The following is a 72,089-nucleotide window of genomic DNA, read 5'->3' on the forward strand; positions in this document are numbered from 1 at the left end:
AGTGCCAGAGACAGAGTTGTAGGAGAACCCATGAGAGGCAACCTTGCCTGAGGACAGAAGAAGCCTCTTTCAACCGCATAAACACAATGCAACCCCCAAGCCCTCAACCCTTCAGGAAGGGAGCTTTCGATGAAGCTATGTTCTCAGAACCTTAACCGTACATCTTTACTGGCTTTCAGAAATGAAAACCAACAGGAAGATTTGTGAAAATCTAAAACTAGTAAAGTAAAAAAGAAATCTTGCTGCTGCTACAGACAAGCAAATCTGGAGGAAAATCAGTAATAAACATGAATGAAACCCAAAAAAGCCAAGATTGCCTTCTAGGACCTATCACTGAAGATCCTAAAGACTTTAAAAGGAAAAGTGGTCAAAATTAAGCACAACAGAGTCCAGCACCTCAAAGGAAGGTAAATGACCATCTAATAGTCATCCAGTCACTTTGCAGAGGCAGTGATTTCCAGGAAGAACATTTTGGAGAGGTTCAGTTACCTTTAAAGGATCCACATCATGTTGATCTTAATAACTCCAACTTTTGGTTGCTATTTGACTAAAAAAAATTTAAAGCATTAAGTTCAGAAAAAATAATTCGTCATCTGTCATTTTAATAGTTCTAGTTTGAATAAGATTGGTGCTTCATAAAGTTAATCTAAGTATGGTTAAGACAGATACATATTTTTGAATGAGTGAAAAGAAGTTATGAGAGAATTCAGTAGGATTCTTTTTGGGAGAAAAACTGCAACTAGCTAATAGGCTGCGTGAAACTAAATAGTAATGTACCTTGCTGGCAATTTGTGTGTAGTCAACCTCTTCTTTTTTAATTACAAATTTTAATGTATTTATTTTTAATTTAACTTTTATTTTATATTGGGGTATAGTCAATTTACAACGTGGTGTTCAGTTATACATGCACATTTGAGATGCCTTTCCCATATAGAATACAGAATGCCTTTCCCATAGAGAAAATTGAGTAGAGTTCCCTGAGCTACAGAGTCCTTGTTGGTTGTCTATTTTGTATATAGTAGTGTGTATATGTTAATATGAAACTCCTAATTTATTGCATTATTTATTTAAAAATTATAGGCCAAAGTTTTTGATCAAAGTCTTTGAAAAAAACACCATAGATAGAAGATTTATGGAAGATACAATGTGGGGAATCACAAAGGGAATAGAAAAAAAGTTCTTCTCAAGATAATTTAGCAAAAATTCATCTCAAGACATGGGGGTGGTAGTGTGTGGGCCAGAGAGAATTTGATTTATGAGCCGGGTGCACCGCTCCACACTGATGGAGCCCTCTATTTGATGTTCTCATTAGATTTACCAGGCTGCACAGACTTGTGCTCTGGGCTGTGCAAGCAATTTTACCCTGCACCGATTTCCCTCTGAGAGGAGTGCAGCCTGGGGCATCTGATCTTGTCCACGTTGTGGGCTGAGAGGGAAATGCCCCTCTTCACCTACTTCCTTCCCATGTGCAGTATTGGCACTAGGTCTCACTCACTTTGTAGTGAGGGTGTTTTTATTCACCCAGTTGTTTAGAATTTATGGGGTGTGGACATAGAGCCATCAGCAGGTGTTTTCATGAGGAAAGATCATCTGGTGTAGAAGAGGTATGTGAGATCCTAAAACTGAAGAACCGCTGGTGAAAGGATGAAAGCGCTGGTCCAAGATGCTGAAACCTCAATGTCCCAGCTCCGTTGGGACCTCAGTCCTAGGGATGGAATCTGCTGAAGCCCCAGAGGATGGCTTCTCCGAGTTGCTGAGGCTGTGGTCACAGAGGTAACAGGAAGCATGATGGCTGCCACCCACACAGGTGCATCGCATCCAAGAATGTGCCACCTTTCCCACAAGATGTGCCTACCGTATGCTCACATTTGAATATGTATGTATGTGTGTGTATATAGCAAAGAACTGAAGAAACAAAATTTTACAAAGGCTCAATACTTCTGATATGCTTAGAATGACAAGAGCAGCAAAAGCAACTCAGAATTAGATTCCCTTTTACAAAACCACAGATGGATTTCAATCTGAAGGCACAATGTAGGAAGCAAATTACTATTGTACTTTTAGGTAAGAGAAACACAGTGAGGCAAGCTCTGCTTTTGAATCAAAGTAGTCATATGTCTAAATGGCTTGTCTTCTTGATGCTAAGCACATGTTTTGGAAGTTACTAATGATAACATGGAGAAGGAAATGGCAACCCACTCCAGTATTCTTGCCTGGATAATTCCATGGACAGAGGAGCCTGGTGGACCCCAGTCCAGGGGGTTGCAAAGAGTCAGACACGACTGAGCGACTAACACTTTCACTGATGATAACAAACACATTGCACTCACTATGTGCTGGGCACTGTTCTAAGTGCTTTAAATGATCTCAGGCTTTTGCATCCTTGAAATAACCTAAGGTTGTTGTTATCCTCCCTACAATGAGCATGTTGTAGGACACAGTAGATGCTCAATAAGTATTTTGTGAGTGAATTAATAAAGCAAACAATTGTCAATCACTTTATCTTCTTTTTGCTCTTGATAACCATTCTTTCCCACTCCTGAATTTCCTTTAAAATATAATAAATTTGTTCTTCAAAACTGGCTGTCTGTTTTGAAGCAAATGGTGAAGGAGAAGAGAAGAGCTAATAGAATTTAAGTAGGATAGTATTGTTTTATGATATACATTCGTTCCCACAGTATATTATGTCAAATCTTTCATACACTCTTACATATTTACTTAATAATATATTTGTTCTTCAAAACTAGCAGCATCATTTTTACAAAGATTGAGAAGAACAGGACACTCTGGTTAATAGAGTTATGCTCTAAATTAAATCGCTAGATCAGAAGCTGTTTGGATTTGTGGACAATCTCAAAAGACCATGACTTCAGAATCCAGGGTTGTCTGTCTGTGCCAAGAACATAAATAAGAAAATATGGATATTATCTGTTTTCCTGAAAGAGCATTAATGGATCATGAGTTCATGATTAAAACAAACATACATTAAGGTAAATTATAGGAAATTGTTGTTTCTCCAGGTCAAATATGAATAATCTTATATGGTTCAACTTAACAGATTCTGTCATATTTTAACACAGTGTTACTACTGAATTTTATTTTCTAGGCAAATAGTGAAGGAGATGGGAATGGTTACTGGAATTTAACAAGGTTGGTATTGTTTTATGATATAGTTTAATTCCAATAGTAAACTATGTCAAAATTTTAATACACTCTCCCTTACATATAAAGTCAACATTTCTTTTGTATGTCTTTATTTACTGATTTTAAGATTATGTAGTTATGGGATATTCATTCACATAAATTCCAAAAAGTCTCTGAGGCACTGTCCATTCAAATATAATATTTAATACTATAATGGTAACTGGAAGGACTGATGCAGAAGCTGAAACTCCAATACTTTGGCCACCTGATGCAAAGAACTGACTCATTGGAAAAGACCCTGATGATGGGAAAGATTGAAGGAGGAGGAGAAGGGGACGACAGAGGATGAGATGGTTGGATGGCATCACTGACTTGATGGACATGAGTCAGAACATGCTCCAGGAATTGGTGAGGGATAGGGAAGGCTAGCCAGAGAAGGCAATGGCAAGCCACTCCAGTACTCTTGCCTAGAAAATCCCATGGATGGAGGAGCCTGGTAGGCTGCAGTCCATGGGGTCACTCAGTCGGACATGACTGAGCGACCTCACTTTCACTTTTCACTTTCACGCATTGGAGAAGGAAATGGCAACCCACTCCAGTGTTCTTGCCTGGAGAACCCCAGGGGCGGGGGAGCCTGGTGGGCTGCCGTCTATGGGGTCACACAGAGTCGGACACGACTGAAGCGACTTAGCAGCAGGAGCAGCAGCAGCAGGGAAGGCTAGCATGTTGCAGTCCATGGAGTCACAAAGAGTTGGACACAACTGAGCGACTGAACTGAACTGAATGGTAACTAACTCAGCTACTAAATATGTTTTGGTTTACAGACTACCTAAATATCTTTTGAAAAACACATTTCCAGAAATGAATGTAAGACTCTATTATAAAATGTGACTTTTTTAAGGTTAATTCCCACTAAAAAGCTCTCACTAAATTATTGAGAGAATATTTTCTGAGTATAAAATAATAACAACAATTTATATTTACACTCCAGAACTTCTCCTAAAGTATTTAATGTAGTCCAAATCATGTGACATCAAGATCTCTGCCTGATTCCTTCACTCTGAACATGGATTATTATGACTAAAGAGTGGATTCAGTTCAGTTCAGTTGCTCAGTCGTGTCCGACTCTTTGCGACCCCATGAATCGCAGCACACCAGGTCTCCCTGACCATCACGAACTCCCAGAGTTTACCCAAACTCATGTCCATCGAGTCGGTGATGCCATCCAGCCATCTCTTCCTCTGTCGTCCACTTCTCCTCCTGCCCCCAATCCCTCCCAGCATCAGGTCCTTTCCAATGAGTCAACTCCTCGCATGAGGTGGCCAAAGTACTGGAGTTTCAGCTTCAGCATCAGTCCTTCCAACAGTGCTAATGGGGAACTTTATAATTGATGAACCAGGATGACACCTGTTGTTAGTGATCAATGTGAACTTCATTAAAAGAAAGACCAGCTAGCTATTATGAGCTTCCTGGTGTGATGTTGGAGGGAGACACAGAACACCTGTGTAGTATTCGTGCCTTTGTTTTAATTTAGGGTCTTTAAATGTGACCACTTCCCACCCACTTAGAGGTATTTGCAAGTTTTAAGTATGTCATCATTTGGGCAACAAACCAAATTCTAAAAAAGTAGCACTTGTACAATGAATGATCTTCATGGAATGTTTTTTACAGTGCCATACACTTGGTAGGGGCTTCCGTGATGGTTCAGATGATAAAGAATCTGCCTGCAATTCAGGAGACTTGGGTTCGATCCCTGGGTCAGGAAGACCCCCTGAAGAAGAGAATGGCTACCCACCCCAATATTTTGCCTGGAGAATCCCATGGACAGAGGAGCCTGGCAGGCTACAGTCCATGGGGTTGCAAAGAACTGGACATGACTGAGTGACTGACACTTTCACTCACTTTCACAGTTGGTAAAGGCCCAGGAAAAACTTTACAAGTGTTGCTGCTGCTGCTAAGTCGCTTAAGTTGTGTCCGACTCTGTGTGACCCCATAGAGGGAGGCTCACCAGGCTCCTCCCTCCCTGGGGTTCTCCAGGCAAGGACACAGGAGGGGGTTGCCATTTCTTTCTCCAAGGCAGGAAAGTGAAAAGTGAAAGTGAAGTCACTCAGTTGTGCCCGACTGACTCATAGCGACCCCATGGACTGCAGCCTGCCAGGCTCCTCCATCCATGGGATTTTCCAGGCAAGAGTACTGGAGTGGGGTGCCATTGCCTTCTCATACAAGTGTTCCGTTCCGTCGCTCAGTCATGTCCGACTCTTTGCGACCCCGTGGACTGTAGCCTACCAGGCTTCTCCGTCCATGGGATTCTCCAGGCAAGAATACTGGAGTGGGTTACCGTTTCTTTCTCCAGGGGATCTTCCAGACCCAGGGATCGAACCCGGGTCTCCCACATTGGAGGCAGACGCATTAACCTCTGAGCCACCAGGGAAGCCCAAGTGTTCAGTTCAGTTCAGTTCAGTCGCTCAGTCGTGTCCTACTCTCCACGACCCCATGAATCACAGCACGCCAGGCCTCCCTGTCCATCACCAACTCCCGGAGTTCACTCAAACTCATGTCCACAGAGTTGGTGATGCCATCCAGCCATCTCATTCTCGGTCGTCCCCTTCTCCTCCCGCCCCCAACCTTTCCTAGCATCAGAGTCTTTTCCAGTGAGTCAACTCGTCGCATGAGGTGGCCAAAGTATTGGAGTTTCAGCTTTAGCATCAGTCCTTCCAATGAACACCCAGGATTGATCTCCTTTAGAAAACCATAAATAAGACTACAGTATACCCACCTGAATAAATTCTGTATCCAGGTTGGTCTACATTTTTGAATATTTACTGGGTACAAAGAGGGTCAGCCCCTGCACTCTGGGTGCCCACCACTGGTGCAGGAGATCCTTATGCATGACTAAATCACCCATATGAGGCAGAACTAAACAAGTGCTATAAAAATGAAAGAAATAAGTGATTCGCACTGACACATAAATCTGAGTAAACTTCTGTCTCAGTTACTTTATTATTGGGTCACTTCTCTGCACTAACATGTTTTGTAACAGTAGAGGTCTGGCAAAGGGACATTTGAGGGTTAGTCTTCCATTTGTACATATAATCCCCATTCTTCCATAAATTGCATGAGATAAGCTTCATTTTCTTCCGGTGCCTTGTCTGGAGCCTGATCCTGGTAGAGTCTAGATAAGAGGCCCTCCTCCCCGAGCCCCTCAGATTCAGGAGGCCCACATCCCTCTGGGTCAAGTTGAAAGCTGGGTAATGAAGGTATACACAGCTTGCCAGTCTGAGGGTCCCAATCAACCAGCGTGGTGGACGGCTCTTCCTCTGGCCCCTCCTCTGTGTCCACAGGCCCCTGACGCAGATGGTCCAAGTCTCCGAGCTGAGGGGTATATGAACACAGCAGGGTTTGTGGACCCAAGTCTGCTAAAGTTGCATGTTGCTCAAATATCTCTCCTTGTAGGGACACCTCCTCCTGCAAATTGAACTCCTGTCCTCTAGGCCCCACAGAAATGTCACTACTTCTTACATCATATTCATATTCAATGACTGTTTTATCCATGGGCATTGTTCTGCTGGGTGGCTCTTGCTGGGTTAAGGAAGTCCCTTTGGAGCTTTTCTCAAAGTCACACACAATGTCCACCACATGTGACACATAGCCCAGGTGTTCCACCTCCACATCCTCCCAGTGGGGTTCCTGGTCCTTGATGGGCTCATTCAGGTCTGATGCATCACTGCTTTTCTCCCTTACACTTACATCCTTGGGAGAAGTTTTAGAATCCTCCAAAATATTGAGGGTGATGAAGTTAATCACAATTTTTTCAGTAGGTACAAAAAATCTTTTGTCAAATTCATTTCCATAAATCAAAACCTAAAAAGAGAGAATGGTTTTCACCTTTTCACTTTAGAGAGACATTAAAAGCAGCTGTTAGTTAGAATTTATACTGTCCCCACATAGTTTTAAAGGCCTATACTTACCAACTCATGAAAGTGAAAGTTATGCCTGGAATACACAGGAAACCTCCCTCACCTGGACCCAAGGGACCCAAGTTGTACAAGATGCACATGGCAGTGAAAAGTGGTTCCCTGGGTGGTCCCAATCCACCAAGGTGAAGATAGTCCAAGGGTCAGGGTGTGATTGACCCTTCCTCTAATTGGCTCAGGGCATTTAAGGGGGTTATTTAAATTCTGGAGCCTCACTTTTAAATTCTGTAAAATCAGAATTCCTGCTGTGTCAGGAGAGGTGAAAACAAATACAGGTTTTGCAATTCCTTTGTTAATTACAGTTTGAAAGTGAAAGTCACTCAGTTGTGTCCCACTCTTTGCGACCTTATGGAGCCTGCCAGGCTCCTCTGGGATTCTCCAGGCAAGAATATTGGAGTGGGTAGCCATTCCCTTCTCCAGGGGATCTTCCTGACCCCTGCATTGCAGGCAGGTTCTTTACCACCTGAACCACCAGGGAAGCCCTAATTACAGTTTAAATGTATTTATCAATAGATCGTCAATGTGGAAGGGGATGAAAACTAGGTGTAAAAAGGGAAGTAAGCACATGACTAGAGATGGTTTAACTAACTGCCCCCCTACACTACGCTATAATAGGGCCAAACTAGGAAATTCACCTGCCAGATCATAGCAGATAGAGAAACTCTAGATCATGGGAGGAAATTTGTTTAAGATTAACATTTTGCTGGGGCTATGTGGACGGTGACAATTTAGACTGTTGACCATGAATTACGTTCCAGTTCTCATTGTCCATGCTATGAGGTGATTTCATTTAACTAGAAAATAGGAACTCCAACATCATTCTTTTATGAAAGCTTTGGTTTCAAAAAGCCACACATGGTCAGTTCTCCTGTGCCTTTTCCTCCTAGGAAAGGTCTCCCTATCTCATTAAAAAGCTAACTCTGAAACCTAAATGAAGGCAGAACAATAGAAATGTTTTAAAACAGAACAGAAATGCATGTATGTATCATGTACATATGAACATGTATTTTGATAATTCCCAAAGAAATAATTTTGTTTGTTAAAATATGTTCAGCCCTTGGAAACCCTCTAGTACATGGTCTAGAAGCATAAGGTCTGTTCCTTCTTCTACCTTCTTGCTTCTCCTTGCTGTGAGTGATGAAGTCCTGGCTACTTTCCCCCTAAACGTGTCTCCATTCCATGTCTGTCTCCAGCCCTACCTCCCACTCTCCTCTTTTAGACTCTCATCTTCTCTCTCCTGGACAACTCTCACAGCCTCCTAGCTGCTTTTTTTGTTTGTTTGTTTCTAGGCTTCCTCCCCTTAAAGTTGTCCTTAACACTATCCAGTTGTACCTAAAACTCAATATTGACCCTGATGATTCCAACCCAAAACCCGACAGAGTTTTGCGAACACAATGAAGCCCAAGGCCCTTAGAATAGCACCCCAATTCTCCCATTACTTGGCCTTACTCTGTCAGTCTCTTCTTTCATAGCTCCTTATCTGGAACCTTATGGTTTAGAAATATTATGTGGTTTTCCAAATATCCACCCACCTTTGACTCTGCTATTTTTTCTGCCTGTGGTAGGTTCCCTAACTCTCAACATTCATGACCAAGCCCTGGCATGAAATTCCTTCTGATCTTCCAGGTAGGGTTCCACTGCCCTTCCTGTACCCTCAAGAGTCCCGAGAACCCACTTTCATCTTAGTCTTCATGTATCATTTAAAAATTCTAGTTCCACACTAGACTTAAGCTTCTGGAGGGGCATGGATCATAACAATTTATCTGTGTACCTCAAGACCTAGTCTAATCTGTTCAGTAAATATCAAGTCTTTGTCAAAGTAAAGGAATCTTTCTCTTTAGTTAAGTTAATGAGCTAACAGTACAGAAAGTGTTTTTAACTCAACTCTTTAACTTGAAACTCACTCTGCCCATTAAAGGAATGGTATCTAGAACGTCCTTTTCTATCTTCTTGGAGATGTGTTATAATGCCTGTCACCACAGTAAGCACTCACCAGATTTGCTGGGTGTTTCTCTTTGCCGACATGGATATATCTGTACATGGAGTAGCCCATCACAGAGAAAATAAACACAGTAACAGATATGGGCAAAACATACCAGAGGATGATTTTAACCTCCAGGGCTATTGTTTGATCTGTAAAAATAGAAAAGCAAGGTGGGGTAGATAGTTATGATTTGGTGGGGTGGGAAAACATTGTTGATGTAAAGTGACTTTTCAGAGATCAGTTTAAAAATTAAGTTTTATCATTTATAAACCGAGAAGCTTGAGCTAAATGTTACAAGGGATCTCAGAATTCTTACTCTAACAATAGATGGCCTTAAGGAATCATCTGAACTTGTCTCAAACCTTTATGGCAAGGATGCCTTAACAACCCAAATCAGCAGATATTCCAGCAGCTTATATTTGGCTATACTGGTCCTTATATTTGAAGTTAAGTGTGTATTAAGGCAACTCAGAGCACTGCAAAGCAAACAAAACCCTCTTGTGATGATCCCATTAAGCTGCTCCACATTTCCACGTCACTCATTCAACTCAATCTTTTCCATATATTCAGGAGAGGAGAAGAACGTATGGTGTCATCTTCTGTGTAACAGATAGAACCATCCTACACAGTTGGCCAGCACTCCTGGTAGGTCTGGAGCTTGGAGATGTGTATGGGAGGTGGCTGAGGTGGTATGTGCTGAGAATGGCTGTAACTCTCTTCCAGGTCCTGCTGTCCTGTAGGTGCATGGTGAATTTAAAAGTCCATAGAGGAATGAAAAGATCTGCTGAGTAGTTTTAATAAAAGTAGTCCTGGATCACCACTGATCAGACTGTATGGTTGATGGACAGTACTCATTGTGACTAATTTATATTTGCTAACTTTCTATGGTGTACTTGAAAATTGAAAGGGTTAATTTTACATGTCAATCTATGTAGGCCAAGGTACCCAGTTATTTGGACCAACATTATTTCAGATGCTTCTGTGAAAACATTTTTTAGATGAGATTAGCATTTATATGAGTAGATTTGAGTAAACCAGATTACCCTCTATAATGTGGGTGAGCCTCATCCAATCAGTTGAAGGCTTTGATAGAAAAAAGACTTGATTTCTCCCCACTCCTTGGGAGGAGAGAATTCTGTTACCTGATCACGTTCAGACAAAAACTGTAACATCAACTCTTCTTTGGTTCTCCAGCCTGCTGGCCTGCCCTGTGGATTTTGAATTTACCCTGTGCCTTCAAAATCATGTGAGTCAACTCCTTAAAATAAGTCTTTTTCTCTCTCTCTTTGCGTATATACATATAAAGATTATGTATACTGTGTTCTCCAGAGAATTGTGACCAATACAGCTGTAGAAAAAGGGACCACTTTAGCACAAATGACAAAAAGTCTAGGGCATTGTGTATGTGTGCTCAGTAGCTTAGTTGTGTCTTTGTGACCCCTATTGACTTTTTGTAACCCCAGGGACCCCAGGAGCTCACCAGGCTCCTCTGTCCAGGGGATTATCTCGGCATGAACACTGCAATGGGTTGCCATTTCCTCTTCCATGGGAAGTTCCTGACCCAGGGATCAAATCCACCATCTCCTGTGGCTCCAGCACTGGCACATGGATTCTTTACCACTGAGCCACCTGGAAGGCCATTCATCACATACTAATACAATCAGCAGGAGTGTCCTGAGTACATTCTAATCCATGCAGACATTGGATGCTCTGGATGCCTAGTCCTGGGAGAAAGCTGTCAAGTCACTGTCTGGTTAACTGGCCAGTTAAAAAATGGAAAGAGAAGCATCATGGACTTCTTTTTTTTTTTTTTGCATCATGCACTTCTAATCAACAAATGCTAGTAGGAAAGGTCCAGGTACATGGGTCTAACTGCAGGTTCTTCCACCCCAAAGAGTGCATCTGTCTACACGTTCCACATAGAAAGACACCAATAATGCAGATGTGGCAGGTGGCTGAGTATCACCTGCTCCTACTTCAGGCTACAACTCAGCCCAGTCCTCTTTTTTTTTTTTTAAATTTGTATTGGAGTTTAGCTGATTTACAGTGTTGTATTAGTTTCAGGTATACAGCAAAGTGAATCAGCTATACATAAACATATATCCACTCTTTTAGATTCTTTTCCCATACATGCAATTACAGAGTATTGAGTAGAGTTCCCTATGCTATATAGTAGGTCCTTCTTAGTTATCTACTTATTCTAGTGTGTATATGTCAATCCCAGTCAGTCCAGTCCTCTTAATACAATCTCTGGTCTCTGGACCAAACTCACCCTGCTTAAACAGGGCTGCGGCAACAGTGACTTATGGCACCAGTACAAGTTTGCAACAACCAGCTAATAACCTGCATCTGTATTTTAGGAATTGGGGAATTTTGGAGAACAGAAATATTTCCAACAATAGTCCCCAAAGAGGTAATAGCAAGTTTTTGAAAAAGTAGATCCTCATGGTGGTGTCTTAGAAAGGTACCTGGGTTGCTCAACAGCTAGGAGATCACAGAAAAGGTCAGAACCTGAAATGGAACCTTGTTGTTTTGTTACTTTTCCAGGACTAGTGAGAAAGTCAGCTCCATCTGCTTACTGGGAAGTATTTAATTTAATCTGTATTTTAGTTGCTTTAGCTTTGCCAATGGCTTGAATGATTTCCATTGGGAATTCATTCCTACCATTTGGCCACTGATCAAGCTGTTAGTAAACAGAACACTCTTCCAAATACAAAAATGATTTCCTCAATCTGCTTTGTTTTGCCTTTTGCTTGTTTTGCATTTTAATTTTATTGGACATTTGGTAGAGAATCCTTTGTTTAAAAGGGGAAGGTATGATAAGGATGGCGATTCAAACATAAGGCTTTTCATTTTTGATATGTATTCACAAAATTCCCTTTTCAGTCCCTGGGACAGTTTCATCTCAAAATGTGGAAGGCCTGAGGAGAGAGGAAAACAGGGCTTCTGTCACCATTCCTGTCCCATAGCTGTGATGAAGAAAGGCCTGGGGGGAAATGGTTGCTTCATGTGGAAGGCCAGCACATTTGGAAGAGAGAAACAGAAGAAGAATGGATGAAGAGCTGTTCCATGAAGATAAACTTTAGGATTTATTTTCAACTTTTATGTTTTGAGTTCAAGGTCTTACCACTCTCAGGGAGAGTGTCAGTCACTCTGTCGTGTCGGACTCTTTCGCGACCCTTTGGACTGTAGTCCACCAGGCTCCTCTGTCCATGGAATTCTCCAGGCAAGAATACTGGAGTGGGTTGCCATTCCCTTCTCCACGGGGTCTTGCCGACTCAGGGATCAAACCCAGGTCTCTTGCATTACAGGCGGATTCTTTACTGTCTAAGCCATCAGGAGGACCCTCCCTCAGGGAAGAACAATTAAACAAATGCCAAGCTCCTAACTCTAGTCTCCTAACAGGAACAAGAATCTTCAATCATATTTCCTTGTCAGCCAAGTTCAGAAAACATGAGAAGGGGACAAATAAATGGAAAGAGAGAGAAGCGACCATAAGACAGACAGAGTAGTAACTGATTTGCTGACCCCAGGCCCTCCTACAGCCAGTGAGCAGTATTTGAAAAAAACCCACACAGTCTCTAATTTGTATTCTGGAGGAAAAGCCAAATACTGTCTTAAAGTGTTTTTAGGGTACTGTCTGTTTCTAGGAATAACATCATCTGATGTTCTTTAAGACCCAAAGGACTTCTACTGATCAGAGTGATTATAGATTTAAAGAAGAAAGACCATGTGTGTAAAAATTCCTATAATTCTATTTTTGGAAGGCAGAGTGATGTTGGCAGTGGACGCCAGGACCTGTACTGAGAATTCCCCAGGACGTGAAAACACTGTGAGTTAAGTTCAGAGGCAGAGTCCCAGGCTGTCTGGGGATGGTTGTTTCTGCCTTTGCTTCAGCCTGTTTCTGGTAGACATGGGATTTGTCAAAACCTTGTCTGCACCACCATACTTCCTTCTAGTTTTACGTGATTTCCCTCCTCAGATCAGCTGAGATTTTCAAGGCTTACCTTCTAGAGTACTGACACACTGCCTCTCAGAAGGGTGAGCGAGGCGAGGAGGGCCTGGGACAAAGGACTCCACGCGGACACAGTACAGAGTGTCCGGCTCCAGCCAGTTGAACACCAGAGTGTGGTTTGTCACACACTGGGACCACTAGGATAGGGAATTGCAAACACAGTTAGAGCCAAAGATTTACAGCAACCTCAGACAAATAACTAGAGAAAGAAATAAAAGACCGAGGTACCATTAAGTCCTTTGCTATCACTATGAGTTTTCTTTTTAGCAACAGCTTTAAAATAACTTTTCCCTTCAGCTCGGCAGGGTGTGGTCAGGAACCGAACAAATTGTGGGAACAATTCTAAATAATGACATAGGAGGGATTTCTTATTCAACTTTGTCCTGTGTTCTTGCTAATATTTCTTTTCTTTCTCGGAGAGTGACTGGCAGATGTTAAGCAAGCAGAAACTCTCCATCAAAGTGAGGTGGACAATTGCTCTACATGACAGCAACAACATCATAGCAGATATTTTCTGGAAGGAAAATCTGAAGGTAGCTCTTTAAATTTCTATGCATCACCTTCAACTGTATCCTGCAAGGCAACACTTTTGAGTATCACACCTTCCCGGATTCACAGGCCGGGAATTTTAGAATCAGGGCTGCACGTTCTAGCATTAGTTTCAGAAAGTGACACAGATTATAGGTCCCCATTCCATTTCAGGCTTACCGTTCTATTGGATTTAGTATTATATATGGACACATTATACTTCAGATTAGAGTATATTTGTTGCATGGAAATAGAGCTTTCTTCTGGATTTTTCTTCCACTTCTTTGGAGCCGTCAGAACAATAGAAATGGATTTCTCATCAGCAGTCAAAGCAACCTCTGGTGGGCCAATTTGTGCTTAAAGGGGAGGGGAGAGGGAATTATCATGTTCAGATGTAGAAAACACCTTGGATGAAGCTACAGTATAATTCTACTGGGATCAAAGCTCTAAACCCCATCCTCTTATTTGAAGTGCTTCCGAATGCTCACCTAGACCCAAGTTATACCAGATTTTGAAATAATCAAGTCACAGACTCTGATACAGCTGATTTACTTAGGCACATGTGGTTCCTAGTTACTTGGATAAACAGTACTAGATGATAGGAAATACAATTAAAAGTGTTTGCAACACTATTATTACCTGACAAGTTGGTGATAATAGCATTAATCAGATTTGATGTGTTTGTAAAGATCAGCAGTGGAGAAATGAAGCACTGCTAAAGACCTTTGGGGATATAACCTTGGGAGAATGATCTAGAACAGAGATTAGCAAACTTTTATCACAAAGGTACAGGTCATATTTTAGGCTTTGCAGGCCACGTGATCTCTGTTGCAACTATTATTTATATAAATGTAAAAACCATTCTTGTCCTGTAGAGAAATAGAAAGGAGTGGAGTGCTGTATTTAGTCTGAGGCTCTGGTTTGCTGACTTCTGATCTAGAAGGGCAGCAAGGGAAAGGTGCCAGCTCTAGAACCCAGGGACCGCTTGTAAATGTCATCCTGGCAGCTCTGAGTGGGTCCTCTACAGCTGAATCAGTCTTAGATTGGGGATGGAAAAATTTTAAAAGCAAATACCAGGAAGATGTTGCCCTCATTCCAAGTTATACCTAGAAATTATGTCATCACACTATCGAGTTTATAACAAGCAGAGACTTAGTTTGGTGATCAGAACAGTCTATTTTTTTTAAACTTATTTTTAATTGGAGGATAATTGCTTCACAATGTTGTGTTAGTTTCTGCTGTACAACAATGTGAATCAGCCATAGGTACACATATATCCCTCCCTCTTGAACCCCACTCCTGAAAACAATCTTTAGTCAACCTGTGGGCATATGTCAAATAGTTTATAAAACCACAACATTAAGATAAATCTGTCAGTTGTTCCTGAAATTATACAGTCTCAATTGAGCAATAAAACGAAATCAAAATTTGACAGTTTGGCCTCTAGTGTCAATTCTGAATCGGGGAGCAATCTGAGAGAGACTTGGTCAAACCTTTTTTTCTAAAGATGAGGCTCTGAGATACAGTAAGGCGAAATACCCAGTATTGGGCTGGTCACTCCACCTAATGGACAGAGTGCAGAAGAGAGCCAAGCAGAGCACTGGGATTTGGACAAGGCTATCTATGAGGCAGAGAGGGTTACATTAGGTCAGATGAACTTGATACTTATTTAATACACAACTGAGCTACTTACTTTCTAAGAAAGGATAGAATCGTCCAGTTTCTGCCCATTTGGAACAATTTGTTCCCCACATGGCCTTAACTTTAGCATAATATTGATGTTCATAGTCAGAAGTTTCAGCAGAAAGGTCACAGTAGGTTCTACTGATATTTCTGCATTCAGATTTATTCAGCCATTTCTTTTGCCCATATCTGCTGAGAAGAAAACTGTCAATCAACAATGAGGTGCTTTCCATGCTTTACAATAGGAAACAAAAACAGTCATTATATAAAATTGAATGGAACTTAAGACCTTCTCTTCAAAGCAACAAAAGTGCCTGTCATTGAGATAAAAAAGAATCTACTTCTGCTGCTAGCAATTTTTTTCATTAGCTGTCAGGAGCATGAGTCAGAGTTTCTGTAATCATCTTTCTTTTCTGTGAATTATAATGTGGATAGTACATTTGAAAGCATGCATTTTATTATTATTCTTGGGCTACAGCATAAATTTTACAGATTGTGTGATCAATTTTTCTATGTAAGTGTACAGCCCACATGCATACCAAGGTCAGTTTGATGGATATTTTTTATTTGTTTGTTTTGGATGGCGTGTTTTAAGAAAAGTTACTAATTTTTTTTCTTAGAAATTCTTCTTGACATTTTCATAAAATTTAAAAATATACTTGCCCTCAAGGGTTCTAGGGAAAATTCGCTAGGTTGGAGTTCATTTCAAAATCTGCATTTTCGATGATCATACTGATAATGATGATACAGACTAGGTTGTTCATATAGATGTTCCCTCTCCTTTATTAAAAACATAACACAGCAAATAGGGAGGGGGATATTTCTAGCATTTTTCAGGTGGGAGAGACTGAGGTATTGAGAGTTTAAGTGACACGGGATGGGCTAAGTGTAAGAGACAGGGTTGCAGGAGAGGCTACTGAAAGGAGTAAAGCAGGCACGTTGGGCTGTTAGGTGTGTCGGGCTATTAACTCTGGTGGTAGTGGAGAGAACGTAATGGTTCATGAGTGTCAGACTGGGGAACAGTTGAAGAGAATGCTGCAGTGGTCCAGGTGGAACATGTAGGTGGATTGCACAAGTATGGTGACAGTGGAATGAATGACAGGGCAAAAGTAAGAAATATTAGGAGACAAGACTTGGTGATTGAGTGCACGTAAGAGATGATGGAAAAGAAGGTGTTAAGCATTACATCTCTTTCTGTCCAGGACAGATGGGTAGAATGGTGGTAACATTTATCCAGATCAGGAATGTGGAAGAAGAGTGGGTTTGAGAAATAGGGAGTGAGGGACAGGGAGGAACGAAAGATGAATTCAGTTTTTGACATGTTGAGCTCAAGATATGTAAAAGGTATCTGAATGCAGGTGCCTGGAAGGAAGTGGAGCTCAGCAGAAAGGTGTGCGTGGGAGGTAGGGATTTTGAAATCAGTGACATAAAGCTGCTCATTGAAGGCACAGGCATGAATGAAATTATCCATGGAGACAAAGCATAGCCTAGGATAAAATTTCAGGAGCATCAACATTTAAAGGTGAGATACAAAGTACCCTCATAAATAGCAGCTAAAGAGGGAGAAGGAAAAAGAAAAACAGACATCACAAAAGTCAAGGAAAGACTACGTGTTGAGGAGGAGGAATTGCCAAATTTATCAAGTGTTGCCAAAGCTTAAGGATATCTTTCTGTATAGAACAGTCTTTGGGACTCTGTGGGAGAGGGTGAGGGTGGGATGATTTGGGAGAATGGCATTGAAACACGTATGTTGTCATATGTGAAATGAATCACTAGTTCAGGGTCGATACATGTTATAGGATGCTCGGGGCTGGCGTGCGGGGATGACCCAGAGGGAGGATAAAGGGAGGAGGGAGGTGGGAGGGGGGTTCAGGAGGGGGAACTTATGTAAACTCGGGGCGAATTCATGTCAATATATGGCAAAACCAACCAATATAATATTGTAAAATAATTTGCCTCCAATAAAAAATAAATTAATTACTTAAAAAAAAAAATAAATAAAAAAGAAGGAAAAAAAAAAGGATATCTTTCCTTTTCAGAATACGGCAACAGAGTCCTGAAAGTAAACATCTCCTGTTTCCTAAGTACCACAGTTACCAGAAAACACTAAAAATGTAGTTAGATATGGGGATATCCCTGGTGGTCCAGTGGCTAAGATTTTGCCTTCCAATGCAAGGGGTGTGGGTTTGATCCCTGGTTGGGGAACTAAGATCCCACATGCTTTGGCCAAAAAGCCAAAATATAAAACAGAAGCAATATTGTAAAATATTCAAGAAAGACTTAAAAAACGGTTCACATAAAAAAAATCTTAAAAAAGATAAAAAGAAATAGAGTTTGTTGACCAATTTCTACAATTCAAGTAATCACCACGCCAAGGGGCTTTCACACTTTTGTCACCTTCCGTGATGGTGAGCCACAGAAAGAAATATATTTCACACTGTGACACAGTTCATACATATATCTCACATACTAAAACAAAGGTTTTATAAGATCATACAACTTTACTACATGCCAGACACTCAGTTATTTTATTATTCTAATCCCCTCCACACCATCCTAAACCTTGCCATACTAGTTATGTCCCTCAAAATTGATTTCAAGACCAACAGGTCTTGACTAGTGGCTAGAAAAATATTGCCATCGCTTGTTTGACCCTTTCTCCTCAAACTTCCTGACTCTGCCAAGGCCGGTGCAGCATCCCATGATAGATGTTGATGAAGGAGAAATACTCTTGACCAAATTCTGGATAAAATGCTTTGTAAGTTTGACAAGCTGATAGACATGAATCCCACAATAAATGCCACAGCAATGATGTTTATCCATGCCCAAAAGTCATGTTGGGCTCTAGGAGATCTCTGACTGCTTTCTGGTAACAGAAGGAAACATTTATCAAGTGCCTGTTAAGTATGGATGCGTGCTTAGGATTTGAAAGCTTTATCTAATTTAACTGTCATAATAACCCTTGGAGGTGGGTACCGTTATAGTCATCCCGTTTTACAGATGAGGAAATCGAGGCTCAGTGATGTTAGTGGAGCTGCTCAAGTTAGTCTGACTAGGAGCAGGCATAGCTGGGATTTGAACCACTTTCTCTGATGCTAAAACTTGTGCTTCTAATGCTACACTATATTTTCTGTGTTAAATTCCTCGCGTAGATATAATTTAAACTTTTGCTAAAATTTCATCTTTTACTTGGAAACAAGCTTCACTCAAAAGTAAAAATGTATAATCTATAACCAGCCAGGTCCACAGCCTGGCTGTGAACCCAGTACTGTTTGCCCTCAGAATTGAGCATGGAGTCTGTTGGTGACACACACTGCCCTGTATTCCTGCCCACCATCCACATGCACAGGGGGTGTAAGAACTCCAAAATGGAAAGTTTATTTTCAAATATTCTTTTTTGAAAGGCATATAATCTAAATTATTTGCTCTCTCAGAGCAGTCATCACTGCCCTTTTTTAAAAAATCCTTTTCTGAATCATACAAACACATGCAGAACAGAGCAAGCTCCTTGCTCCACCTATTGGAAAAGGAGGCAAGGGCACACTCATGAGCCATTTCTCTTGACAGAGTGATGCCTCTTCCCTAAAATACTGGTTCCTGAGAAACTCACTGGCAATGAGCATGAGGTTCTAGATAAATGAGGTCTTTGTGAATAGTAGCCAAAGTCTTCCACTGCCTTTAATGGTCAGAATATTTTTTTTCAAACACAAAAACGACATTATTCTTTTTTTTTTTTTGTAAATATGGGACATTTTTAAAACTCACACGATCAGAAAAGTTTAATGGAGAGATAAATAAATTACTCTGAAACCCATTACCCTGAAACATTTGGTACATGTGATTCTGTACATCTCACTGTGCTTATATGTACCCAGAAGAATGATTCAATAGTTGAATACATAGACAAAAACTCGATTATGCTATACTTATGATTTTAATAAAAATAGTAAAATTTAATTTGATTTGAACTTTAATGAGAAAGAAATTAAACTGAAATGAATCACTGCAGTTCAAATGTTTCATCACCACAAGATATTAGTTCTTAATATCGTTTAATAAGATAGTTTAAATTAAGCAAATCATATATGAAAGATATTGAGAGTTTAGTTATTCAAATGATAACATTTTCATTTTAGATCACATATAATAGCTTGGTGCTATAAAAGTCAGTACACATACAGTCTTTCCCCACCTTATGATTTGCTATATTATTAAGTTCAAACATTTAAAGAAAATTCTGTAACCACATTTCTCATTACTATTTCGTCTTAGTTCTACATTTAGATGGTTTCAATGCATGCTACTCATCTTTTGTGCCATAATCTTGTTAAGGTTGTGTAGGTTCATTTTTATCTCTCTTTCAGTTGGAGATCCTCTTTAGTTAGTGTTTCCCTGCCCAAACCTCTGCAAGAAAGTCTCAGTGGAGTGATATCCCAAGTTCCACCTGCTTGAAAATACATTCTTTGAACTTGGTGGGAGTCTTAAGTCACACCTATATTTCCCTCAGAAGATGTATCACTGTCATCAGCTGAGTGTCGCAGATAGAAATCACTGCTTTTACTATGATGGTTATAAATCATGTCATTTTTTCAAAGTTCAATAACTTCACCAAGATGTCTTTCTATTATTTTTATTAAATTTTCCTAGGCAGAGCATGCCTTTACAATATGCAATTCCAGACAGTCATTATTACCTGTTCAATTATTGCTATCAGTTATAATAGATTTTTCATCTCCATAAAACATTTTTATTTTCTATCTTCTTCCTAAGTTCTTCCGTCTTGCTTTTAAAAAAAGTTCTTCCTCTTGGAGTCTTAGAATCTTTTCTTTGACTGTTTATCTCTTCTTTGACACTTCCCATTAGAGACCATGTTGTTTATGGACTCAAACTACAGACAATTAATTACTTGTCTGAATTTTTTTCTATTTCCAAAAGAAAGCTTTCAGGAACTTTTAACTTGTGTTCATTTTTTTTTCCTTTCTTCCTTTCAGTAATTAGGGATAGGTTGCTGGAATCTTTGGGACAATTACTCTTTGAAGGGAGCAGTTCTTTATTAAATATTAGGTGAATGGGTATGGGAGTGACAATCTACCCCACACTTGCTCATCATTTTGCATTCTTTCTTGCTTGTCATGAGTTTTGAGGGAGAGGTGAAAAGTGAAAATGTCCATTCATTACTATCTATAATAAAAACCATGAGTTGTACAGAATTCTGTACTCAGTTTCACTTAAAAATACCCTGTAATTCTAATAAGTTTACATGTTTCAGAGGTGATGGATCTCCTTGTTTGCTCAGCCACAGAATAACATTTTGATCAACTTCTTTTCTCCATTTAAATATTTCCTCTTGCCTAAGCACTCAACACTCTGTTTACATGAATAAATTATTGTCTAATTTAATCTAACAAAACATAACAAGATAATTTAACAGAAAATATCTAAAGTCTCTCTTTTTCTTCAAACACTCATTTAATGTAATAGGGTTTGTTAATCTTTGCATAGGAGTCTAAGTCTTGCTTTCATAAATAAACCAAAGGAAAAGAACCAACTTACATGAAATACTGCACAGTATAACTAACTTCCACACCTTGTAAGCCCTCTGGGGAGTTCCACTGTAGGATATTCTTCATGTTTATGGATATGAAGGTGACATTTGTAGGTTTAGGCAGATCACCAGAGACACAGGGAACTGAAAAAAGAGTAGAGAGGAATTGAGGGTTTAGTAGAGAGAAAGGAAGACTTAACCTGTGGTGGCTGGTCTCTAGATACAGCCCCCAAGAAGCAGTATCTTCCAGTACTCGTGCTTTGTGAATTTTCTTCCAGCCCGACCTGACTTCATGACCCTGTTTAACCGACAGAAATGATTCTGGGACTGAGCCTTAACAAGGCCTGGGAACTGTCACTTTTGCTTGTTTGAAAGCCCTGAACTGCAATGTAAAAAGTGGGCTACACTGCTGGACAAACCCTGTCGAGAGGCCATATGACAAGAGAGATGTCCAGCTGTCCTAGTGTCCCAGCTGAGCCCAGCTTTCCAGCCAAGGGGCCAGAATGAAGTTACTGTGGACACTGTAGCCCCGTTTGCTTCAGACTAATCACGATGGTGTGATCACTCACCTGGAGCCAGACCTCTTGGAATGTGAAGTCAAGTGGGCCTTAGAGAGCATCACTACGAAAAAAGCTAGTGGAGGTGATGGAATTCCAGTTGAGCTATTTCAAATCCTGAAAGATGATGCTGTGAAAGTGCTGCACTCAGTATGCCAGCAAATTTGGAAAACTCAGCAGTGGCCATAGGACTGGAAAAGGTCAGTCTTCATTCCAATCCCAAAGAAAGGCAATGCCAAAGAATGCTCAAACTACTGCACAATTGCACTCATCTCACATGCTAGTAAAGTCATGCTCAAAATTCTCTAAGCCAGGCTTCAGCAATATGTGAACCGTGAACTTCCAGATGTTCAAGCAGGTTTTAGAAAAGGCAGAGGAACCAGAGATCAAATTGCCAACATCCGCTGGATCATGGAGAAAGCAAGAGAGTTCCAGAAAAACATCCATTTCTGCTTCATTGAATATGCCAAAGCCTTTGACTGTGTGGATCACAATAAACTGTGGAAAATTCTGAAAGAGATGGGAATACCAGACTACCTGACCTGCCTCTTGAGAAACCTGTATGCAGGTCAGGAAGCAACAGTTAGAACTGGACATGGAACAACAGACTGGTTCCAAATAGAAAAAGAGTACGTCAAGGTTGTATATTGTCACCCATGATTATTTAACTTATATGTAGAGTACATCATGAGGAACGCTGGCATGGAAGAAGCACAAGCTGGAATCAAGATTGCTGGGAGAAATATCAATAACCTCAGATATGCAGATGACACCACCCTTATGGCAGAAAGTGAAGAGGAACTAAAAAGCCTCTTGATGAAAGTGAAAGAGGAGAGTGAAAAGGTTGGCTTGAAGCTCGACATTCAGAAAACGAAGATCATGGCATCTGGTCCCATCACTTCATGGGAAATAGATGGAAAAACAGTGGAAACAGTGTCAGATTTTATTTTTTGGGGGCTCCAAAATCACTTCAAATGCTGATTGCAGCCATGAAATTAAAAGACGCTTATTCCTTGGAAGGAAAGTTATGACCAACCTAGATAGCATATTAAAAAGCAGAGACATTACTTTGCCAACCAAGGTCCGTCTAGTCAAGGCTATGGTTTTTCCCATGGTCATGTATGGATGTGAGAGTTGGACTGTGAAGAAAGCTGGTCGCCGAAGAATTGATGCTTTTGAACTGTGGTGCTGAAGAAGACTCTTGAGAGTCCCTTGGACTGCAAGGAGATCCAACCAGTCCATTCTAAAGGAGATCAATCCTGGGTGTTCATTGGAAGGACTGATGCTAAAGCTGAAACTCCAATACTTTGGCCACCTCATGCGAAGAGTTGACTCACTGGAAAAGACTCTGATGCTGGGAGGGATTAGGGGCAGGAGGAGAAGGGGATGACAGAGAATGAGATAGCTGGATGGCATCACCGACTCGATGGACATGAGTTTGAGTGAACTCCAGGAGTTGGTGATGGACAGGGAGGCCTGGTGTGCTGTGATTCATGGGGTCGCAAAGAGTCAGACACAACTGAGTGACTGAACTGAACTGAACTGAACTGAAAGCTGTGTGAGAGGCTTTGAGAGAGGCCAGCAGAAGAACCATCCAGCTGAGCCCTAGTTAATCATCAGAACTGGGAGAAATAATAAAATGATTGTTTTAAATTACCCCCTGAAATATGTTGTCAATCATTAATGTTCAATGATTCAACAGACATTTTTGACTAGTGTTTTGTAATCGTTTAAGTGATCCTCTAGAAATGCCATGTGGTGGTTCAGTTGTTCAGGTGTGTCTGACTCTTTATAACCTCATGGACTGTAGCCTGCCAGGCTCGTCTGTCCAAGGGATTTTCCAGGCAAGAATACTGGAGTGTGCTGCCATTTCCTTTTCCCGGGGAACTTACTAAAACAGGGATCAAACCCAGGTCTCCTGCATAGCAGGCAGATTCTTTATTGACTGAGCCACCAGGGAAGCTTAAAATGCTGTATCAGTTATCAAAATGTTACAAACTCTGTATCCTAAAGGATTAATTCTAGAAATCCTCTGTAGAGAAATGATTAAAAAATAAACATTTTAATAGTTTAAATAAAAGGAATAATAGGTTAAATAAAGAGAATTAATAATGTGACAATAATATCAAAACATTAAACAATTTTCTCATCCTACCATTCTATTTATTAAATGTGTAAACCTCTTTACATTATGGATAAATCATATGTATTGCCACAATTTTGGTGGCCAGTCTCCAAGGTGACCTTCAGTGGTCCCCTCTTCCTGGCATTCACAGCCTGCATATTCCCCTCTCACACTGTAGCTGGGTTGGTCTATGTGAACAATAGAGTATGACAGAAGTGAGAGCACATCATTTCCAATATTTGGTTATAAAAGATACTGTGGCTGCCATCTTGCTTTCTCTCTTTTGGATTATTTACTCTAGGAAATGTCAGTTGTCTTTTTGTGAACAGTTCTCCACAGAGGACCTTGTGCCAAGTAACAGGCCTCCCAAGATATGTTGAAGAATTGAATGGAGTTTCTTGCCAAAAGGCACATTAGTGAACTTAGAAGTGGATCCTCCAGTCCCAGTCAAGCTTTCAGGTGACTGCAGCCTCAGTCATCTATACTCTCACATATACTCTTGACTACACTCATGAAAGACCCAGAGCCAGAACCAGATAAGCCATTACTGGACTCCTGACCCACAGAAACTGAGAGATAATATTTGTTGCTTTAAGCTGCCAAGTCTTGAGGTAGCTTGTTACACAGCACTAGATATCTAATACAACAAAGAGTCTAAAACTTAGAGAAACTAAGAGAAATTAATCACTTAAAAAAACCCATAAGTTAGATGGAGGAAGGAAAAAAATGGTTCCCTTCATTTCCAATGATGTTATAAAGGACTACTGCTTTCACAATCTTGAAAAATGTTCTATTTAGTAGTTTCATTTCATCTTTATGAAAAAATTTAAAAAACCAATGAGAAAAATGAAAACTTCTTAGACTTTTAATTACAAGTGAGGGTTACAGCAACAACTTTTTGAATTTTTTAAAAAAGATAAATGCTCTGTTAAACACATTATATTGAGTTGGCCAAAAAGTTCATTTGGTGTCTTCCACATCTTATCATGAACTTCTTAGCCAATCCAATAAATACACTAATAAGGATTCAGAGTAATAGACACCTTTAATAGAAATACATTTTAAAATGGATGTTGCTGTTTGGTACACTATTTCTGGGGGAAGAATATCCTAGCTTTTAGTCCTTTAGATCATTTGGATTGACATTATCATTTAGATTTCCTAGGCAGAAAAGATATCAGTTTTGGATATCCTCTAGTCAATAAATCAAAGCATTACCCCAGGGACAGCCCTAAAATAACAACAACAAAAAAAATCTGAAGACACAGGGCACAGGGATATACCACTTGAAGATGGAAGATTGGAGTGATACATCTGTAAGTCCAGAAGCCTGGCTACTACCAGAAGCTAGGCAAAGTGAAGAAGGAGCTTCCATCAGAAGCTTTAGAGGGGGCATGGCACTGCCAGCCCCTTGGTTTCATGCTTCTAGCTTTCAGAACTGTGAAAGAATACATTTCTGTTGTTTTAAGCCATTCAGTTCATGGTACTTTGTTATGGCAGCTCCAGGAAGCTAATACAGCTGCCACCATGTGGATACATCAGTTCAGTTCAGTTCAGTTCTTCTCAGTTGCTCAGTCGTGTCCGACTCTTTACGACCCCATAAATCGCAGCACGCCAGGCCTCCCTGTCCATTAACAACTCCCAGAGTTCACTCAACCTCATGTCCATCGAGTCGGTGATGCCATCCAGCTATCTCATTCTCTGTCATCCCCTTCTCCTCCTGCCCCCAATCCCTCCCAGTATCAGTCTTTTCCAATGAGTCAACTCTCGCATGAGGTGGCCAAAGTATTGGAGTTTCAGCTTTAGCATCACTCCTTCCAATGAACACCCAGGACTGATTTCCTTTAGGATGGACTGGTTGGATCTCCTTGCAGTCCAAGGGACTCTCAAGAGTCTTCTCTAGCACCGCAGTTCAAAAGCATCAATTCTTCGGCAATCAGCTTTCTTCACAGTCCAACTCTCACATCCATACACGACCACGGGAAAAACCATAGCCTTGACTAGACAGACCTTTCTTGGCAAAGTAATGTCTCTGCTTTTTAATATACTATCTAGGTTGGTCATAACATAATGATGAATAAACAGGTATGTTCCTGCCCTTGTAGAGATCCCAGACAAGTGGGAAGAGAGACACCATTGACAAGTCGAAAATCAAACTAGCATGTGGTGCCCCAGCTATAGAAGAGAATAAGGTTGGAGCAGTGGGTCACAGAACCTACTTAGATAGGGTCTTAAGAGTCAGCTATGAGGTGGGAGGGCAGAGTGTTCCAGGCAGACTCCAGAGGTGGGGAAATGCCAATCCAAAAAGACCATGCCCTTGGAACAGTCAAAAGGTCAGTGTGGCTAGAAAAAGTGAAAGCTACTGGCCACGTTGTGATTGAAGAAGTTCAAAGGGGCTAGATCGCCCACCACCACTCCCATCTTTGTAAACCCTGGAAAGAAAGTTGGGATATAATTGAAATACAGCAGAAAAGCACTGATGCCTTTTAGGCAGTGGAAGTCAAGAGCCTATTTGTATTTCAAATGGATTATTTCACTACTGAGAGGAAAAAAGATTGAATGAGGGCAAGATAGACCTGGAGAGACGGGTAAGACCACAACTGCAGCAACTCCAGTGAGGATGGCTGAACTGGCACCAAGATGCTGGCTGTGGATATGGAAAGTGGGATGGCAACAGCTGGGAGCTCTATTTTCAATGCAGAAACAACAGGAATCCATGATGAATCAGAGCTATGAGAGTCTTATGGGTACGAGAGTTGCCTGTTGTGAAAGCTACATCAACAGATGAGGATTTATTAAGGAATATTTGCCCTTTTGATGATGCAACAGAATGATAGAAAATAGAATAGTACTTGTTTCTGAGGGGGAGAAACAGCACATTTAAAAAAAAGCACAATCGATAACTAGTATTTCCTTGTGTTTTCACCTTTACAAAGTCGTAGGTACTATTTGTTTCCAGTTTGGAAAAACATAAAGAAAACACTCCTGAACAAATGTTCCAACTGAGATAAGTCATTTTCTTAACCTGCCTGTACTGATAAGATAATTTAATCAACATCCAAGTGAAAATATGTCATACCCACATTGATGTCAGGAGTCATGTGCTGATCTGTGAGTAACAAAAGCACCTTTGTTCACATAGATTTATGGCCTGCGAGTACAGATCTGATCTTCTGAGAGTCATTCTATTTAATATCCAAAATCACAAAGTTTTTGGATTGGTACACCTAATTTTATTTCTGGGAGTGCTGTACCACTACAACTTTGGTTTGGTACAAGGGTCTTCACAGTCTGGACTGGCCTCTCCTTATGGTGTTCAGCCAAATGCCCTATGTTCACTAGTCACACCAAATTACCTGCAAACCCCTAACTTGCTTAGCTGTTTTATACCCTTTATAATTTTGGTACTCTCTCCCTAAATATTTTTTGGAACTAGAAGATGCCTTGTTTTCCCTTTTGTGCCTCCATTCAATGAATATTGGCCTGTGCTATTTTAATGACATGACTGTGTTGTGATATTGTGGAGAGTACGCATGGTATACCCTAAAAGGGAGTGGGCATTTTTGATGACAATCTCTGGGTAGGAGGCATTTTTTCAAGAGAAAGTGAAATTCAGAAGACCTCGGAAAGGGACCAGAATTTTGGGCTCCCTTTGAGCTTCCCTGATGGGGGTGTGAATGTTGGGCAATGGGAGGGAGACTTGAGGCAGGGTCCCCTTGGATTATGGGTAATTAAGATGGCTCCTGCAAAGTAGCGGTTATCCGTGGGGAGGGAGGAAGGGCAATACAGGGGAAGAAAGTTAAGAAGCACAAACTATTACGTATAAGATAAGCTACAAGGATATATTGTACAACACAGGGAATACAGCCTATAAATGGAGTGTGAACAGACCAATGAACAACGACAGCAGAAAAGATGGCTTCTACCCTAACAAAGCTGTGAGAAGTCAGCAAGAAGGACCCACTTAATGAACTCCCAAGTAATGATGAGTTAGCTCTAGCTTGTAAGTCATGTCATTTAGACTTGCGTTCCCTCTGTGTTTATTTTCCTCTCATTATATCTAGGCCTTTGGGAAAGCCTTCTAGCCCAGCTTCATCTATGTTATAGCACCATAAAGAAAAAGTCCTTTGTCTCCTCTTGGGTCCTTTAATAGAAAGAGAATAGATAAATGACATTTGAAATGGGTAAGTCTTTGACAAGTTCATTAGTGGAGTTTTACAAAGTGTGGCTGCTGCATTAGTTTCAAGAGTTATCTTATAGTTGCCTTTCTGTAAGTGTAATGAAATAGTATGACATTTTCCTAATGGCCTCAAAGATAATACTAAGGTCACTGTCTAAATATGTTGCAGTTTTAATCATATGCCTGACAGTAAAAGATATTTCTATTTCATTACACTGTGGGAAAAATCAATGCATAAATTAGTACTCGATGAACACCAGTAAAAATTGGCTAGGTTTTCAGCGTGAACTCATGGAGGGTAACTGGTCTCATGGTTACCCAAACCTCTCTCTTCTGGGGCTGAGACTTTCTGACTTACCCTTTATGGACAACATGTTCATGCACTCCTGAGGAAAACCATCAGACTGTAAGAGGCTGAACGGTCAAATGTGGCTGCTTCTGGGGACTCTCCCTTGGGACCATTCAAGTTTCGCAGGCTCATTAACTTGGGAACCTCAGCACTGAGGGAGCCCTGCCCATCTCTGCCCTGAGAAAGTCTCCAGCCCCATCTGTCTTTCTGCAGCTAAAGCAGTGAAGTAATCACCAGGCTCTGAGGTGTTTGATGCAGGGCACCGTGTCTTACAAGAGCCTTTGTATCCCCAGTGCCTGGCAAATACTTTTGAACTGAACGAACCAGGGACTGCTTGGCTCACATACATCATGAAGACAGAGCAGGACCCAGGATCACATGAGCATCTGAATGAGGGTGACACAGTCTGAACTACCAAACCTTGATAGCTTGAAATAACCCTGCGAAACTTGCACTGTACACAGGGGATACTCAACATATTTTTAATGAAGGAAGGGCAGCTCATGGCAAGTGGTTGCCACATATTATAAATGTCTTTCAAAATAGGAAAATACTTTACTACCTTGTAAGACCAAAAGAAGAGAAAAAAATCACCTGACAGAGTTTTCTGTTGTGGGAAATGGGGTTAAGAAGGGTTGATGTACAAAATGGCACCAGAGGGCGATTAATCAATTTCAGGAAGCAAAGCTGTGAATATCTCATCCCAACCTCCACCGAAGGAGAGCTAAACAGTGTCTCTGCCTTCCAGCAGATGAAGTATTGTTCTAACTGTATCATGCTAAAAGGAAAGGCATATTTTCTAAGTTTTAAATTATTTTTCCTGAAAAGTATTAACTCTTCTTTCCTCCTTCCCCAGCCACTGCAATTATATTTCAAGTGCTCTTAAAAAGTGAATCGTCTAACCAACACTTAAAGCATGATGCAGGAACTATTAACCTGAGAAAATATACTTAACTGTCTTCTATGAAGGAGAGAGTATGGTTTGGAGCTAACATTAGTTCCTCTGAACTCGATTATCTTTCTCTATCAATTCTGCTACTATTTCCCTATTACTGCTTAGCTCATTTGTTGTTGTACTTGAGTACGGCCTCTGCTTTGCCTATAACAGGACTGCTCGTTGTTACATGGGGCATGGCCACCTGCTCTATCTCATTGGCTTCCAATAATTGTTTATGTGAGTAGGTCGGAGAGAAGTCATAAAAACAAGAGTTCTAGAGCCACACTGACACCTGCTCCCTGCTCTCCGCTTACCTGAGCTGTGTGCCCTGAAGTAAGTTATTTAGCCTCTGCACTCAATTTCCTCATTCGTAAAATGAAATGATATTATTATCTGCCTCACAGGCTTGTTGGGATGATTAAATAAGGTTCCTAAAATAGTGCCTGGTACAAAGAAAGAACTCAGTAATTATTAGCTTAGACTTGTCCTTCATGGGCTTCCCTGGTGGGTCCATGGTAAAGAACTCACCTGCCAATGCAGGAGACACAGGTTCTATCCCTGAGTCAGGAGGACCCACTGAAGGAGGAAATGGCAGTCCACTCCAGTATTTTTGCCTGGAGAATTCCATGGACAGAGGAGCCTGGTGGGCTACAGTCCAAGGGATCGCAAAGAGTTGGACACGACTTAGTGACTAAACAACAACACTGTTGTCCTCCATGGTTACTATTCCCCTTTCACAGCTGAATAAAGGCCCAGAGAGGCTGACCGACTTGCCTGCGGTTATTCAACCATTCAGAGGGTGCTCGAGTCCAAGTGTCCTTAGGACAACAGAGATCTCTCTGCTAGGATGCTCACTTGCTGCCTTTAGGGAATGCTTCAAAGGACAGTGTTGTGGGAAGAGATTGCACAATCATTACAAAGTTTGCATGTTACTGAAAATTGCTTCTAAGGAGATATATAAGAAATTCAATGAGGAAAACCTGAGTATTTCTCCTTCACTGAATCTTTTTCTGGTGGAAGTATACTTAGTCATATCATTCATTCCACCTCATTACCAGGCACCTACTAGAAATAGAAACTGCCAGTCACTAAGGTGCACTGGAAGACAGAAACACACAGAAGGCCCAGGTATTTTCTGAATCTGGACATAATCCATCAATACACGCTTTCCCTGCCAAGTATGTGAATGTTTATATGGATGAGTGATACATAAGTCATACATGAAAAACATGTTATTTCCTTACAGCCACACCTCAATAAGTAAATCTATGTGCTTAAACATGTTCTGGAATATTGCTACTGGTGCATGAGAGAAAACTAGACTTTAAGATTGAGACTACTTATTAAAATAAATATATTGGCGTTTACCCATCAAAAAGAGTGCACATCTTCCAAGCAGTTTCCTTCGGATTGTTTATAATTATCCCCGGCATTGCTCAGCTCTGACATTTGGGACACATATACTTTTAGCTACAACTGTCTTTAGAGGTAGGTTATAAATATGCCAAAATTCCACCTCATTTTTAAAAGAAAGGCACACCTTGTTTTTGCCCAACATAGCATTTCTTAGCTTGGTTATATAAGTTGCTTGGAAGTGGCTCTGAAAGATTTTGAAAATTAAACCACACCTTCAAAATGAGGTTTGCCACTTAATGGGTTATTCTGACCAACGTGTACAGGTTCTATCCAGAACTCTGAAGAAAGGAGTTTAGGAAAAACACTGTCAGATTTTTGTGCATAGCTTCCTAAAATGCCTATTTTGAAGATGTCATTATCAATTTGTATATGTTGGTCCCATTGTTAGAGAATCAGTCCCATTGGCTTATGTAATTTCTTGTGTGAATGCCTTCCCTTCCCTTTCAGAAATTGGCTTTTTGAGGGCAAGGGTTTGATTTTCTCCACATTTTGTGATTGCCAAAGTGTCTATCCAAAGTGACTATCACAATAACTGTGGGAAAGAAGGTTCAAATGTGCGTTGTAGTCTCTACAACTCAATAACTTGCCTCAGAAAGGAACAGACAGAAGAAAGAATAGAGACAGACTTCCCTAGTGGAACAGTGGATAAGAATCCACCTGCCAATGCAGCGGATGTGGGTTCAATCCCTGGTCCAGGAAGATTCCACATGCCGCGGAGCAACTAAGCTGCCCAACATAACTACTGAGCCTGAGTGCTGCAACTACTGAAGCCTGTGTGCCTAGAGCCTCTGCTCCCCAATAAGAGAAGCCACCACAGTGAGGGGCCTACACAGCACAACTCAAGGGCAGTCCCCACTCTGCAATTAGAGGAAGCCGCGTGAAGCAACAGAGACCCAGCGCAAGCGAAAAATTGAAAATAAATAAATGAAAAGAAAGAACAGAGAGAAACCATTTGGAGCCACTGCAGATGCTGACTGCAGCCATGAAATTAAAAGACGATTACTCCTTGGAAGGAAAGTTATGACCAACCTAGATAGCACATTAAAAAGCAGAGACATTACTTTGCCAACCAAGGTCCATCTAGTCAAGGCTATGGTTTTTCCCGTGGTCATGTATGGATGTGAGAGTTGGACTGTGAAGAAAGCTGATCGCCGAAGAATTGATGCTTTTGAAATGTGGTGCTGGAGAAGACTCTTGAGAGTCCCTTGGACTGCAAGGAGATCCAACCAGTCCATTCTAGAGGAGATCAATCCTGGGTGTTCATTGGAAGGACTGATGCTAAAGCTGAAACTGCAATACTTTGGCCACCTCATGCGACGAGTTGACTCACTGGAAAAGACTCTGATGCTGGGAAAGGTTGGGGGCGGGAGGAGAAGGGGACGACAGAGAATGAGATGGCTGGATGGCATCACCGACTCTGTGGACATGAGTTTGAGTGAACTCTGGGAGTTGGTGATGGACAGGGAGGCCTGGCGTGCTGTGATTCATGGGTTCGCAGAGAGTCGGACATGACTGAGTGACTGAACTGAACTGAACTGAACTGAAGGTATTGGAAAGAACCACTACTGGGAGCTCCAAGTTCAATCAACAGATATTTATTAAATATCAACATATATCATCCATTTTATCTTTCACATCATTTTCAAATCCAGTACTTCTTTTTATCCTCACATATGTAATACAGTTTTTCCACTGATACCTCTATCACTTCACATATTCAGAGAGAAAATGAACAAGATAAAAATGTGAGAAGACAGAGAAACATAGAAAAACGTAAGAGAAACAAACAAACAAAAATCCTTAAAAATAATTACTTAGTGGAGATTTGGAAGTAATTAATAATATTTACTTCTGCTCATTGTTGATTGGGATTTTGAGGCAAATGAGGCTGAGAGTGTGCAAGCTATCTAATCAAATAAGATGAAGACAGAAACGTAGAGCAGCCATTAAAAATACAGTCAGAAAGATGCATTCTTTTTCAGTGGGCTAACTCTTCTCTGTAGTGACAAGTCAATGCTTTGCTGTTTTCAACAGTGACTTGGACTCGATTTAGACCTCTTCAGGTTGGATTATGCCTTGATGAAGTCGTGTAACTAAATATAACACAATGGATGGGGGCTCCATGTGCAACTCAGGTCTCTCTGAAGATCAGCTCTTAGGGGTAGTTACCCTGCCACAAAGATGTCAAAAAAACACTGGTCAGGATAAGGCACTGGCAGCACTGGAACTTCTCCAGGATCAATGCAGAGACTGCATCAGTGCAGACGTTCCCTTGCTCTTGCTATTAAAGCTAACAGAGCCTTCAAAGGACTGTGTTGATTCAAGGAAGTAGGAAACAGCACCTAGGATACCAGCCTTCTTAGAAAACTACAGCTGTAACATGGGTGCCTTTCGATAACTGTTTGCAGTTGGACTCAGCATTGAGTAGAGTCACAGTCCACAGTGACCTGGTGAGGCTGTCAATGACCTTGAGGTCAGGCTGTCCGTAAGCTGCAAAGCTCCTTCCTCCTATCCATTTGCAATACCACCCTCAAAAAAAAAATCCCTCCTTTTCGTAGGATTTTGCTATTTGTTGTTGGGTTTTGTTTGTTGATTAGTAGCTTTATAAGAAAAAAATGTAAGTGTAGAAAAGGAATATTAACTATCTGGTCATTTACAGATAGAATATGCTTAGAGCAGGATTTAACTTTATTTTCTTGCTAGTATTTTAAATGAAAAATACAACGAGTATATTGGCAATTCTCATAAGTTTCAGTTTCCCTTTTCATAGAAAGCCCTGCTTGACTCCTAAATTAGAGCAGTTGCCTTGTTCTGTGCTTCTAAAGAAGCTTGGTTTCTTCAGTTCTGTAATCATCTGAGATTAAAAGCTCTACAAAGAAAGAGCCCTTGCTTTCTTGTTCAATTCAATACTTCGAACAGTTCCTGAAATGTATGAATGAATGACACTAAGTGAATGAATAAATGAAAAGTACTCAAAAGAAGGTTATTTAAAAATCACATTGCATCAAGTTATATTTTAACTTACGAAAACTCAAAATGAATGTGTGGGGGTTACGAAGCTAACTCTTTTTCATTACATCTGATCAGCTCAAATACTGCATTCCCCTAAGTTATTTACTCCCAAGTTACATATGCTGTTCTAGTTTGCACTAAACCATTAGCCAATTAAAAAAATAACAATGTAAAGCATTTAGTAGATAATTTAGAGAACCTTTTAAATATATATGTTTTAATGTAAGTGGAGGAGGGAGGCTGACTTGGAATCATATGAGTAATTAGCCTTAAGCATGAAAATGGTCCATGTTGGAGCAAGATTTTGCAGGAAAGTGCCCCATAGAGAAATGGAGGTAGGGGTTGGAAGAGAGTGAACCCCTCTGCTGAAGAAATTTGAACTCTATCATCTTAATACGCATCCATTGATGTTTCTCTTTTTTAAAAATTGAGATAAAATTGACATAAACATTATATTAGTTTCAGGCATACAACATAGTGATTCCGTGTTTGCATATATGACACAATGGTGGCTTTCTCTTATGTTCATGCTAAAGAAAGCATAAGACTCAATGGCAAGCCACTCCAGTACTCTTGCCTAGAAAATCCCATGGATGGAGGAGCCTGGTAGGCTGCAGTCTGTGGGGTCGCTAAGGGTCGGACACGACTGAGCGACTTCACTTTCACTTTTCACTTTCCACTTTCACACATTGGAGAAGGAAATGGCAACCCACTCCAGTGTTCTTGCCTGGAGAATCCCAGGGAAGGGGGAGCCTGGTGGGCTTCCGTCTATGGGGTCACACAGAGTCGGACACGACTGACGTGACTTAGCAGCAGTAGCAGCATGCCCTTTCCATTCTCAAGGGAGGCTTCCAGGTGTGAGACCGCTGCAGAAGTTTCCCTTCGGCGGTGGACATAGATTAATAAATATGTTGAGGAGAACTACACAGGATTGAAAAGGCAGCTTTTCTTCACTTTAAGAGCCAAGCTCATGGGTCCTGCTCACTACCCTCCAAGTCTTTGAGGGTATGGCGCATGCCTGTTCAGTTGCTCAGTCATGTCCGACTCTTTGCAAACCCCATGGACTGTAGCCTGCCAGGCTACTCTGTCCATGGAATTTTTCAGGCATGAATACCGGAGTGGGTTGGCATTTCCTCCTCCAGGGGATCTTCCTGGCCCAGAGATTGAATCCCGGGTCTCCTGAGTTGCAGGCGAATTCTTTACCACTGAGCCACTTGGGAAGCCCGTTGAGGGTATGGTTGTTGTTATAAATGCATGGTGAAAGGAATATGCTGCAATCCCAACCTCCAGTACCTCATTACGGTGGGCTTCAATCCAACATGACTGGTATCCTTATAAAAATGGAAAATTTGGACACAAAGAGAGACATGCACAGAGGGAAGATTATGTGAAGAGACAGAAGGAACACTGTGTGAAGGCAGAAGACTGGAATGGTGCTCAACAGGCTAAGGAATGCCAAGGATTGCCAGCAACCACCAGATGCTAGGAGAGAGGCGTGGAACAGATACTCTCCTACAGTTTTCAGTTCTAGCTTCCAGAACTGTGAGATAGTAAATTTATATTGATGTAAGCAACCCAGTTTGAGGTACTTTGTTATGGCAGCCCTAGAAAAGTAATACAGTAGGTGTCTGTTGCTCACATCTTTCCTCAAAAATGAACATAATGTTTATTTATGAGAACAATGAATGCTTTAAGGGCTGCCAAGTTACCTGAAAGCAAAAAGGAAGGGATTGATGTAGGAGAAAGAAAAAAAAAAAAAGTCTGCAACATTGAAAAAAAGGAAATTTAAATGGGGGAAGCAATGTAAATAGAAGCTTTAACTAAGAGGATACACTTGCCAAAATATCTCATATTACCAAAATACAAATGTAATTGTATGAAATGGAAATTTCAGGAGGCTGGATTAAAGGTATACATGCTCTGACTCAAGAAGCATAAGGGAAACTTCCTGACAAACCTGTAGAAGAGAGGTATGCCATTCTCTGTGCCTGGAGGTGGAGCTGGCATTTGATAAAGCCATGCATAAAGTGACTGGAAAAGTTGAGTGGAAGTCATTTTGGCATCTCTGCATGCAATGCAGTGAGCACCCAAGTTGAAAAATAGAACTGATTTTGAATAGATAATATTTGTAATCAATAAAAATTTCCTTTCCAGAAAATTCTCATTAACTGCATTAAAGTCCATCATCACAGATTTCACCAGCTCTAGCCAAAACAGTATGCCTTACTTCCATTCTCTATAATCTAAGAAGTAAAGAGAAAAAAACTGCCTCTACAAAATGACATTATATTAGTATGAAAGTCAGAGTTTAAATGAGGGGTCAAGGTCTGTGTCTCATAGGAGAAGACAACGAAGATAAAAAGGGAGGGTAACTTTTAGGCATTAGGGACCTGTGTTCACCAAGAACCTGATGCTAAATCACTTAAGGACCGACATGCCGGGGTAGTGTTTAAAATGTGGCAGATGAGCCATCTCATCACGATCTACAGTGAGTCAACCTGAGAGCTTACAGACAATCCAGAACACACACCTGCAGAAAAGACCAGGAGAGAGAGGGACCTGACATGATGCAACTGGGGAGGTGGTTAGCTGAGATGAAAGAAGACGGAGGGGATGTGATGGTTGCAGTCAATGAGCTGAGCAGCTTGTCCTGTACAACTCGATCCATTCAGAGTGAGGATCAACTCTGAGAGAGAATAGGAGAAGGTGAAAGAGATCAAGATCTGAGCTCATTACACAGAAGAACATTCCAGTAGCTGGAAGTCTGCAATGACAGGACGTGGTGACTTGGGTGTCAGGTAGTGAGTTTCCTGGGGGAAGGCAATGGCAAGCCACTCCAGTACTATTGCCTAGAAAATCCCATGGATGGAGGAGCCTGGTAGGCTGCAGTCTGTGGGGTGGCTAAGGGTCGGACACGACTGAGCGACTTCACTTTCACACATTGGAGAAGGAAATGGCAACCCACTCCAGTGTTCTTGCCTGGAGAATCCCAGGGACGGGGGAGCCTGGTGGGCTTCCGTCTATGGGGTCACACAGAGTTGGACACAACTGAAGTGACTCAGCAGCAGCAGCAGTGAGTTTCCTACGATGGGAGGTGCTTCGACAGCAGATAGGTAATGACTTGGAAGTTATGCTGCAGAAGAAATTCACAAGAGAAGCAGTTGGATGGGATTTTAAGTTCTTTTCAAGCCTAGTTTTCTGTATCAAAAAGAATTTGAAAATAAAGCAGAAGAAATATTTAATTTTAACATCGCCAGTCAGCTTTTTTTTTTTTTTAAGAGAGCCTAGAAACAACATTCCAGTAGCAATGAGCACACCTGGCAACGAGATTTTGGTTTCTAGATCTTATTCTCCAGGAGAAGGAGCTAGAGTTCCTTGGGGAAGTAGCTGATTCAGCCCTTCATGCCTGCGTGATAAGTCACTTCAGTTGTGTCTGACTCTGTGTGACCCTATGGACAGTAGCCCACCAGGCTTCTCTGTCCATGGGATTCTCCAGGCAAGAATACTGGAGTGGATTGCTATGCCCTCCTCCAGGGGAATCTTCCCAACCTAGGGACCAAACCAGTGTCTCTTATGTCTTCTGCATTGGCAGGCAGGTTCTTTACCACTAGCACCACCTGGGAAGCCCATTCAGATCGGAGGAAGGGAAAATATGAGATGAACTTGAAATATTTTGTGATGCTACAAGGTAGTGAAATGCTCAGAAAGAATGGGGCTTGTTGAAAGCATGTAGGAACCAAACTAAAAGAGCTTTTGATGGCCAAAGATGGAAAATTTGAGCAATAAAATTAATACTAAATAATAATAGTATTGAATTATAACTCAAACAATAAAGTAAACATTTATGAATCCATATTAATATATGTAAGAAACTAAATAAAGAAATAAATGAAGGAGAAGCAAAGGCTCTTCCCTGCATTAGAATTCCAATTTAATAAATTGAGAAGGAAAGAGTGAAATTAAAAAATCACCATTAGGCATAACAGCTATTGCATCCAGTATATGCTGATGAATATTAAAATTAGTGGGTGTAAGTTTGAGGAGAAACAGGATACTTGCTCCATCTCACAACATCTTCCCACTGCTGCTGCTGCTGCTGCTAAGTCACTTCAGTCGTGTCCGACTCTGTGCAACTCCATAGATGGCAGCCCACCAGGCTCCCCCATCCCTGGGATTCTCCAGGCAAGAACACTAGAGTGGGTTGTCATTTCCTTCTCCAATGTGTGAAAGTGAAAAGTGAAGGTGAAGTCGCTCAGTCGTGTCTGACTCATAGCGACCCCATGGACTGCAACCCACCAGGCTCCTCCATCCATGGGATTTTCTAGGCAAGAGTACTGGAGTGGGTCGCCATTGCCTTCTCCGATCGTCCCACTAGATATTTATTAATCAGAAAGTGAACATAGGAACTCTACAGTGAAAAACCCTACAGACACCACCTAAACCAAATGATCAAGGTTAACATCATCAGGAAGAAGATGTATTGATATCATAAACCTTTTGATAGGATGGGCTGGTAAAGATAAGGTCATTTCTGTAGTATTATTGCCCAAAGGGAATAATCTCACTCTAATGAGGAAACCTCAAATGAACCCATACTGAGGGACAAGTCTGAGGGAAAGGTGACCAAGACTCACTAAAGTGTCAAGGACATGAAAGCAAAAAGGGGCTGAGGAGCTGTCACAGATTGGAGGAGAGGAAGGAGACACAGCAACTAAAGGTAATCAGGATCCTGGAACACAAAACCAGCGTTTGTGGGAAAAAAGGGTGAAACTGAAACAGAGGCTGTGGTTTAGTGAATAGTATTACATTGTTGTTGTTTAGTTGCTAAATTTGTTCTGACTCTTTGGGATCCTATGCCCTATAGCCCACAAGGCTCCTCTGTTCATGGGATTTCCCAGACAAGAATACTGGTGTGGGTTGCCATTTCCTTCTCCAGGAGACCTTCCCAACACAGGGTTCGAACCCAAGTCTCTTGCATTGGCAGGCGGATTCTTTACCACTGAGCCACCTTGGAAGCCTGAACAGTGTTACATCAATGTTAATTTCATGGTTCTGAACACTGTGTGGTCATATAAGATGTTAAAATTAAGAGAAACAGGGTGAGGGGGTTAATGGGAGCTCTATTATTTCCATAGCTTTTCTGTAAGTCTCATATTAGTTCAAAATGAAAAGCTAGAAAGAAGAAAGTAATGAAAAAATTTTAATTAGTTCACTGGAATCATTTGTGTGTGTGAAAGATATCTTAAAATAACTTCTCCATGAAATAAAATACCTGATACTGCTGTGTTTATATCAAAGTAGAAACACTTCAACAAATACCCTCACTGTGTTAAATATAGTATATTAGTTCTAACAAGCAGAGATACTTAAATATTTAGACCATATTCGAAAGCTGCAAACCTAGAGTTGGCTCCTTCATTCATAAAAACGATAAACTCTATTTTTCCCCTCTTTGGGGATCTTGGGAAGCTCTTCTTGAGGGAGGCACACTGGAGGTGAGATGTCAAGTCTGAACAGGAGTTAGCCAGAGACAGAGTGGGCTGGAACATTCCAGCACAAGGAATTGCAAGTATGAAGTCCCTGTGACACAAAACAGTCTGGTTTGCTCTAGGAACTGGAAAAAGTCCACAATAGTAGGAATTAAGTGGTGTGAGTGAGGCTGAAGAGACTGGCAGGAGGGGGTCACATAAGACCACACAGGAGAATTTAGAATGATTCTATCAGCAGTGGAAGTTTCTGAAGGGTTTGAGGAGAGGAGATACGTGACTTTGGCAAGTCATCTCCTTTCACTCTCTGTTACTGGCTTTAAATGCTCATTAATATTATGCTGACCAGGATTCTTTATCTGCAGTGATGAATAAGACATGGGATTAGGCCAACAGGACCAGACAGCCAAACCATAGTGATGAACTTCCTAGTGAAACTTCTGTCCCTGGAGAGCTGATAGAGTCAAGTTTGTGTCCCTCCTGCCTTGCTGCGGGTGTGGTACAGATGTTCCGAATTCCTTTAAAAGTTTACCTGAAATGCAATACCAAGAACTTTCCTAAAATGCTGATGCCACACTGAAATTTTTTTTTTCTTTCTCTTTGGATGTTTGGTATTGTAGTACAGCCCGATCCAATCACAGAGTTGCATCACTTCAAATTTTTGTGCCAAAATTTTTGAAATATTAAAGCATTTACTACTGGAATGTGGCAATGTCACATAATTCTTAGAAACTTCACATGGCTCAACAGATATGGTGGTGGAACCAACAAGACGGCCTAGCTCTCTATCCACATAAACACATGTACCTTCTCACCTGATTTTCCCATCAGCTCTCAGTGTACCTGGAGGCCCAGAAGAGGACAGGAATGTTTTAAGACGAGCCAAGAAAGTACCTGGGTCAGGAGAGAGTTTCTTTGTTTTTTCCCCTAATTTTGCTTTGAAGCCAAGAATATTATTACCTTCTAATGTCAGCCTCCCAATCCAATTAAGGAACAAGCTTTATTTCTTTGATTAGAAATAGAAACAACCAAATTCCTGTCAGTTAGTTGAAGCTCAGTATCTGGCTAAGTCAGGAGCAGTCTCTTCCCATTCAGCTTACCTAGGAATATTTATCACAAGACAAAAGAATGACAATTTCTGGTAACTTCAGGATTTAGAAGAGAAAGAGAAGCTTTTTGTGCATAATGTCTATTGTCCAAAAATCTCTCCAAGATCTATATGCACACTTTTCTTACCTTTGTAATTATATTTAACTTTTGCAACTTGTTCTTTGATTACTAAGGACACCACAGTTTCATGGACAACTTCCTGCATTCACAGTCATTGTTCAGTTCTGGGTTAAAAACATAGAGGCCTGGCCCAAATCTGCACAAAACACAGTATTTCAAGCTCTGTTGCTTGAAATTTTTAAAAAAGAGAGGATCCTAGATACCTTGCTTTAAAAACATTCTTTTTCTCGTACAGTAGAAATGCAGAAGGAAAACAGAAATCACTTAAATGAATCATTCTGATTTACTGCCTTGCAGCTGGTAGAGTTAAAACCAAAAAAACCTGTATCACAGATCAGTTCAAAGTTTTGTTACTTCTGAAAAATCAAAGGGCACTTATATGTACGTGGTCAAAACTGCAAAGGAAAAAAAAAAAAAAAAGACTTGCCCCGGAAAGGGATCTTACTTTAGAAACGTTACCCCTTTCTAGCTCCCGTCCCCTGCGAGCCCAACTCTTTCCCGGAGTTTGGTTTTTTAAAGCGCAGGCATCGCCTCCTTCCCTGGGGTGCTCCCTGTAGAAGGGCAGCTGGTCCGTGGGGCCGCGGCGGGGGTGGCGACAGCCTGCGACGTGGGCGCAAGTGCAATGTGCTAGGGCACTGTGACCGACCGCAAGTTACCAGCTGCAGGTACCACTCGGAGCGACTACCGTCAACCTTCCTCCACCGTCACCCGCAACACTCGCAAAAAGTGTGAGTAAGTTCTCAGCGCGCGCGAGGCAGCGGCGTTTCTTCCCCGGGCTCCCTGGCTCCCCGCGCGGACCTGCGATCCTCCTGCTCGGCGCGCCTGAAAGCAAAAATCTGAGGCGGGCTGGACGAAATCGGTCGGAGCTGGGCGCTGGGCTGGCCCCGGGCGCGATACTCCTACCTGCGCGTCCCGTCGGCGCGGCCGCCAGCAGCAGGAACAGCAGGGCCAGGAGGCCGGGAGCCGGGGCTCCTCTGGCCGCCACCCTCGCTGAGGGTCCGGGGGCGCACATGGGCGCCGGGGCTGGGTCACATCTTTGCAGGCAGCCGTCAGCGTGGGACGCCCCCTCGGGCCGCGGGCGCTGGGAGCGCCGTCTCCCCTCCGCACCCTGGGCCGGGGCTCAGGCAGCGCGCCGCGCTCCGATCGGCTGGGAGCCGGGGGAGGCGGAGCTGCGGCGGAGCCCCACCCGCGTCCCGCAGGAGCCGGAGCTGGGTGCCAGCGCCAGGGGAGTGTCCGACTTCTCCTCCCAGCCGGCGGGCTCGCAGCTCCGAGAATACGTGACTTTCCACCTCCCCAACCAACAAGGTCACTTGTTATTGTTGTTTCGTCTGCAAGTCCTCTTTTGCAACCCCACGCCCCACGGACTGTAGCCCACCAGGCTCCTCTGTCCGTGGGATTTTCCAGGCAAGAATACTGAGGGGTTGCTATTTCCTTCTCCAGGGCATCTTCCCCACCGAGGGATGGAACCCACCTCTCTTGCACGGCAGGCAGGTTCTTTACCGCTGTGCCACTGGGGAAGTCCAAGGAGGTCACTACTGCAGGGAAAACTTCCCTTCCGACTGTTTAAACAGTTCCTCATAGCAAATTCTTTCTGTTAGAGTAAATAGTGTGTTTTCTGTTTTCCTAACTGGACTCATTGGTTTGGTAAGAGTTTAGGAAGGACAACATTTTAAAATGTTTATGTTATCAGTGGGCTTCCCAGGTAGTACTAGTGGTAAAGAACCCACCAGCCAATGCAGGAAACATGAGACGTGGGTTTGATCCCTGGGTTGGAAGATCCCCTGGAGGAGGCATGGCAACCCACTCTGGTATTCTTGCCTGGAGATCCCCATGGACAGAGGAGTCTGGTGGGCTACAGTCCATTGGGTTGCAAAAGAGACCCACATGACTTAGAGACTAAACACATAACGCACAATACCACTGCTCAGAACAAAAACTGAAGAGTTGGAAGATTTGATGAGATAAGATTCCATAGGATTTTAAAGGGCTTCCCTTGTGGCTCAGTTGGTAAATAATCTGCCTGCAGTGCGGGAGACTTGGGTTCGATCCCTGGGTTGGGAAGACCCTCTGGAAAAGGGAAAGGCTGCCCACTCCAGTATTCTTTCTGGCCTGGAGAATTCCATGGACTGTATATAGTCCAGGGGGTCGCAAAGAGTCAGATATGAGTGAACGACTTTCATTTCCTTCACTAAAGCAGTTAAGTCCCTTTCTGGATTTTAAATACTTTGCCTGGAGAATCCCAGGGACAGGGGAGCCTGGTGGGCTTCCGTCTATGGGGTCACACAGAGTCGGACACGACTGAAGTGACTTAGCAGCAGCAGCAGCATACATACACAGTCTAAAATGTCACTCAGCTGTAGCAAAGAATGAAATATTGCCATTTGCAACAATGTGGATGAACCTAGAGAATATATACTAAGTGAGACAATATGTGCTATCACTTATATGTTGAGGCTAAAATATAATACAAATGAATATATATACAAAAGAGAAACAGACTTACAGACATAAAAACTAACATGGTTACCAAAGGGGAAAGGGAATGAGGGATGGATAAATGAGAATGAGATTAACAAATACAAACTAATATACACAAAACAGATAAACAGCAAAGACTTATTGTAGAGCACAGGGAACTATATTCAATATCTTGTAGTAACCTATATGGAAGGCCTGGCATGCTGTGATTCATGGGGTCGCAAAGAGTCGGACACGACTGAGCGACTGAACTGAACTGAACTGATGTGTACATATAAGTGAGCCATATTTTTCTCTATCTGAAATTAACACAACATTGTAAATCAACTAAATTTCCATTAAAAATTAGTCTAGCACCATCATTATTACTTCAATTCTGGTGGGTTAAACATGATGTATATTTGCCACAGAAGTATTTTGAGTCGATCATTTTTGGTATCTAAACCTTAAGACGTGTGTGTGTTTTGGTTCCAATGTGGATTGTTCATGGCCCTAAAAGGGCTGAGGCAAATATGCATAACCTTCCCTCCCTGTCTCCCACCTCCCCTTTTTTTTTTAAAATTGATGTATAGCTGATTTACAACGTTGTGTTAATTTCTGCTGTCAGCAAAGTGATTCAGTTTTACATATATATTGTTTTTCATATTCTTTCCCATTATGGTTTATTACAGAATATTGAGTATAGTTCCCTGTAATCTGTAGTCTCCTAACCCTTCTTAGCTTGAGCAGGAACAGTTTATTGTTTCCTCCTTCTAGGAAGCAGAAATGGGGAGCGTACCTGAGACCTGTAGTCCTTCCCACTCATAAGTGGGTGCCCCTGTTTGTGAGCCAACCATCTTCTGTGTGCCCTTGCCTCCCCACCCCCCCTTCCTCCTCAGCTTCTCCTGTGCGCTGATCAGACAGTGAGTCAGACTTTTATGGTCTAATACCTGTGAACACACTCACATTTCTGTCCTCAGGTTGCCTATGGCTTTTGCAGGATGAGTGTGACCCGAGAAATTGCTAGGCATTCAGTTGTTGCCCATGCATTAAAGAGGACAGACATGACTTTTGCTTTTAGCTGTAACCTGGAATTCACCTTAGGGCGTTTCCTTAGTACCTTTAAATTCTACCATCTTCTCACTCTTGTGAACTTCAGTAAGAGACAGTCTGAGTCCCTCCCAGTCTAAACCTCTCAGGTTGAAATAGATTCTAGTATATCCTTCCACGGATTTTTGGAATGACTCAACACATCCAGTGTTCTTGCCTGGAGAATCCCAGGGAAGGGGGAGCCTGGTGGGCTTCCGTCTGTGGGGTCACACAGAGTCGGACACGACTGAAGTGACTTAGCAGCAGCAACACATTCAGATCAACGTTTTTCTTCTCCTCAAAAACATTACAACTCTTCTTACCATGACTTATCACACTGGAATCTTAGTTCTGTGACACCTGATGTATGAGTTTCTGGGCTTTCTATTCAGAAAGGTCATAAACCAATACTTCCCATCCCAACCCAGACATTAATACCACAAACAGATAGTATAAATTTTCCCTATTCCAGTTTAACTCCTAAACAGTTTCCAGGGATAATATCATCATCATCATCTGAAGTTACTCTATTCTTATTGTCAGCCAGGTACCAACTAAAATTTCTATATCTGCTACTTTCTTTAGTCCTTAAAACAATTCTATGAGTCAGTTATGTTACCCCGAGTTACAAAAGGAGCAAACAGGCTTGTACAGATGGTTTACTTAAAGGGACAGAACAAAGATCTGAATCCTGGTTAATGCAGTTCCAGTCTGTATTTTAATGACTTCCTTGTATGCCTCTTATAGTAATGCATAACAAAATGAATCACATACATATGAGGGGTGAACTGTGAAATAGCATACATAGTAAGACGTATTCTTATTAATTTATGAAAATGCAGCATGACTTGATTTCCTTAGTGTAAAGTACCCTGTGAGTGGGAAGAGATGCCATTCCTGGACACCCAAGCATGGACAGGGCAGGATCAGCATGTAATAAGGTTTCTGCTCCAGGAGTACACCTGAATATTAGGGGACAGGTGGCAGTTAGAACATGAGGGGTGGCAAGATAAAGTTCTCTGAAAAGGGTTGGGGGTGGCAGAAAAGGAGACTGCTGGGGAAATAATAAGCATCCAGTATTTAGAGGATTTCTACAGTCCTTTTAGGCTACTCTGCCATGCTGTCTTCATTGATTGAATGAACTACTCTGTGGCTATATGGGGCCACTAGTAATTTTTGTTATGCTGTCTTCTTAAATCCAAGCTATATCTAATATTTCAAATCCTATGGAATTTTATAAAATCTTCCCCCAACTCTTCAGTTTTTATTTTGGAAAGTGGTATTGTGTCCTGTGTGTTCAGTCGCTAAGTCATGTCTGACTCTTGTAACCCCATAGACTGTAGTCTTCCAGGCCTCTCTGTCCAGGGGATTTCCCAGGCAAGAATACTGGAGTGGGTTGCCATTTCCACCTCTAGGGGATCTTCCTGACCCAGGGATCGAACCCATGTCTTCTGTATTCCTTGCAGGTTCTTTACCGCTGAGCCACTGGGGAAGCCCCTTTGAGAAGTGGTACATGCTTTTAAAAATGTTTTGTAATTGTGAAGTCTAATATGCATACAGAAAAATGCACAAATGTAGTTGTTACAGCTCAGTTCAGTTCAATTCAGTTGCTCAGTCATGTCCAACTCTTTGCAACCCCATCCATGGACTGCAGCACGCCAGGCTTCCCTGTCCATCACCAACTCCTGGAGCTTACTCAAACTCTTGTCCTTTGAATCAGTGATGCCATCCAACCATCTTATCCTCTGTTGTCCCTTTCTCCTCCTGCTTTCAATCTTTCCCAACACAGGGTCTTTTCCAAAGAGTCAGTTCTTTGCATCAGATGGCCAAAGTATTGGAGTTTCAGTTTCAGCATCAATCCTTCCAATGAATATTCAGGACTGATTTCCTGTAGGATTGACTGGTTTGATCTCCTTACAGTCCAAGAGACTCTCAAGAGTCTTCTCCAACACCACAGTTCAAAAACATCAATTCTTCAGTACTCAGCTTTTTTTATAGTCCAACTCTCATATCCATACATGACTACTGGAAAACCCATAGCTTTGACTAGATGGACCTTTGTCAGTAATGTAATGTTTCTGCCTTTTAATATGCCGTATAGGTTGGTCATAACTTTTCTTCCAAGGAGCAAGTGTCTTTTAATTTCATGACTGCAGTCACCATCTGCAGTGATTTTGGAGCCCCCCAAAATAAAGCCTGTCACTGTTTCCATTGTTACTCCATCTATTTGCCTTGAGGGGGTGGGACTAGATGCCATGATCCTAGTTTTTTGAATGTTGAGTTTTAAGCCAGCTTTTTTTCCCCTTTATATATATATTGTGGATGCATTTATTTTCTAACTGAAGGATAATTGCTTTACAGAATTTTGCTGTTTTCTGTCAAACCTCAACATGAATCACCCATAGGTATACATATATCCCCTCCCTTTTGAACCTCCCTCTCATCTCCCTCCCCATCCCACCCCTCTAGGTTGATACAGAGCCCCTGTTTGAGTTTCCTGAGACACAGAGAAAATTCCCATTGGCTTTCTTTTCTGCACTTGGTAATGTAAGTTTCCATGTCACTCTCTCCACGCATCTCACCCTCTCCTCCTCTCTCCACATGTTCATAAGTCTGTTCTCTATGTCTGTTTCCCCATTGCTGTCCTGCAAATAAACTTCAGCACCATTTTTCTAGATTCTGTATATATGCATTAGAATATAATATTTATCTTTCTCTTTCTGACTTACTTTACTCTGTATAATAGGCTCTAGGTTCATCCACCTCATTAGGACTGACTCAGATGCGTTCCTTTTTATGGCTAGGTAATATTCCATTGTGTATATGTACCACAACTTCTTTATCCATTCATCTGTCGATGGACATCTAGGTTACTTCCATGTTCTAGCTATTGTAAATAGTGCTGCAATGAACAATGGGATACATGTGTCTTTTTCAGTTTTGGTTTCCTCAGGGTATGTGCCTAGGAGTGGGATTGTTGGGTCATATGGTGGTTTTACTCCTAGTTTTTAAGGAATCTCCATACGTCTTCCATAGTGGCTGTATCAGTTTACATTCCCAACAGTGCAAGAGCAGTCGCTTTTCTCCACACCCTCTCCAGCATTTATTGTTTATAGATTTTTTGATGGTGGCTATTCTGACTCGTGTAAGGTGATATCTCATTGTAGTTTTGATTTGCATTTCTCTAATAATGAGTGATGTTGAGCATCTTTTCATGTGTTTGGTAGCCATCTGTATGTCTTCTTTGGAGAAATGTCTATTTAGGTCTTTTTCCCACTTTTTGATTGGGTTGTTTGTTTTTCTGGTCTTGAGTTGTATGAGCTGCCTGTATATTTTAGAAATGAATCCTTTGTCAGTTGTTTCATTTGATATTATTTTCTCCCATTCTGAGGGTTGTCTTTTCACCTTGCTTATAGTTTCCTTTGCTGTGCAAAAGCTTTTAAGTTTAATCAGGTTCCACTTGTCTACTATTGTTTTCATTTCCATTACTCCAGGAGGTGGGTCATAGAGGATCTTGCTTTGATTTATGTCATTGAGTATTCTGCCTCTGTTTTCCTCTAAGAGTTTTATAGTTTCTGGTCTTACATTTAGATCTTTAATCCATTTTGAGTTTATCTTTGTATATAGTGTTAGGAAGTATTCTAATTTCATTCTTCTACATGTTGCTGTCCAGTTTTCCCAGCACCATTTATTGAAGAGGCTGTCTTTACCCCACTGTATATTCTTGCCTCATTTGTCAAAAATAAGGTACCCATAGGTGCATGGGTTTATTTCTGAGCTTTCTATCTTGTTCCATTGGTCTATGTTTCTGTTTTTGTGCCAGCACCATACTGTCTTGATGACTGGAGCTTTGTAGTATAATCTGAAGTCAGGAAGTTTGATTCCCCCAGCTCCATTCTTCTTTCTCAATACTGCTTTGGCTATTTGGGGTCTTTGGTGCTTCCATATGAATTGTGAAATTTTTTGTTCTAATTCTGTGAAAAATGCCATTGGTAATTTGATAGGGATCGCATTGAATCTGTAGATTGCATTTGGCAGTATAGTCATTTTTACAGTATTGATTCTTCCTACCCAGGAACATGGAATATCTCTCCATCTGTTTATGTCATCTTTGATTTCTTTCATCAGTGTCTTGTAATTTTCGGTGTACAGTTCTTTTGTCTCCTTAGGTAAGTTTATTCCTAGATATTTAATGCTTTCTGTTGCAATGGTGAATGGGATCGATTCCTTAATTTCTCTTTCTTATTTTTCATTGTTAGCAGATAGATGTGCAAGTGATTTTTGTGTATTGATTTTGTATCCTGCAACTTTGCTAAATTCACTGATTAGCTCTAGTAATTTTCTGATACTATCTTTAGGGTTTTCCATGTACAGTATCATGTCATCTGCAAGCAGTGAGAGGTTTACTTCTTCTTTTCTGATCTGGATTCCTTTTATTTCATTTTCTTCTTTGGTTGCTGTAGCTAGGACTTCCAGAGCAATGTTGAATAATAGTGGTGAAAGTGGACACCCTTGTCTTGTTCTTGAACTTAGGGGCAGTTCTTTCAGTTTTTCACCATTGAGAATAATGTTTGCTGTAGGCTGATCACATATGGCCTTTACTATGTTGAGGTAGGTTCCTTCTATGCCCATTTTTTGAAGAGTTTTAATCATAAATGGGTGCCGAATTTTGTCAAAGGATTTTTCTGTATTTATTGAGATTATCATTTGGTTTTTATCTTTCAGTTTGTTAATATGGTGTACCACATTGATTGATTTGCATATACTGAAGAATCCTTACAACCCTGGAATAAACCCAACTTGATCATGGTGTATGAGCTTTTTGATGTGTTGCTGAATTCTGTTTGTTAAAATTTTGTTGAGGATTTTTGCATCTATGTTCATCAGTGATATTGGTCTATAGTTTTCTTTATTGCGTGTTGTCTTTGGTTTTGGTATCGGGGTGATGGTGGCCTCATAGAATGAGTTTGGAAGTGTTCCTTCCTCTGAAATTTTTTGAAATAGTTTTAGAAGGATAGGCATTAGTTCTCTGAATGGTTGATAGAACTCTCCTGGGAAGCCAGCTGGTCCTGGGCTTTTGTTTTTTGGGAGATTTTTGATCATAGCTTCGATTTCAGTGCTTGTAGTTGGGTTGTTCATAATTTCTATTTCTTCCTCATTCAGCCTTGGAAGATTGAACTTTTCTAAGAATTTGTCCATTTCTTCCAGGTTATCCATTTTATTGCCATGTAGTTGTTCATAATAGTCTCTTATAATCCTTTGTAGTTCTGCATTGTCTGTTGTAACATCTTCTTTTTCATTTCTAATTTTGTTGAGTTGATTCTTCTCTCTCTTTTTCTTGATGAGTCTGGGTAAAGGTTTGTCAATTTTGTTTATGTTTTCAAAGAACCAGCTTTTAATTTTATCAATCTTTACTATTGTTTCTTTCACTTATTTTTCATTTATTTCTGCTCAGATCTTTATGATTTCTTTCCTTCTTCTATTTTGGGGTTTTTTATCTTCTTCTTTTTCTAATTGCTTTAGTTAGGTTGTCTATTCAATACTTTCTTGTTTCTTGAGGTAGTGTTGTATTGCTATAAACGTCACTCTTAGAACTGCTTTTGCTGCATCCCACAGGTTTTGAGTTGTCTTGTTTTCATTGTCATTTGTTTCTAGAAATTTTTTGATTTCCCTTTTGGTTTCTTCAGTAACCTGTTGTTTATTTAGAAATGTATTGTTTAATCTCCATGTGCTTGTGTATTTTACAGTTTTTTTTTCTTGTAATTGGTATCTAGTCTCATAGAATTGTGGTTGGAGAAGATGCTTGATATGATTTCAATTTTCTTAAATTTACTGAGGTTTGATTTGTGACCCAAGATGTGGTCTATCCTGGAAAATATTCCACGTGCACTTGAGAAGGTGTATTCTTCTGCATTTGGATGGAATGTCCTGAAGATATCAATGAGATCCATCTCATCTAATGTATCATGTAAGACTTATGTAATTAATTTTCTGTTTTGGTGATCTGTCCATTGGTGTGAGTGGGGTGTTGAAGTCTTCTACTATTATTGTGTCAATTTCTCCTATTATGTCTGTTAGTGTTTGTCTTATGTATTGAGGTGCTCCTATGTTGGGTTCATAGATAGTTACAATTATTATGTCTTCCTCTTGGATTGATCCCTTGATCATTATGTTGTGTCCTTCCTTATCTCTTGTAATCTTCTTTATTTTAAAGTCTATTTTGTCTGATATGAGGATCACTACTCCAGCTTTCTTTTGCTTCCCATTTGCATGGAATATATTTTTCCATCCTTTTACTTTCAGTCTATATGTGTCTTGAGGTCTGAAGTGGGTTTCTTGTAAAGAACACATATATGGGTCTTGTTTTTGTATCCATTCAGCCAGTCTGTGTCTTTTGGTTGGAGCATTTAGTCCAATTACATTTAAAGTAGTGATTGATATATATGTTCCTGTTGCCATTTTCTTAAGCCAACTTTTCACTCTCCTCTATCACCTTCATTAACAGGCTCTTTAGTTCTTCTTCACTTTCTGCCATAAGGGTGGTGTCATCTGCGTATCTGAGGTTATTGATATTTCTCCTTGAAATCTTGATTCCAGCTTGTGCTTCATCCAGCCCAGCATTTTGTGTGATGTACTCTGTGTAGAAGTTAAATAAGCAGGGTGACAATATACAGCCTAGACGTACCCCTTTCCCAATTTGGAACAAGACTGTTGTTCCATGTCCAGTTCTAACTGTTGCTTCTTGACCTGCATACAGATTTCTCAGGAGGCAGGTAGGGTGATCTGGTATTCCCATTTCTTTAACAGTTTCCTACAGTTTGTTGTGATCCACACAGTCAAAGGCCTTGGCATAGTCAATAAAGCAGAAGTAGATGTTTTTCTGGAACTCTCTTGCTTTTTCTATGATCCAACAGATGTTGGCAATTTGATCTCTGATTCCTCTGCCTTTTCTGAAACCAGCTAGAACATCTGGAAGTTCATGGTTCACATACTGTTGAAGCCTTGCTTGGAAAATTTTAAACATTACTTCTCTAGCATGTGAGATGAGTGCAGTTGTGCAATAGTTGGAACATTCTTTGGCATTGCCCTTCTTTGGGATTGGAATGAAAACTGACCTTTTCCAGTCCTATGTTATAGCTCAGTGAGTTACAAAGTGAAAGTATTGGTAAGCATCACTCAATTCAGAAAATGGAACAGTGCTAACCTGATGGAAACCTCGCTCTTAACCTTTCTCTTCTCCAAATCACACAGGGTGTATTCTGTCTTTTCTCACTCAACACTAGGCTATGAGAGTTATCTGTGTTACTGCCTGTAGCTGTACTGTCATGCTGAGAAGTTATTTATTGGATGACCGTGCCATGATTTATTTATTCATTCTATTTTTGATGGCATTTAGATTGTTTCTGGTTCAGGACTATTAGCAATGGTACTGTTTTGAACATTCTTGTATGTGTCTCTTACTTGGGTGCACGTATTTCTGCCAAATACATACCCAGAAGTGTAATTGCTGGATAAGACAGACCTAATTTCAACTTCTGTAACTTAAGTAACTTACTACCAAAATTGATTTCTGAAGTAGTTGAAGAATTTACACAGTTCACACTCCTGTCAGGATAATGAGAGTTCTTTTTCCATATTCGTTCTAATACTTGATATTTTCAGGCTTCACAATTTTTGCCATTTTATAAGATATGTAGAGTTATGTGATTATGGTTGTCATTTCCATTTTTCTGATGATTAATGATGTTAAGAACTTTTTGGCAAGTTTATTAGCCACTTGGATAATACATACTAGTTCTTATATCATGGATCTGCCTAAGTTCTTTTCAATTTTTTTTTCTGTTAAATCATGTCTTTTAATTTTGTTTTTAACTTTTTTGAAGGAATTTGTTACATCTTCTAAATATGACACCTTTTGCTGTTATATATGTTGCAAATATTTTCCCTATCGTGGCTTGCCTTCTTACTCTTGAGAGTAACAAAAGAAATTCTTAAATGTAATCGAATCTAATTTACCAATTAGTTCTTTTATGGTTTGTTTTTGTTCTGTCCTCTTTAAAAACTGTTATCCAATATTCTTCTAAGTTATCTCCTGAAATCTTTCTTTTGTTTAATTTTTCACATTTCAAATTATGATCCACCTGGAATTGATTTTTATATATGATGGGAAGTAAAGATTCAAATTTAATTGTTTAAGAGTCCAGCTGACCCAGCACTATTTACTGAAAAATCATCCTTTTCTTAGAATTCTTCATAAACTGTCATCCATGAATGGGTTTGTTTATAGACCATACTCTTGTTCTGTTAGTCTATTTGTCTATTACGGTGCTAATTCCACACTACTTTAATTATCTTTTTGCTAGTAAAGCAAGTCCTTCTACTTTGTTCTTATTCAAGTGCCCTGGGTATTTTTTTTTCCCTTTGGATTTCCAAATAAATTTAGAATCACTTTTCAACTCCCACAAAACAACTGGTGGAGACTTTTTAAAAAAACTTTTTTTATTAAGTCATAACATATGTAAAATAAGGTACAAAAAATTCACTTAAATTTTTCATGGATACACAACTACATTACCAAGTACAGAGAAAGTTCCCACGTGCTCCTCTCACATCCCTCCATCATAGTCACTATTGTGACTTTCATCACTATTTTATTAGGTTTTAAAAAATTATTTGGTTCGATGCATGGGGTCTTAGCTGTGGCACACAAGATCTTCATTGTGGAGTGCAGGCTCTGGAAAGCAGTGCGTGGGCTTAGTTGCCCTGAGGTACATGGGATCTTAGTTCCCTGGCCAGGGATTGAACCCTTGTCCCTTACATTGAAAGGCAGATTCTTAACCACTGGACCGCCAGGGAAGTCCCAACATTTGATTAGTTTTTACTCTTCTTGCCCTTCCTATTAATCGAACCAGATAGGATGTACTTTTTTTTGCATATGTCTTCCTTTGTTCCACATAATGTCTTTGAGGTTCATGCATGTTATAACATGTATCAGTAATTTTAATCGTTTTTTCATTGCCAGGAAGTGTTCCATGATAAGCTTTTAATATCTGCATTTGTTCATTTCTGTACCAAAAGCAAAAAGTTTCTAGGGCAGAGATCAGAATTACTATTACTGTTGTTTGTCATTTAGTTGATAAGTCATGTCCAACTCTTTGTCGACCCCATGGACTGTAGCCCGCCAGGCTCCTCTGTCCATGGGATTTCTCAAGCAAGAATACTAGAGTGGGTTGCCGTTTCCTTCTCCAGGGGTCAGATTCTTTACTAGTGAGCCACCAGGGAAGCACCACAGATAGCATAGCTGCATCCATTTTCCATGCTCTATTCTCTCTCTTCTGAGGTGGTGTGATGAGAGCCAGGTAGAAATCCTATGCATGAGAAAGAGGATAGGAAGTCCTAGATTATGAGTCTGGAAGTTCAAATAGATTATACATGGCTTAATGACTTCACTTTCACTAACTGCTGCCTACCTTTCTGAAAAAAGGGGAAAAAAAAAAAAACCTTATCTTTCCAATGTGAACAAACACTTGGGAAAGTAAACAAATTGTCTCAGGAAGGTAAAAGGGGAAAGTCCCTACCCTGGCCTGCAATCATTTGGCTCTGGGGGAGATAAGCTTTATTACCCTTTGAATGGGAACATATGGCTCCAGGTCTAATACCCTTGTAATGTGAGGAGCACTGTGAGTCTGGAGAAGAAATGTTCTATGGTGTGACAATTTTGCTTGAAGACAAACTGCCCAGAAATGTGAAAATATTCATGGAGCATTGTTTCCCTGACATTTCATTGTATGAATATTTCATCTGATTTATCCATTCTCCTGTTGATGGACATTTGGATTATGTCTTACTGTGAAATTGTAGGAATTTTTTATGTATTCTGGATATAAGCTTTTTGTCAGGCATATTTGTTGCAAATATTTTCTTCCAGTTCATGAAACCTTTTAATTTTTAAAATGATATCTGCAAGAGCAAAAGTTTCACATTTTGTTAGTCTAGTTTTTCATTTTTTTGCTCTTTATCACTGTGTTTTGATGTTCTATCTAAGAAATTTTTGTGTATTTGAACAAAGATTTTGTAATTAAATACATTGTAAGTTATTTTTTTGTGTTTAATATGAGGAAAAAGTAGAGATTAATTCTTTTCCCCATTAGATTTTCTGTTTTGCTAAAAAGATTTTTGGTACACACTCAACTACTTTAGCCATTTTCCTGAAAATCTATTGACCATATATGTATCGGTCTATTTCCGAATCTCTGTTCTTCCCACTAATATTTGTCAATTTTTTCACCAATACCACATTAAAAAAGCAAAATAATTAACCTTTTTAGGGGCTTATCTGGTGGCTCAGTGGTAAACAATCAGCCTGCTAATGTAGAAGATACAAATTTGATCCCTTATCTGGCAAGATCCCACATGATGTGAAGCAACTAAGCTGGCACATGGCACAGCTACTGAAGCCTGAGCTCTCTAGAGCTCGCCAGGCTCCTTTGTCCATGGAATTTTCCAGATCAGAATACTGGATTAGGTAACCATGCCCTTTTCCAGGGGATCTTCCCAAGCCAGGGACTGAACCTGGATCTCCTGTGTTACAGGCAAACTCTTTACCATCTGGCCATGAGGGAAGCTATGTATAAACCTTTAAAAAAAATGCTTAATTGCTGAAAAATGCTAACCATCGTCTGAGTCTTCAGTGAGTCATAACCTTTTGCTGGTGGAGGGTCTTTTCTCAGTCTTGATGGCAGATGACTGATTAGGGTGGTGGTTGTTGAAGGCTGGGGTGGCTGTGACAATTTCTTAAAATAAGACTACAGTAAAGTTTGCTGCATTGATTGACTTTTCTTTCATGAATGATTTCTCTGTTGTATACAATGCTGTTTGGTTGCATTTTACCCTCAGTAGAACAGCGATTGGTGGAGCAGTCAGAATACAGACATTTATTGATTAAATTTTATATGGGTGCAACTTGTGGCTCCCCAAAACAATTACAATGATAATATCAAATATCACTGATCACAGATCACCATAACAAATATAATAATGATGAACCAGTTTGATATTGCTAGAATTACCAAAATTTGACACAGAGACAAGAAGTGAGCAAAAGGTGTTGAAAAAATGGCTTGCTCAAAGCAAGGTTGCCACACAGCTTCCATTTGTAAAAATGCAATATTTTCAAAGCACAATAAAGTGAAGCTTAGTAAAAAAAGGTATACAGTCTAACATTTATAGACATTTGATAAATGACTAAAAGGATATATATTCTTTTTCATATTCTTTTCCATTATAGTTTATTATAAGACAGTTCCTTATGCTATATATATAGTAGGAGCTTGTTGTTTATCTCTTTTATATATAATAGTTTGTATCTACTAATCCCAATCTCCTAATTTATCCCTCCCCCATCTTCTTTCTCCTTTTGTAATCATACATTTGTTTTCTATGTCTGTGAGTCTGTTTTCATTTTGTAGATAAGTTCATTTGTATCATGTTTTAGTCTCTACCTATATGTGATACCATATATTTGTCTCAAAGAACACTTTTACCTAAAGGATTTATAATATTTTTGGGGGGAGAAAAGGGAACCCTCTTACACTGTTGGTGGGAATGCAAACTAGTACAGCCACTATGGAGAACAGTGTGGAGATTCCTTAAAAAACTGGAAATAGAACTGCCATACGAACCGGAAATCCCACTCCTGGACATACACACCGAGGAAATCAGAATTGAAAGAGACACATGTACTCCAGTGTTCATTGCAGCACTGTTTATTATAGCCAGGACATGGAAGCAACCTAGATGTCCATCTGCAGACGAATGGATAAGAAAGCTGTGGTACATTTACACAATGGAGTACTATTCAGTGATTAAAAAGAATACATTTGAATCAGTTCTAATGAGGTGGATGAAACTGGAGCCTATTATACAGAGTGAAGTAAGCAGAAAGAAAAACACCAATACAGTATTTTAACACATATATATGGAATATAGCAAGAGGATAATGATAACCCTGTATACGAGACAACAGCAGAGACTTGGATGTGTGGAGCAGTCTTTTGGGCTCTGTGGGAGAGGGCGAGGGTGGGATAATTTGGGAGAATGCCATTGAAACATGTATATTATCATATGTGAAACGAGTCTGACGTGGTTGGGGGCTCCCCACCTCAACACTCTGTGGATTTAAGAGGCCGTTCCTTCCGGAAGTGTATAAATTAGCCTGGGATAGAAACTGCACGCTGAATTTACCAATTAAGAAATGAGAAACCAGAACTATAAAGGTGGCATAGAAATACAAGAAACTATTCTTAAGTAATCTTTTAAAACTTTGAACAGAGTTACAGATTTTACCATTTGTTATAAACTGGTATATATAATTTAACCAGAACCAAAAGAAAATTAGTATTGTGAGAATTCTGAAACACTTTCAACATGTTGTAGGAATAATGTGGACTTTCTTGAGTTTTACACATTCATAAGTGAATGGTCTGTATCTCGTGCCTTTGTTGGTTTTCTGTGAGCTGTAGTTTCTGGGAAGTGAGCAGCTCTCATTCCTGTAACTCTTGTAATCCAGTCATTCGTGTGCCTGCTTCATGAGGATTCAGTACAGCTGTGGTGCTGTTATCCCTCTGATAGGAACTCTCAGTGTAAAGCCCCAAAGTTCTGTTACTTATTTTTATTTTATATTGTACTATATTTTATTTACAGTGTTGTGTTTGTTTCAGGTGTATAGCAAAGTGATACAGTCATATATATATAGACATGAATTAACAAAAGCAGTCCTTTTTACAACTATGTATTCTATAGTATTTTTTCATTTGGTGAAATTTTAACTGTTAATGTCTTTGGCATTGTGCTTTGTACCATTTATTAAATAAAAATTAAAAAAAATATTTTTGGGGGGTCATCTTTTCTATTTTGAGGTTGAAAAATGGAAACCATACTCTTAAAAGAAACAATGACTTCTGGAAGGGTTTATAAAAAGCCACAGAAGTTACTTCAGTCAGTACCATAAAGAATGGTGGTAATAAAGAAGATGAAAATCCTTGCAAATGTTGAATGACCTTTCATTCAAGATCATCAAAAAAGTTCTCAGTGCAACAACTGTTGGTATAATAATTCAGCTGGTAGTTGCTTCTGCCAGGCATGCTAATTAGCCAGACTATGCAAAACGAAACTAAAGATTCTTCTTTTCTGTTATGGAAAGACAAAAGCACAACATTAATAAACCTCCTTCCTCCAAATCCAGATTTAGACTGACTTTTCTTGGTTGTAGTGTAGTACCCTCTGCTGGGTAATTTAAGGAATTTAAATCTGAAAATGCTAGATTAGCACAGAGGTCATTTCAGAGTTTTTATCTTAAAAGGGCCTAGAATAGTCAAGATAATCTCAAAGAACAAAGCTGAACAACTCACACAAAGATATTATGACTTATGATAAAAAAAAAAAACACACTGTTAAGAGAATGAAACGGTAAGTACAGGGCAGAAGATACTAGCAGCAGAAAATATGAATAACACCACATATGGCTGTGAAAAAGACAGACAATCCACTGTAAAATGGACAAAAGTTTTAACAGGTTCTTCACAAGAGTGAAAGTGAAAGTCTCTCAGTCATGTCGGACTCTTTGTGACCCCATGGACTATACAGTCCATGGAATTCTCTAGGCCAGAAACCTGGAGTGCTTAGCCTTTCCCTTCTCTAGGGAATCTTCCAAACCCAGGGATCAAACCCAGGTTTCCCATATCGCAGGCAGATTATTTATCTTAGTTCCAGAAAACACATTCACTGTTCTGTTAAGAATGAGATGTGTATGCATGTACAAGCTATGAAAAATGAATTGTGCTATTTCAGTGATCCTGTCTGCAGCTTAAATGCTTTAATATTTGCACTTGAAACAGTCATTGCCCAATATAAAGGTAAATAGTAAAATATATGTCAAAATGTAAGCATCTTAATTTTTTTTACTTACTAAATAGCAAATAAAAGAACATCATGACCAGTTGAGAGAGAGTTGGGAAAAAGGAAAAAGCTTTACATTGTCGTATCTTTAATAGCATGTTTCTCCACTTTTTGAATAAGAGGCTTTGCATTTTCATTTTGCATTGAGCCTAGCAAATCAGGTAGCTGGCCCAGTTTCTGAATCAATGGTTTTAATTCTAGATAGAAACTCAACAAAACTGAATGCTTGTTTTCACCCAAATACATGTACAATAATGTTAATAATAGATTTGTTCATGCAAACCCCACAAAAACAAGAAATAATCCAAAAGTTTGTTAACAATAGAACATATAAACTGTACCATATCCATACAATGGAATATTAGACAACAGTGATTAAAAAATGGATTACAGCTACATGCAGCCACATGAATGAACCTCAGAGGTGATTGTTGAACAGAAGAATCCGGACACAAAAAGAGCACATGCTATGTGATTTAAGAAGTTAAAACAACTGACTAAATAAGTATATAATGAGAAAAATAAAAATACTGGCTACCTTTTGGGGGTAAGCTAGAAGGAGACAAAAACATCTGAGGAGCTGAGAATGTTTTATATCTTTATGTCAGTGGTGGTTAAACTTTTACAAATGTAAAAACTCAAATGTGTAAAAATTAAGCAAACTGTACCCTTTAAAATAAATGTAAGTGAAGTGAAATCTCTCAGTTGTGTCCAACTCTTTGCAACCCATGAACTATACAGTCCATGGAATTCTCCAGGCCAAAATACCGGACTGGGTAGCTGCTCCCTTCGCCAAGGGATCTTCCCAACCCGGGGATCAAACCCAGGTCTCCTGCATTACAGGCATATTCTTTACCAGCTGAGCCACCAGGGAAGTCCAGATAAGTATAAATTACACCTCCAATAGAGGAAATTAAAAAAAAAGTTATCTTTCCTGAAGTATCTTTATTACACTTTGTCAAATACTGTAATGAACATAAAAAGTTTTCTCTACTCTGTGTGTGTGTGTGTGTGTGTGTGTGTGTGTGTAAAACATCCTTAGCTACTGCTGGGAGCCCTGGGAGGTCTGAGCTATATTGTGCCTGTTAAACTCACTTTAAGTAGAAGACTGAGTGAAGCATGTCTCTCCACTTTCCTGACTCTGCCTCTACCTTGAAATAATGATTTTAAATAGTGGCATTTGTTATTATATGACAGTGTTTTACTGTGGGTCTGAATTGGCTTTGAATTAGGATTCAAAGATTGACTGTAATTAACTGTTGTACTCTCCTGTATAAATTACAAAAGTTGAGCTTAGGCTCAGAGGTTCTTTTCGTCTTTAAAAATAGAATTAAAATTGCTTTCATATATAATTACTTTTATCAACACTGACCCCATTTTTACTTTTCTCTGTGTATAGATTTCGCACAATGGCTCCTTTTTATTATTTGCCTTTTTCTATGTTTGGACTGTACTTCCCTTGATATATACATGATGTGACTCTTCAATTCATGTTTCAGCTAAAACATCCTCAGAGAGAACTTGTATGACCACAATGCAAAAATAGCAGCAATTCTGTCAAATCTATGTACTTATCTTATTTCATTTTTATTTTTAGCATTTACCATGACCAGACATTATGGTATCTCCATACGTGTGTGTGTGTATGTTTGTGTACATTACTGTCTGTCTTCCCCAAGAGGGAAAGGATTCCTCTTGTACTCATGGCTTGGCACCTAGTAGGTGCGCAAGAAACATTTGTTGAATGAATGACAAGCTTATTTATTTTCAAAACGAAGAAAAAAAAATGTAATCTTAGAATTTTACATTTTCTCAAGGGTTGAACATTTATTCATTTTTATGATGCAATTAAAGACATTGCAACTCTAGGGAGAGATGAGTGCTGATTCTGAAAGTAAAAAAAAACCTAGAATATGTGGTTTGATAAATATTACTGGTTAGAACCTGGTTGGTCTGAAATCATAACCTTCTTGGAATCTCAGAGGGTTGAGAGGCTTGGAAAGACAAAAGCAGAGGTCAGCCTCTGGAGCAAAGGGTGAACCCCGGCGTTCGCACTCAGCGTGCACCGCACATCGCCTATGCAGCCGACCAGCCACTGGATGTCGCTGTTTCCCACGCGCTTGAGTCGGTGTCCGGCTGGTCTTTGTGTATGAATATGCAATGTCCTGGTTTATGACCCTGACAGAGGGCGCGGACTCAGGCCTGCTCAATATGGGATCACTTATTGCTCCTACATAAAATTGATTTTCGGTTCTGAGCCTCACTGAAAGGTTTAGAAGAGATGAGTGATCTCAAGTGCCCCTCTCAGCTGTAGTCTCAGCCTCAAAACAGTGCTTGGGAGAAGGACCACATCTGCCATTTGTTTCAGTCAAGAGTCAGGACTCCTCCAGGGGCCCAGGTCTGAAAGCAAGGACTGGAAATCATTTGGGTTTCATCGCTGGTTTACACTCCAGTTAAAGATAGCACCAATATTGTTCCATTTGAAAAAATTAAGAAATTAAAAAGCTTAGTGACTAGTTTGGTGCTTCCCCAGTGGCTCAGCAGTAAAGAATCTCTTTGTAATGCAGGAGATGCAGGTTTTATTCCCGGGTGGGGAAGCTCCCATGGACAGAGGAGTCTGTTGGCCTATGGTTCATGGGGTTGCAAACAGTTGGACACGATTGAAGCAACTGAGCATGCATGCACAACCAGTTTATGTCAAAACAAGACAATTGCTCTCTGAAAATACTTAACAGCACAAGGTTACGATTTGATTCAGAAGTACATCATTAGTCAGTCCCAATCAGATTTTCATTCCACAGGCATTACTGTTTGCTCCCATACTTACTGACCCATACAAGTAGAATAAAGTAGGTAAGTTGCTATGGGCTTTACTCATTGCTTCTCTCCCACTCCCTTTGAGCCTATGCTCACATTTATCATTCATGTCATGGTATGAATATAGGAACTCCAATTAGGAGTATTTCCTTTGAAGCATTTATTCAGCTCTTCAGCCCATATTTATTGAGTGCCACCTCAATAAATGAGCACTGAGCACTGTTTTAGGAGACACAGCAGTGACACAACAAGGAAAGTCCCTGTTATAGTGGAGCCCACATTCTAGTGTTCAAATGGAGATTAAAATCTTCATCCAAAAGGAAATCACCTGACTGTTTCTACAGACATCAACCAAACGAGTGGAGGTGAATCTTCCTTTTCATCACTGAGAGGGTGGTTTGATAGCTCACTGAGTAAACAAGGTTCTAGTGAGAGCCACCACATCCCCATGGATCATTCCAACAGCCTTTGAAAGCCTACTTGAACTCCAGTCACTTCTGCAGTGAAGTCAGTCCCCTCCCTGGATTAATCAGGTTTTCCCTATTCCATAGTCCTGGTAATGGGCTTCCCTGGAAGGCTCAGTAATAAAAAAAGATTTGCCTGCTGTGCAAGAGCTTCAGGAGATGTGAGTTCGATCCCTGGGTTGGAAAGATCCCCTAAAGAATGGCATGGCAACCCACTCCTGTATTCTTGCCTGGAGAATCCCATGGACAGTGGAACGTGGCGGGTGACAGTCCATAGGGTTGCAAAGAGTTAGACACAACTGAAGTGACGTAGCATGCATGCACAATAGCGATTCTGTCCATGGAACCTCTCAGCTGGCGTGTGGAATCTTCCCCGACCAGGGATCGAACCTGTGTCCCCTGTGTGGACAGGCAGAGTTTTAACCACTGGGCCACCAGCAAGTCTTTATAATTCTTAATTAGGTATTATTTATTTCTAGCCTCCTGTAGACCGAACCATATTAGTAAAACATGAAATAAATGTCACCTAGGTAGCCATGGTATTTTTTTGTCTATTTGTTTCAGTTCAGTTCAGTTCAGTCGCTCAGTCGTATCTGACTCTCCGCGACCCCATAAATCACAGCACGCCAGGCCTCCCTGTCCATCACCAACTCCCTGAGTTCACTCAAACTCATGTCCACAGAGTCGGTGATGCCATCCAGCCATCTCATTCTCTGTCGTCTCCTTCTCCTCCCGCCCACAATCCCTCCCAGCATCAGAGTTTTTTCCAGTGAGTCAACTCGTCGTATGAGGTGGCCAAAGTATTGCAGTTTCAGCTTTAGCATCAGTCCGTCCAATGAATACCCAGGATTGATCTAAAATCCTTAGATTATTATATTTTGGTCTTCGAATCTGCTCACTGTTTTGACCTTTTTCCTCATGATTTCAGCTACCCCAGTATTCAGTCTAGAGTGATTAGCACAGGACTAGAAGTAAAATAACCTGCATTCTAGAAAGAGCTTGTTTTCTCATATGTGAAACAAAATTAATGCTTATATCATACTTTGCTGTGAGATGGATTAAGAAAAGCTATGTAGAAGTGCACTGAAAGCCATAAATACCTTAAAAATAAAAATATTATTACTAAAAAGAGAAAAATATAAGAAGAAAGAAACACGGAAGACATTCATTGGCTGTGCACTGTGTTCCAGGTACTTAACACAGGTTACTTTACAACTGTGCTGTGAGGTAAGTATTGTTATCCCTGTTTTAGCGATAAGGAAACTGAGGCAGAGAGAGGTTAACTAACTGTTTAATGCTGTTGACTCATAAGTGTCTGAGTCATTATTCACATCTAGCATTTTGGATTCCAGACTATGCCTTGTTTTCACTGCACCAAAGCTGATTCTCAATTAATTTTGTATAATCCATAGGGATCAGATTACTACAGTCAACCCTCAGTATCCATAAGGGGATTGGTCAGGACCTTCCTGGATATCAAAATCATGATGCTCAAGGAACTTCCCTGGCAGTCCAGTGGTTAAGAATCTGGGCTTCCACTGCAGGGACTCAAGTTTGATCTTTGGTCAGGGAACTAAGATCCTGCATGCCTCAAGGTGTGGCCAAAAATAAACAAACAGATCATGATGCTCAATTCCCTTATATAAAATGGCATGGTATCTACATGTAAGCTATGCACACCTTCTGAGTACTTTAAATCATTTCTAGATTACTATGATACCTAATACAATATACATGCTATGCAAAGTGTTGCCAGTGTGGCACATTCAAGTATTGCTTTTTGGAATTTCTGGCATTTTTGCCCAAATATTTTCCATCAGCAATTGGTTGAATTCTGTGGATTCGGAAACTGTGGGTAATGAAGGGCCAATCGTATTGTGAATTTTCCAATTGACTCCCCATCCTCTCTCCCTCCTAGTCACCTCTGCTAGTGCCCCCTCGTGTCTTAGGGAGGCGTGCGTGCTTAGTTGCTCAGTCTGACTCTTTGCGACCCTTTGGAGTATAGCCTGCCAGGCTCCTCTGTCCATGGGATTTTTCAGGTAAGAATGCTGGAGTGGGTTGACATTTTCCTCTCCAAGGGGTCTTCCTGACCCAGGGATGGAACCTGCACCTCCTGTGTTTAGTCAGTTGCATGCAGATACTTTACCAGCTGAGCCAACGGGGAAGCCCCCGTAAAGAGGCAATGGATCATAATCAAAACTTCTTGTTTTTTGCAGTTCAGTTTGCCTTATTTCCCATGTTTGTTTTAGATTAAGAAATCTGAACATCATGACAATACATGCTATCATGGCAACTTACAAATGTAACACAAACCTAAACATCCTAAAAATGTACTTTATCACAGCTACTTATGCATAGTTTTATATATCTAATGTCAGTCCTTAAAAGGAAGCAATTGCTCTGAGGATGCATCTCACAGGTCAGTTCCAGAAGGTCAGGAGGTGCAAATGAGCTGAGCTGTTGATTCAGTTGAGGCAGTTTTGATGAGCACATGCTTGCATGTGGGTCTATAATATGGTTCATCTCCATAAAATTCCAAGCTTTATGGGTTTGAAAGCATTAACTCATGTCTTAGGAACATCCCACATAGATTATTATAATTCTTGGTGTGTTGCCTGACCATCTGCTTACCTACAGGAATTACAATCAGATGGAATGGCCCTGTTCAAATCTAGCTCAGAAAAGAAATATGAGAATACCTGAGTCCTTTTCTGTTTTGTTGAAGTAGCATTATTTTTTAATACTCTGCCCAACATAATAATAAAATTATGTTAATTTGTGACTATTCTTGCTTCAAATTGATCAGAGCAGGAAAACAGTTATAGTTTCCCTGCTCTGTGGTTCTGTAAGAATAAATCAGTGATCTCACGCAGCAAGCCTGTAAGTTAATGATACTTAAATGCTTGATGCCTTGTATCCTGTCAGGACATCTCCTCAATTTCAGTTTGTAGATTTATCTAAATCACAGGAAAAATACATTTTAGCTCTGTTGGGTCACCTAGTTATGGTTTGGATGAAAGAGAGGGAAAGTGACCAGATTCCCTTTATTTTTCCTTCTCCCCTGATAATCAAAACCTCATATGACCATGTGACTCTATCCAGGTATAAAATCCAGGAGTAAGAACTGTATATTTTTCCTTCTCTGAAAATATGAGTGTACACTTATAAAGACTGATTAGAATACAGTACACACAGAAATAGTGTCACTATATAATGCCTATGTGGGTTAATGACCTCCTAATTATCTTCTATTTCATGACCACACATTACAATCTAAACCTATGGGGCCACTAGAAGACAAGGCATCCACTGTCACTCTGGGACAATAGCTGAACCTCAGAAAGATCCCTCCGTTCTTTCTCTCTTTCTTCCTCCCTCCTCTTCTCCCCTCCCTCCCTCCTTGGTTCCTCTCCCAACTTCCACACTTATTTTATTGCTTCATTCTAAGTGCTGGCACTGCACTGGTCTGAGGGCACGCAGATGAGCAATAGACCTTGCACTTTCCCTTACGAAGCGCCCATTCTAGTGAATGAGATAAACATTAAACATAATTTCACCATGAACTTGGGGATTGCTCTCTTGATAAGTCTTATGTCTAAAAATTCCTGGATACTGTGGGGGAAAATATGGAAGTACAACTTTTTACTAGTATTTTTCTTTCTTTTTTTCAATTGAAATACAACTGACATGGAACATTGTAGCTTCAGGTGTAATGAAACTACATAATATAATGATTCAATATTTGTATATGTTGCAGAAGGACCACAATAAGTCTAGATAAGAGTCATACCACGCACAGTGTTTTCTGAAGTGAGATTATCTCCATTGCTGTTTTGCTGTTAGCAAGAAGCATTTGGCAACTCAACAGGTCAAATCTTTTCTGCTCTCCTTTCTGCTTCTTGTTCAGTTTCAACAATGGCCTTCTGGTATCTTGAGCGCATGCAGTTTTACAGGAAAATAGTTATAGTTCTAATGCTTTCGCTTAGTCAAAAACCATTATATTCCCTGCCACCCAAAATGACATTTAAAAAATCACTTTTTAGGGTTTTATTCTGGTTATCTTAGACATATTCCTATAGTGTCCTGCTTGCTACTGCTGCTGCTGTCACTTCAGTCGTGTCCGACTCTGTGTGACCCCATAGATGGAAGCCCACCAGGCTCCCCCATCCCTGGGATTCTCCAGGCAAGAACACTGGAGTGGGTTGCCATTTCCTTCTCCAATGTGTGAAAGTGAAAAGTGAAAGTGAAGTCGCTCAGTCGTGTCCGACCCTTAGCGACTCCACCACGGACTGCAGCCTACCAGGCTCCTCCATCCATGGGATTTTCTAGGCAAGAGTACTGGAGTGGCTTGCCATTGCCTTCTCCTAGTGTCCTGCTTAGGTACATGTAATTTTTCAAGTGCAGCTAACTTCCAGCTAAAGACAGAGGACTGATTTTTATGGAAGCCCAAAGAATTTCGAAGAGTTTTGTCCTTAAAACAATGGTGACAGGTGACCAGGGTGGGCTGCAGGGAGAACTGGAGAAGAGAATCATGGTGCTCAGAAAAGGTTTGAAAAAGTAGGGAATGAGTCGAACAAACCTCAAAGCCCAGAGTTGTGCATGATTCTGTTACTCTATAAAGTTTGGCTTTGAAGTGTAGCTATAGAATTTATTATCAGTTAGTTTATCCCCTGCTTATTTTATTTATAGAAGTTTTCCCAAATTGTGTCTGTGAATACTTATTCCATGAACTGTTAACAAATGTTACATGGAAAAAAGCCACAAAATACACAAAATTATCCATGGTCAAAAAAGGTTCTTTACTGCCAGACTTCTCAGAAATTTAAAAATCTAAGGCACATTATGAATCACCAAGAGAGGAATCATAAGCAATATATATTCAACTTTATTTGATAATCAACCTCTTTTTAATAGAACATCTTGTAACTGTTGCTTGGAATGAAGTTTGGGAAACAGGCTTAGAATTACTTTCTAAATTAATTTATTCTCTTAAGGTTAATAATGAATGGTGAGGAAAATGTTTCATCACATATAAAAAATTAGAGAATAAAATTACTCTGGGATTAAAGTATTCCTGTGACAATTCACAAAATGGCTAGTTCACATGGGCAAAATAATTAAGAATTGACAGTTACTACTGTAAGGAGATGAAACCAGTCCATTCTAAAGGAGATCAATCCTGGGTGTTCATTGGAGGGACTGATGCTAAAGCTGAAACTCCAATACTTTGGCCTCCTCATGCGACGAGTTGACTCACTGGAAAAGACTCTGATGCTAGGAGGGATTGGAGGTGGGAGGAGATGGGGACGATAGAGAATGAGATGGCTGGATGGCATCACCGACTCGATGGACATGAGTTTGAGTGAACTCCGGGAGTTGCTGATGGACAGAGAGGCCTGGCATGCTGTGATTCATGGGGTCTCAAAGAGTCGGATACGACTGAGAGACTGAACTGAAATGAACAATATAATTTAATTTCACAACAGAAGAATGAAAATGAACACCAGTGTAGTTTACATATGTATGTGAAATTTGGCAATAGAAATCTGTTCCTAGGTACTTTAGAGTCAATTATGTAGAGCTTCCTGGGTGGTTCAGTGTGTAAAGAATCTGTCTGCAATGCAGCAGATGCAGGTTTGATCCCTGGGTAGGGAAGATCTCCTGAAAGAGGGCATGGAGAATCCCTTGGACAGAGGAGTCTGGCGGGCTACAGTCCATGGGGTCACAAAGAGTTGGAAATGACTGAAGCAACCGAGCACACACCCATGTAGAATTAGAATAATTTTTATTTCATTTCTTTCAGTCTACCAGAGTTGATTTTTCAAGTTTCACCCATTTGATGTAAAAATCGATAGTTTGTAGCGTTTCCATCCTTCTTTTGCTAGAAACGAATTTTCTGGTTTAGGATATGGCTTCACTGGAGATGAATAAAAGTGAAATCTGACTGAATGCTGCATGATTTCATAACTTTGTAAAAACATATCGACCGCTTGGAATTGGCCTATGAGGATCCCTTCCTGTTTATTTCAGTATCAGTTTTCTCAATTACTCTAGCTCCTGTGTTCAGTGGGACCTTGTGGTGTCTCTTTGGGATTCTAACACATGCTATACAACTCAATGCCCAATTCCATTTCCTGATTTCTTGATAGAAGTAAAAAATACAGTTATGCTTTTTGTTCCTGTGGCATCTGAAAAAGAAATTTGCTGTCTTTTCTGGAATTAGATTGTTTAATCTTTTTTTTTTTATTGAAAATCATCCTTTAAGTTATTGGCCATATAGTAAAACACTTAACAGATAAAGTAGAAACATATTTCAGATGGGTGGAACTGTCTTTATGTGAAATTAAAAAAGAAGGGAGGGGGGTCGAGATCAAGATGGCAGAGGAGTAGGTGGACGTGGAGCACATCTCTTACCACAGATACATCAGGAATACATCTTCAGACACAGAAGTGAATGTGGAACACCAGCTGGGAGTGGACAGGAGTACCTGACCAGTGGAAAAGAAAATATAGAGCCATGCGAAACTTGGTGTGATGAAGGAAGTAGGGGGAACAACAGGAGTGTTAGTAGGACTGGACCTGCCCTTGGCAGGTGGGGGAACTGAAGCAGAGGTCCGACCCCCACGTCGGGACAATTGTCTGAATCAGAGTTGAAACCTTTAAGGTTGAGAGCGAAACAGCTGATCTGTGGCAGGCTAAATGGAATGAAACTCAGACAGTCCTTGCTACAGCCATACATACCCCGGACAGGAACGCTGGTCCACTGGAAGGCACAATGGTTGGGAGCTGGAGTTTAGCTGTCATTAAAAAACAAGAAAGATCTCAATTCAACAACATAACTTTACAACTTAAAGAGCTAGAAAAAGAAGAGCAAACTAGAACACATCCCAATACAATGACAACCACTTTCCCAACGATGACACAGAAGCACAGGATACCTGTGACTCAGGGACCTCTCCTGCAGTTGCTATTTGAGACCTGAGAAGCTGGGTTTAACTTGAAGATGGCACTTTGAAATATGGCCACAGGAGGTCAGTAGTGTGCTGTGGGTCCATCAAGAAGCAAACCAAAAAAAATAGCCTTCTCTACTCTCTTTAATCCATAAATCCCTTACTCTAAACTAGGAGTATCTATTCCTTTCATACTTTCAGATAGACTGATAGATTAGCTTTAAGAAATAATGTTTACAGCTTATAAAATAGCTTAGGCACTAATCTCTTCTTAAAGATTCATGTACTGTGATACCAGTGTGTTTGAAGAAATGGTGTTTCATTAAACCTGTGTTTGATTAAGGGTGTTCCCACCTATGTCACATTTAGATCACCACTTTTCAAGGAAAACACATGCTGTATTTGTATAACCGAATCACTTCCCTGTATACCTGAAACTAATACAACGTTGTAAATCAACTATAGTCCAATAAGAAAATATACTCAAACACATTTATTGTTAGAATTAGAGTATGCATAATTTCAGATTTCTTTGATATTTGGGACAGCAGTTCAGTACCTTGGATCTCATCCTTATGGATAAGTGGTCTTATCTGAGCCTCAACTTCTTACCTTTAAAACAGGGATAATACAGTTACTGTCATAGTTGAATGAGACTATGTAGGTGAAGTACCCATCTTTAAACCTAAGATTTGTGGTTCTGGATGCCCAGAGCCCTTTCTGTTTGGGGAGAATGCAAAGGTGGATGCAAGACAGGGCTTGCCCTACGCCAGTGGAAGCCACAGGGAGGCAGATCCATTTTCTACTCTTGACCCCTGACTGTTAGTACATGGCTGGTGGCCAAAGGGTGGCTGTGAGACTAGGGGCGTGGCAGCAAGGACCCAGGATGAGCAGAGTTCAGAAGGACGTGGGCTGGGCTTTGCTGACTTTGTTGTGTGTGTGTGTGCTCAGCTGTGTCTGACTCTTTGCAACCCCATGGACTCTGGCCTGCCAGACTCCTCTGTCCAAGGGATTCTCTAGGCAAGAATACTGGGGTGGGCTCCATTTTTTTCCTTCAGGGGATCTTCCTGACCCAGGGGTCAAGTGTGTGTCTCCTGCATCTCCTGCATTGGCAGGTGGGTTCTTTACCACTGAACCACCTGGGAAGCCCTTAATTTCTGCCTAAGCACAGTTCTCCCAACAGAACTAATTTATATCCTTGGAACAAAATCCTGTTTACTTCAAATTAGTCAGAAAATCTGTTGCTGTTTGCCACCAAAAGCACTGAATAGTATAAGTTTCAACTTTGAGAGTAAATATGCAAAATTACTAGTTAAAGGATTCTGATTGGTGGATTGTTGAGTTTTTCCTGAGTTTTATTCCACAAAATAATTGACAATTGTGAAAGAAAAGCTGGATAACTCAAAAGATGGCTGTTTTTTTAATATTCCAATATAAAATATATTTTCTAGCCACAGAAAGCAGAGTTTCAGCCATCCTGTAGTTGTCAGCCAAGAAGATTGTCTAAGACATAGGGTCACAGATGTAGAAAACAAACATTTGTTTGCCAAGGGGAAAAGGGATAAATTGGGAAATTGGGATTGACATATAAACACTGCTTCTGCTGCTGCTAAGTCGCTTCAGTCGTGTCCAACTCTGTGCGACCCCACAGATGGCAGCCCACCAGGCTCCCCCGTCCCTGGGATTCTCCAGGCAAGAACACTGGAGTGGGTTGCCATTTCCTTCTCCAATGCGTGGAAGTGAAAAGTGAAAGTGAAGTCACTCAGTCGTGTCTGACTCTTCGTGACCCCATGGACTGCAGCCCACCAGGCTCCTCCATCCATGGGAGTTTCCAGGCAAGAGTACTGGAGTGGGTTGCCATTGCCTTCTCCGACATATACACACTACTGTATTTAAAATAGATAACCGATAAGGACCTACAATATAGCACTGTGAACTCTACACAGTTTCTGTAATGGCATATAGGGGAAAAGAATATAAAAAAGAGTGGATATGTGTATTATATAACTGATTCACTTTGCCATACACTTGAAACTAATATGACATTGTAAATAAATTATATGCCAATGAAAATTGATTAAGTAGAAAAAAAGGAAAAAGAAGATTGTCTGTGGATGGCTGCGGGTGCTTTGGACTGCTTGGATGAGTTAGCTGTGTCCTGGGTAGCTTATCTTTCTTCCAGCTCAAGATGGTGTACCCCAGCTCTGTTTCCCAGGGAATCAGCAACTTCCTCTCATTCCCCCACCCCCACTACACCTTGAAGAGACTTAATGGAAATACCTCTGAAATCCATTAATAAGAGGGCAGCAGAAACATTGTGTACACTTATTTGTAGTAGATGCGCCTCAGTATTAAAACACAGATCCCTGGGCATAAATCACATAAGGATATAGAAAGGCCACTGAAGCTGAGGGTCATTTGTTCAGTTTTTGAAGTAGTTTTGAAATTTTCATTGTGATTTGAAGCCAGTAACTAAAAACAAACCAACAAAACAAAATAAACCTCAAACTACTGCTCTTTATCTCCCCAAACAGTTCTTATTCTCTCACATCACACTCACCGGGACAGTTTTCTTGACAGGAACTTCTGTTTTCTTTCTTCCTTCCTCTCTTTCTTTCTTTCTTTCTTGTGATGAATATGTGATGTTTCGTTTTAAAGCACTCTTTAAAGGAGAGAGGTGAAATTTTCCCTCTCTGTCCTTGGCTGCCCACCCCCTCCACGCTTGTCTTGAGAGTGAAAAGGTCAGAGAGGATGATCTCATAAATGTCTGATGATTTTAAAATAGGTTTGCTCTCCCTTAAGAGGGGAAGACATTTGTATCTCCTGTATTCTAGGTTGATGATAAAACAATCTTATAAAATTGGTTAATTATGCTCGGTTTCAACTGTTTACTGTGCTGGAAACGAGGGCTTGCAGGGAGGTCCAAGGGGAAGAAATTGGTGATGAAGGAGGCCTCGACTTACAGCTTTTGCTAGCAGTAAAATCTGAAGCCTTGAAAAGTCTCAATAGTGCCCAATTACATAAAACCAAGTTAATATTTCTTGCATTGTCAATATTTAAAAGCCATTTTGTGGACCATGTTGGGACACCTATATTTCGTAGTTTGTAAGGAAACAACTGTGGTCACATTTATGGTATTCCACTGGATAATGTGCTTCCAATTCAAGATGTGCAGTTTCTCACTGGTCATGTTTACAGACATGTTTGCATCCAATTCAGTTCAGTTCAGTTGCTCAGTTGTGTCTGACTCTCTGCAACCCCATAGACTGTGGCACGCTAGGCTTCCCTGTCCATCACCAATTCCTGGAGCTTGCTCAAACTCATGTCCATCGAGATGGTACATCCAGAGTGCCTCCTAAAAGTTAAAATGAAATGAAATCTTGGAAGAAAGGAGGCAACTCATTTTCCTCACCTCCTTCTCTTTTTAAAAGCCTTCTCTTTGAATTTAATGTTTTCGCATGATGATTATTTCCCTCTAATACTTAAATATTTTTGATGATTATTTCCCTCTAATACTTAAATATTTTTCAAAATTACTCTGAAGTCTTCAGTGACTCCTTTCTGTATCAGAGACACACTTTGCAGCAGCCCCTTCTCTTCCCCACTGTAACGATCTGACCTCCATACTGACATACGTCTCAAATATGATCAGAGGGATGCTATCTTTCAAAAATAAACGAAAGAGAAATGTAGTTAGCAAAATCTAATTGAGAGAATCCATTTAACACTGTGATGTAGTAGAAACAAATTTCTTTTCTCGCCTCACTAATATTTACAAGTTTCTTAAAGGCATTTTCAGACACCTCTGTTTGGTGCAAGCATAGGTAACAGCTGGGTAACGTTTAGAGCATTCTATTCAATAATATACTTCAGAATCCAGGTTTAGGATTTCAGATCTGTATTTTATAGGCATATGTGCCTCCAGATATCAGAAGACTTTGAAGTTGGATAAAATCATAAAAAAAAAAGCATATCATTCTACCACAAGTTTTCTTTTTCTTTAACTCTTTTTTTTTTTGCAAGTCAAGTATTACTATTAGTATGATGGCTTTTTTTTTATATTGCTTTAATTTTGAATACTCTTTAAGATCTTAAACCATGCTCCTTCCTACGAGAGTCATTCTTAGCAATTTCTTTCCATACCTACCCCATAGTACAAAAATGCAACCCTGAAAACAATGGAAAACAAAT

At 40.4% G+C, this 72,089-nt stretch overlaps 1 protein-coding gene across 2 annotated transcripts; it reads right to left on the reverse strand.

Moving 5' to 3' along the window:
- Nucleotides 1-6,123: 6,123 nt before the first annotated feature.
- On the reverse strand, nt 6,124-41,316 carry IL20RA (interleukin 20 receptor subunit alpha). 2 transcript variants are annotated; one of them, XM_055433495.2, is made up of 7 exons: nt 41,069-41,316; nt 20,882-21,017; nt 15,339-15,520; nt 13,826-14,001; nt 13,110-13,254; nt 9,112-9,251; nt 6,124-7,005 (listed from the first exon to the last, which is right to left on the reverse strand). In XM_055433495.2, the coding sequence occupies exons 1-7, from the start codon at nt 41,175-41,177 to the stop codon at nt 6,214-6,216; spliced, it is 1,680 nt and encodes a 559-aa protein (XP_055289470.2). In that variant the 5' UTR covers nt 41,178-41,316; the 3' UTR covers nt 6,124-6,213. The 2 variants fall into 2 exon arrangements, with proteins under 2 accessions (XP_055289470.2, XP_055289471.2); XM_055433496.2 differs by having other exon boundaries at nt 15,339-15,517; nt 41,069-41,315.
- Nucleotides 41,317-72,089: the final 30,773 nt, after the last annotated feature.

This window comes from Moschus berezovskii, chromosome 10 (genome assembly GCF_049115385.1).
Source record: "Moschus berezovskii isolate FMDL1 chromosome 10, NW_MosBer_1.0, whole genome shotgun sequence".
NCBI lineage: Eukaryota > Metazoa > Chordata > Mammalia > Artiodactyla > Moschidae > Moschus > Moschus berezovskii.

Excerpts from the sequence above, each read along its gene's own strand:
- IL20RA (XM_055433495.2), bottom strand. The coding sequence starts at position 41,177 with ATGTGCGCCCCCGGACCCTCAGCGAGGGTGGCGGCCAGAGGAGCCCCG. Across the intron at positions 14,002-15,338 it reads ATTCTATCCTTTCTTAGAAA|CACAAATTGGCCCACCAGAG; the intron begins GTAAGTAGCTCA and ends CTCCCCTTTAAG. Across the intron at positions 13,255-13,825 it reads ATACTAAATCCAATAGAACG|TGGTCCCAGTGTGTGACAAA; the intron begins GTAAGCCTGAAA and ends TCCCTATCCTAG.